The sequence below is a fragment of the Chanodichthys erythropterus genome, chromosome 10 (genome assembly GCF_024489055.1).
Source record: "Chanodichthys erythropterus isolate Z2021 chromosome 10, ASM2448905v1, whole genome shotgun sequence".
In the NCBI taxonomy this organism is placed as follows: domain Eukaryota; kingdom Metazoa; phylum Chordata; class Actinopteri; order Cypriniformes; family Xenocyprididae; genus Chanodichthys; species Chanodichthys erythropterus.
Genome location: NC_090230.1, coordinates 57,605,682 through 57,677,770, shown reverse-complemented (window position 1 = coordinate 57,677,770; position 72,089 = coordinate 57,605,682). Strand labels below are relative to the sequence as shown.

Below are 72,089 nucleotides of genomic sequence, written 5' to 3'. Positions count from 1 at the left end.
AAGTATATAATTACTTTTGAAACTTCTGGACTCACTGGTGTCTTGTGTTTTAATATCCTGTGGGCGTGTGCCAGCTGCGCCCTTGGGTAACTGACTAGCTGAACTCTATTGTCCTTAATGGTAAGGATTACAACCCTCTACAATGTGAATAAATCACTTGCATGTGTGAAAATTTCACACTGGGTGACTAAGAATGTCTAATTAGCAAATGGCTAGTAAACTGTATGATTTCAGTTGCCTGTGATTGAGTTAGAGGCAAAAGATTAGCGCAGATATAATATCATTGCCTGTTGAACTTTATGCATCGTTGCTTGGCTGAGAGTGCCCTCTGTCACTTAATCTCACACATGTGCACTCAGTGTGAGAGAAAGAGAGATGCTTACACATGCCACATAAAGAGAATTGACCCTGTTCCGATTGGTAAACATTCAAGTACAAGACGTGAAAATAACACATCCGAAGTGCGTGCCCAGAAAGGCACGTCTGACAGCACACGTCAACAGAATTGAGCTCTCTTTCGTGTCATCTTGCGGTTGAAAGGACAATTTCACGCAAAAATATGTCAAAATTCCCATCTTGGCAAGTATCCTAGTAAACATAGTCTGTTATGTCTTAAGTGAACGTAAAGAGTCAAGAAAAAAAAAATGCATGTGTATCAGTTTATTGGATCACTCAATGCTTTCGACTTCATTTTTGTTATAGTGTGTTTATTTTTGCTATTGCTTGTGGTTTGATTATTTGTTCTTATTTTATTACAGACTGTTTACTTGTCTTTGATAGCGTTTAAAATTGTATATTTTATATTTATATTATATTTATGTAGTTTTTTTTTTTTTTTTTTTTTACATTTGCATTGCTCTTGCATTTCATGTAAAATGTAAAGGAAAAAAATTACTAGCCAATGGCGACTCGAGCTTTAATGTGTCCGTAAAAGGTTGGGTTAGGGGACAGAATATACAGTTTTTGCAATAATAAAATCATATTGTCTATGGAAAGTCCCCATAAAACATGGAAACCCAACAGAGCTATATTTCACAGTACCTTCTTTTGGGGGATATCCTCATTTGTAAAAAATGGTATAATAATAAAAAAATGTTGTTTTTTTTGTTTGCTTTTGTTTTTGTTTTTAGGATTTGTAAAAATTCAGAAAGTTTTCTGTCACGGTCAAGGGGCTTGCACACCGGACGCGAAGCTCAGCGCTGCGCAGCGCCACGACACGTTTTTAAAATTCAAACACATTATTTTCTATGAGTGTATGCACACTGGCGGCGATATTCGGCGCCTGTCCGCGGCGCCCAGAAAACAATAGAAAACAATGTTAAGACATGTCGCGGTGTTGCACGGCGCTGAGCTTCACGTCCGGTGTGCGAGCCCCATTCAGAGTGTGGAATATGATATAGTATTTATATATAGCTTTTTATAAAAACATTATACATAGCTAAGTTTGTGTGCTTATCCACTGGGAAACATGTGAGTAGATTGTGACACTTTGGCCAGCTTTGGCATATTATTACTTAATGGCTGATTAATTAAGCCCATTAATGCTAACAGTACCAAAGCAAACTCCACTGGTAATACTTTAGTGAGCTCTCAGAAGTAAAAGTGCAACACATATCCAATAAATCTTTGACTTTGTTAGTGGTATGATTTACCTGGAGATTTTAAAGTAAAAGTTTTAAAGTAAAACTGCTGAGCTGTGGCTGTTTTATTGATTAGAAACAGACAGGACGCACAACACTACCTCCAAAACGCATCAATTTTGAATGTTTTCTACAGACATAATGACAGACACAATCAACAAAACTTTCCAAGAAAACTTCCACTCACAGTATTTCTTTTATACATTCATATTTATTTTAGTGCACATTTCCATGTTGCCAACCAAGTGCTTGAGTGCTTGCAGTTGATTTAATGGATATGATGCATAATGTAGTGGAGACTCTAGTAATGGTGTCCTCTGAGGCTTGGGATTGCAGTGTTATGGACCATAGTATTGCAGCCTTTTCACAATATTGAGCAGTTTTGGCCTGAGAAAATCCCAGCCCTCTTTTGTCTTTCTCTCTTCAGTGGTGGTCTTGTTTTCAATAGCTCAACTTTTTGGTCATATAGGAACTCCACTATTTTGCCAAATCATATACAACCATGTCTCACAGGTTAGATCTATGAATATTATTATAGCCCAGTGGCTGCGACCCAACAGCCTGTGCATACTGACACACAATACCCACTCTCTAGTTGTTTTTTTTTTAAAGGAATGGCTGTTCTGTTCTCCGTTTTTCTCCAAATCATTTGCACACTCATCTTTATTTTCTTTTTCGATCTTTTTCTATCTTCTATTTTTTTCTATCTGAATATGTAGAAACATTGAAAGCATAGTTTCCATGTTTTGCTCAAAAGTTTATGTGATTGCCGCCAGTCCGCCGTGCAGTATAGTTTTGCTGTGTACTTAGCGGCTTTGACACGATTATCAGGTTAATGACTTGTAACGTGTGCAATGGCTCAGGGCCTTCTGAGTGTCCGAACCCGCCTTTAGAAACATGAGAGTTACCGACAACAGGATGAAACAAATAATACACAACAAAGTAACTTGGCAAACGAGAGGGCTTTTAGGTGTGTTCCATAATTAATTACATAATTATGAGATGTAATTAATTATGAGATTCCAACTTGTAAAAAACGTTTGTGTCTTCATAATTACAACTTGTAAACTGGGAATTTTCTGAGAGCTCCAACTTGTACCATGTGACTGTTGTATTACCTGACCACTGCAGATTAATTTAGGCATTGATAGTGTTGCCATAGAAACACGTAATTTCTAGTCTGAGGATGTGAACAGCACAGAGTAGAACGTCACATGTTGTCATCTCGAAATTATGGGAATTACGACATGGCGTGAAAGCAGCTTAAATACAAGACTATGGAGATCACATGACAAAAACAACCAATGAACGGACAGAACAAATGAAACAAGAACCAATGAAAACAGAACACACAAAGAAAAATAACCACATGATAGGATCACATGAGTGTAACAGGGAATCACATGACATGAACCAGGAAATACAGAATACAAGACATGACATGATAAACATGAATTGAAAACATGAAACATTTACCAAAATCTAGTTGGACGTGACAACATGTTGGTTAATATTTTATTCCTTGCAAGATTACAAATCAGCTGGAAAATGTCAGACTGAGGAGTTTGCATAACTAGAGGACATCATAATTACTCGCATAAGATATTAAGCTTAGTAGAGTAGTTTTGTTTGTGCCAAATGGTGTATGCAAATTTAGCTTTTGCTCTAGTGGGCATTTGTAATTACTTCTGGATGAAGAAGTAACATTGTTCCATCAAGATTGAATTTGTATTCATGGGCATCCTCCAAACCCTTGTCTGATTTGTTTATATTTTCTGAGCTTTGATTGGGAGCAACAAGCTGAATATATTTTTGCCAATGGTTTTGTTTTTTTGTTTTTTACCGCAGGTGTCTTCGCGTTTGGCCTGTTTGCCACCGACATCTTTGTCAATGCCGGCCAGATAGTGACTGGCAATCTGGCGCCATACTTCCTGAGCGTCTGTAAGCCAAATTACACTGGGATGGATTGTCACTTCAGCCACCAGTTCATCGTCAATGGAAACATCTGCACTGGGAACCAGGTGGTGGTGGAGAGAGCCAGGAGGTCTTTCCCATCCAAAGATGCTTCGCTCAGTGTTTACTCTGCTGTCTACGTTACTGTAAGACACTAGTGTGCATCCTAAGTAGTCTGTTGTTGCTTTTTTTTTTTTACTATTATATGTTAACTTGATTTTATCTGGCCCATAAACTATTTGAAAGCTTCCTAATTCTGTTTAGGACTCCTACAGGTTACAGCGGTAGACCAGTCTGCTTTCATAACCTATTCAGCTCCAGAGGCTTCCTAAAGCTCAGTTGATTGTACATACTGTAAAGACTGTAACAATGGCGTCGATTTTACAATCCCTGCATCCCAATGTTCATACTATCAATCCTAAATAGTATGTGAGATTAAAATAAGTGTGTCCCAAAGCATAGTATGTTGAAAAGAGTATGCCAAAAGTCCCCAGATGATCTACTATTTCCGGTAGATTTTCGAAGTGTGGATCCGTGCACATTATAAAGGCTAATATTGCCCACAACCCATTGCGCGTTGGACGAGGATTCAGTTCGGAACTACAAACACGAGTAAAAAGTGTTAAACTACAAAACATGGAGGATATGCGCGATCGACGCTGAGAGGTTTGAGTGACTAATAATCAGTTCAACCTGATAGAAAATATTTATTTAATGTTATCGGTGTTATTTTTCATCTGCAAAACCAATGTGGACTTTTATAAATATCCAAATGGCCATTAACTTATGCATCATTATGCATTAATAAGAGGAGAGTTCTCCACATGAAAGACCCGCGACTGCAGATCAACGTGCTGCATTTCACTCCGATACAGTAGGAAATTAAATGAAATGTGGAGGTTGTAAGATGATTGAAAAGCCAGTTTACGTTGACAGGATGCAACAGAGAGAAAAGACGCGATTGTATGACATGTTAGTATGTCCCAAAGCTTGTCTACTCTTTTGCTACACACTCAGAAGTAAGTACTTTTTGTTCACAGAAAGAGTACATACTTTTAGGGCATAGTATAAGTAGGCGAATTGGGACGCAGCACATATCAATCTGAGCGATAAAACACGGCTATGGCCACTACGGTTCTGTAACACCCTTAGCAACCACTCTTAGCAATGTAAAATGAATTGAAGCTTACTGTATTATGTAGAACTAGAAGAGTATTGTGAGAAAGAGATCGATTGAACGAGTTTATTACCTGCATTCAGATTTTGCATTTTCCTTCAGGTCAGTCCTATGTTCATAATAAAAAATCTGTTTAAATGTCAGATGTATTATCTTGTCCTTTTAACAGTTAAGGGGTTTTCCCGTGATTGACAGCGCTAGTCAAAGCATTTGTCAGTTGTGTCTTGCTCTATGTTCACAACAATTCAGTCTTTTCAATGTAAAAGTTTTCGCTACTGACTGACACACTCATAAAGACAGTCTTTGGCTAATAGCGTAAAAACTTCTGTTGCTGTTCATGGTCAGGGATAATTTTTTTTTCCAGCAGAAAGAAGGCTTTAAGTGAAAGTTTACTTCATGAAAGTTGCATTGATACATATTTTTGACTTAAACGGTGGTAACCGTTTTATAAAAGCGATCAGCTTCTCGTACCTTATTGCTTACATATATTTTGTATATAGTGCATAGCAGTTAGACACCTAATATAAAGTGTGACTGTTTAATCTTATGCAGTTGGATACCATACTAGTGAAATTCTCAATACCAATCTAGATACCAAAATGCATGCATCCTCTAAATATTTCTCAATTATGTAAGGTCATAAAAAAGATAATGGAAAAAAATCACAAGTAAAAATAATAGAAGAAAGATACAAATGTAGTATGTGGTGCTTGATGTTTTTCACATGTCTAACAGCAGTATTCAATTAAACATTTAGAAAATAAAATGCGAAGGAAATACAAATAAAACAGAGTACAAACATAAAATAACTGAAGTACTAAAAACTTATGATGTAAAACTGAAGTACTAAAATAATTTACACATGTATAGATATCACCTACTGTACATTACCTACTGTAACTACAATGAAATCAGGTTTCTCACTGATTTCATATAGGCCTTTAATCTGTTTTATTGTCAGGTTAGTGATGCTGAATTGCCAGAGTTTGTTTTTTTCTCTCTTTTTTTTCCCTCTCTTCTCTTTTCGTTATCTGTCTTTCATGGGAATAAGAGGTTATTTACTTGGATTCCGTTCTCCATAATTGGCAATAATTTCCCTGAGGTGGAGCAAGTGCTGTGTATTTAAGCTTAATTTCCTCACATTCACCTGCTGCACAATAAATTCAGTGAATTAATCGGTTCCTCAACGCGCGCGTGTGTGCGTGCACGTTTGCCTGTTTCAGATGTACATCACGAGCACCATCAAGACGAAAAGCAGTCGCCTGGCCAAGCCTGTACTTTGTCTGGGAATCCTGTGCGCTGCTTTCCTTACCGGCCTGAACCGGGTATCAGAATACCGCAATCACTGCTCTGACGTTATTGCTGGCTTCATATTAGGAAGCTCCGTATCTCTTTTTCTGGTGGGTTTATAGTTTAATGTCATTGTTTTACTCAAATAATAAAAATCTATATTTGGTCATTTTTAAATCTGTTTTTAATATATACTGTATGTTGTCTCTGATAGTTTTTTCTCCTCTGTATTGATATATGGCTTACAAAATACAAAAAAAAATGGAGCAGTTTATTTGTATATGACATTGACATATTTAGTAAATAACTTGATGCATCATAAAATCTGCTCACAAACTGGTCACAAATTGATTATTTTGGTACCCATGCAAGTATTTGGATGAACATTTTTTTTTTTTTAACTGTTTGAACATTTACAACGTTTCAAAAGATTTATATTTAAAATACTATTCCTTTTTGAACTTTTTGTTTTTCAAAGAATCCTGAATGTGTATAGGACTTCAAAATATATTAAAGTAGAACCCAAGTATTTAAATTGTATTTCACAATATTACTGATTTTACTGTGTTTTTGTGCTAACTGAGCATTTCTGTTCGCCATGTTTTCTGACCGAAGTGTTACTGAAAATCTTCCCTGTTCCCTTTCACTGTACTTTTCAAAATAGGTTCCACTTTTTAAATAATGGCATATGTTTTGAAATGAAATGATCTTTTTTCTTCTTATGACTTGGCTTTAGTAGGTATGATAACCATCCCAATCTTCAAAATTTCCTTTCTCATCTGTGTAGGGAATCTGTGTAGTGAACAACTTCAAAGGGACCCACTCCACTCCTACCAAGCAGAAACAGGAGGATTACCGCGGTCTTCCATTGATGACATTCCCCCGTGTGGAAAGTCCTTTGGAGACACTCAGCGCACAGGTAATGTCTTCTATGGCCTTCAGTAAATCATCTATCCGTCATGCTTCTCACAATCATCTCTTGGTATTTTACACATTGTATAATAACTTGCATTAATTAGTCATTTCTCCTAAGGATTATCACACAACCAAGAGTGTTGTTGCACTGAATATGAGTAACTTACATTTCAGGCACAATGTGGTTATTTTATTTATTTTCATTTCGCTAACGCATCACGTTTATCAATATTTGCTGAAAAAAAAGCAAATTAAGCTAAATTATGTTCATCAATGACATTACATCGTGGCATACTAGTACATTTCTATTTCCATTATCACTGGATACAGAAAGATATAGCTTCAGGATATTACACAATAATTTGTGATTAATTATGTAAATTTGTCATTGTGAAATATGTATTTCTATTCTTCACCTTCAGAAGTAATCCCAAAATAAGTTTCTGTCTGTGTATGGCTGGCTTGCATTTTGTAAACCCCACTGAAATTTTAGGCGCCCCTGAGTAAAAAATAGATTTGATTTTTCAGTTTTTCCATTTATTCTTCAAAAAGACTCATTTTATCACCTTATACAGCAGGGAGATCCAATGCTGCTTCATTTTGACACTGTTTGCAGCAGAGAACATCTTGTCAGACAACTCTATTGACAGCCAGCCAGTAAAATGCCTCGAGCGCCTGAGCAACAGATGTCGGTCAAAGTTAATCCCCCTTTGCTTTGGACACCCGCTTAACACCTTAGTGTAATTTAGAGCTGGCTACGCAAGTCATTGTGTTTGGGAAACAAGAAAAATCAGGTGTTCTGTCACGAACTGGACAAGTACAATAATCGAAACGGTTGATTCAACGGGAATTGACACTGAAAAATTACGTTCTGCTCCGTGGCTCTCTGGAGTTTCCGTTAAATGCACCTGACTGGTAATAAGCATTTAAGTGACTAGTCAAATGCTTATTACCATCTGGAACAGCACAGCATGACTCTGAATCCAATTTTGTTTGTCTTTCAGAACCATTCGGCATCCATGACTGAAGTCACATGACTAAGGGGGCAGCACAGAGTCACTTTCGCTTCACCTCAACACTTCTAGGCACAAAAAGTTTTTTTGTACTGTGGCATATTGTAAAAAAAAAAAAAGAAGAAGAAAAAAGACAGTATTATGTTGTAACTAGTTGTACCTAGAAGCAGCTGTTTTGTACATTTTGTATAAGAGAGTGCTGTAGCTTTTCCTCATAATGTCAACACTACTCAATTCATGTCCAGATTTCTGCCGCCTTTGTCATATTTTACATCACAAAGTAAATATATACAGTCTATATATAATGTAATTCAAATATCGATGTTGTTATGTGGTATTTGTACAAAGAATGATTTTATTTAGATTTTTTTCCTGTACATTTTTGGACAAAGATCATTTTGTATTCTTTTTGTTATCTGTATAAAGCATTTTGATCAATTTGCCTGCTGATTTTCCAGGAATGTTTTTGGTATACCTATTTTTTGGTGTAAGATTTAAAGAAAACATGTTGAATTGTTACACGTCGTTGTATCTCATTCTCCTCGGGCATCTTTGAATGGCCATGTACTCAGCATGTAATACACAACACTGTTTAAATAACCTGTTTTTCCCAACTTGTGTTTTGTTTTTCTTTAAAGTTTGCGTTTCATTTGAAATGCTGAATATATTTTCCTGAGTAGTCTGTCAAATAAATAGTCTGTAGCTGAGTCCAATAACTTGAGTTGGTCTCATTTTTAAGAATGTTAATGTAGCTTGTGCCATAATCTCATGACAAGAATGCTTTTACTCCTACTACCACTTTGATTAAAAACATGTTGTTGTGTTCTTTTTTTTTTTTCCTCAGCCAGGTGGTGTTGAAAGGTGTCTTATGCTTTTTTTACATTTTCACCTTTCTTTAGTGTGTTTGTGTAATGTTGCTGTTAGAGCATGAAAAAGTCTGCAAAGTTACAAAGCAAAAACTCACTCCATAGTGAGTTATTCTCTATATCTCTTAAGTACTGATTCTGAACTTCCTGAAACTCCTCGATTGTAGTGTTGAGTTCCTTTTCAAATGGGAACTCGCACTGCATCCAAAGACACTTTGGGGAATGCCTTGGTGTGATGATGTCTGAAGTAAGAATATAAAGAGACAATGACAGTGGCCTGAAACAGCCCATGACGTCACTCTAGTGCGACCGTAAGTATAAAAGGAGCACCTGGAGTACGCGTCATCAGGTCTTTTGTCTTTAGGTGACCCTTTGTTTGAAATGTTTTTCCTCTGACAAGCACTTTAGGAAGTGTGTTCCCCTACACACGATATTTGCATCATTTGTTTGGGAGAGGATCATGTGCGTTCCGTTCTCGTGGGAGTGGAATGCGCAGATTGTTTGGGCTTTTCTATGAAAAAGCTCTGTTCATGCCTGGCCCTTTTTTTGAGGGAATCGGAACAGGCGTCGGTCCCCAGATTAAGCACAGTGGAGATTGAGATCCCTGGGGCTTCTTAGGTCGAGCTGGCAGAAGACTTTGAATGAGGCATGTCTCTTTCTCATTCCTCTGCCACCGACATGATCGCTGAGCCAGATGAGGACGTTCTTTCATTAGAATGATCCGATCTGGCGTATAGCGCTCTTCTGGCTTCGAGCCGGGAAGAGCAGGATGTGGCTGAGCTGGGTGAGGATGTTCTTATAGAGTCCTCACAGCCTGCCTGCCCCGAGTACAGTGAGCTGCTGGAGGTTATGGCCCACGCTACACAGCGGTTAGATCTTCCTTGGAAGCGTGAAACGCCACAGTTTGCTCGTGGCAGATTAGTTTTCGGCCCTTTTTGTGGCCGCCTTGTTAAACTGCCTTTAAAGGTGAGCATGGTTGGCTAAGACTAGTGCTCATCTGGATTTAATTAGACAGAGTTATTGTCTGTTGGCTCCTTTAAGCCACCATGATAACCTGTCTCTTAGGTTCAGCATGACTGGCATATTCAGTCAGCAATGTCAAGCGTTTGACTTTTTGTCAAGCCGCCTTGATAAACTGTTATTTATTTGAGTGTGTTTGGCCCCCTCTCATTATAGACGGTCTCTCCGCTGGAGCCTACTCTCATTTGAGCCCTTACTAGGCTGCTTTTCAAGTTCGTCCTTCTTTAGCTGACTTGATGAGCGGCCTGTTTGTTGAGCTTGCTTGGCCTCCTCTCACAAGAGAGGACCCCTTTTGCAATGGCCACTGCTCACATGGGTTCATTTTAGACAGCAACATCGAGTGCTCGGCCTTCTGTGAGGCTGCCTTGATAAGTGAGTTCACCTCCTCTCGCTATAGAGAGTCATTCTGATGAGGACGCTGCTCATTTAAGCCCTATCTGAACTGCTTTTCAAGTTCGGCCTTCTTAGCTGCCTTGATGAGCAGTCTATACGTTGAGCATGCTTGGCCTCCTCTCACTATAGAGGGTCCTTCTGCAGTTGCCACTGCTCTCTTGGGTTAATTTCAGTCAGTGACATTGAGTGCTCGTGCTTTTGTGAGGCCGCCTTGGTAGACTGTGTTTGTATTTGAGTGAGTTCGGCCACCTCCCGCTATAGAGAGTTGTTCTGCTGAGGCCGCCGCTCATTTGAACCCTGTCTGGGCTGTTTATCAAGACCGCTCTCTTAGTCGCTTTGAGTGGCCTATTTATTGAGCATGCTTGGCCTCCTCTCACTATAGAGTGTTCTTGGGCATGAGCTGGGGTCTTTGGCCTTAAGGAAGAGTGTCACCGACTGCCGTGCTGACCTGGTGAGGGATTTGGCTTCCAGTATTTTTCCTGTTTGCCGCCTTATGCTTGTCATCCTATTAAGGCGGATATTCCCTTAGCGTGGTGAAGTGGGTATTCCTTCCCCAAAGAGTTCCCAGTCGAACGGGAACATCTCAGGTTACACATGTAACCCTGGTTCCCTGAGAAGGGTAACGAGACATTGTGTCTCGCTGCCATGCTTTGGTTTACCCGGCCAGGTCACCTTCAGGCAAATGCTGATGACATGTACTCCAGGTGCTCTTTCATACTCACGGTCGCACTATAGCAGTTGTCTTCTTTTTTTCATGAGAGCCACACTGATAGGACAAAGTCAATGGGAGAGCCACTTTTACCGCAAGTTACATTCAGTACATGAAAAAATAGCATACCGTAGTATTAACTGTAGTGAACTGATAAACTGTAATAAATACTGTAGTTTACTTTAATTTTTACTAGTGTATTGTGGTATAATATAACCTATAGTTGTAGAAAAATTACAAAAGTACAGTGCTGGGTAAAGTAATTTGTTTATATTACTATAGTTGTTATATTACCACAGCAACTATAGAATTACCACAACAAATTAATTCAATTACTTTACTAGTATAGTTAAAAACACCATAGTATTTACTATAAATTACTATAGTATTTTGTCATGTTCATAAATAGCATATCTGCTTATCAATCTCATCCTGAACATACAACATGCAATGCAATAAATGCAAAAGGCGGCAAAAAACATTATTTATCATTTACCAGTCAAATTTGTAATTGAGACAAGGTGACAAAAAATCAAGATTACCTTGCTGGGATAAGCGTAAGTATGCATTTCCTTGACTTTCTTCATGCAGTATTTGTAGCTTGTTGTTTGCAATCCTGTTTTCTCTGTTTCCTCTTTATGGTGTTCATGGTTGAGGTTTTCTCTAGTATTTTCTAGACAATTTTAAGTTGTAAAGTGAGCAGGATATGTTAAAATGTAGCACATGGATTCGGCAGGCATGTATTTACAAAACTAAGTGGGCAGTCGGTCTCTCTGAGGGTGTGTGGAGCCCTCCCTAGCTCTACACCTCCCCACAAATTTCCAACGTAAATCTGTGGTGAAAAATGGAACTACAGCGCACTCTCATAGAGAGCCATTGGAGCAGATTTCTCATTCAGCCCCGCTCATTTTCACATTGGTTCATATCACAGTATTATTTGCCATGCGAGCCACAAATGAATGCTTGGCGAGCTGCACAATGAGTAACACTGCACTAGAGTGATGTCATGGGCTGTCGCAGGCCAATGTCATTGTCACGTTTCTATTCTTCAGACATCGTCATGCCAAGGCATTCCCCAAAGTGTCTTCGGATGCAGTGTCTCGTTCCCCTTCTCAGGGAACCATGGTTACATGCATAACCTGAGCCGTTTTCTTTCTTGAACATGTCACAGTATTCCTCATTAAAAAAATCCCACTGGAGGCATACGCAATATAAAGGTTAGAGGCCTGGATGAGCTCCGTTAGTAGTGTGTTGAAACTCGCGGTTACGGTAAGGGGTGTGGCATTTCTCAAACACGCTTAAGGAATACTGAATCTGTTTTTATGCAAGTGAGATCAGTAAATGCTCACATTTATTCTACACAGTTTATGCAGCGCGCACAACGCCTCTGTGATTACTTACGATTTCTCTCAATATAGGGACAGGAGAGCTGTTACTCAATAAATGGGGAAAAATAAACTTGCTTTACTTGTTTGAAAAAGTAACTGATATTTTGTTATAAATTTAAAAGTAACGTGTTACTTTACTAGGGGTAACGTGTTACACCAACACTGGAGTTTTGTCTTATAATTTGAGATGATACTTTGTTATATTGATAGTGTTATTAATGTACCATATTTTTTTTCTGCCTATTCATTGAAAAAATAGTATGTAAACGGTTTCCATTACAACTATAAAAAAATCAAACAGAATTAACTTACATTGTCACATGACCACATATTTAATATTAGTGTTTATTAGGTATCATTTTATCTTTTTTCGCATGTTTGTGTGAATATGTAAAAATTAGTGCAGATGTGAAAAAGCAGGATTAATATTACTTCTGGTTCATTGCATTGTGGGATGTAGTGTTCCATATGGTGTGTTCTAGTTTTATATTACACATTTTGGTAACTACATCTACATTTTGGTAACTACAATATATTCCATGCACACTGTGCAAAAACAGTATGAACAGCAAGGAAATGTGCCACAGTAGTTGTTTACATGCTTACAAATAATCTGTTAACAACTCATGAGGCTAATATTTTTCCGTATATAGAATTTTGAAATTTTGCTTCTAATTCTTTTTTTTTTTTTTTTTTCTTTTTCTGGAGTAAAGTGATGCGAAGTCAGCTTCTTTGATATAGTATTTCTACTTACGTTTATAACATAACACTCCAGTTATGGATATGTTGAATGGCATGATCTATTGTTTTCTAGTAAATATCTAAAATATCTACATCTCAAGAAGACAAAACAAAACAAAAAAAAATGCATAAAATATGCACTTACATACAGTACTGCGCAAAAGCCTTCGACCACCATTAGATGTTGTTTTAGCAATGATATGACCATATATAATTATTTTATGTCTCTTTATTAGAATATAAACAGAAAATACAGTAAATTTGTATGCAGTATTAAAAACAGAAAGAAAAAAAAAACAAGTATTTATTGACCTCCCCTTACATTTGAGCAATAGCAGGAAACACCTCGGGTTACTTGTGTAACCCTGGGTTCCTGAATAGGGAACAAGACGCATTGGGATCACCTCTGTGTGATTACATCTTGAAGCTCTTGTGAAATCAAACCAATAGCGTGACGGGACATCAGAAACGGGTGACATCATGGACCTGGAAACTATAAAGCATACCTGAGAACAAAGAACACCAGCTTCTGATTGGCTGAAGCAAGACACTCGCAGGCATGTAGGGAGTATGGCAGGGCGACGCAGCATCTCGTTCCCTATTCAGGGAACCAGGGTTACACAAGTAACCTGAGATGTTCCCTTTCATGCGAACTTCGAGCTGCGTCGAGACGCGTTGGGAACCCTATCCCAACTACGCCATAATGCTCATTGTCTGTCTGGTATCATTGAGATGAGAGCACAGCAGACCTCGGAGTGGAGCCCAAATCAAGGTTGTAAAACCTAATAAAGGTATGCTGAGAGGACCACCCAGCCGCATCACATATCTCATGGAGGGGGACCCCCAAGATCCAAGCCTTTAAGGCAGCCATACCCATAGTAGAGTGAGCCCGGACAGCCAAGGGTGAATGCTGTCCGGAGGACTCATAAGCAAGAGAGATGGCCTCGACCACCCACTTGCTTATTCTCTGCTTAGACACAGGGCCCCCTTTTTTAGGAGACCCATAGCAAACAAACAACTATTCAGTTTTTCACCACAGGGCAACATATAAGTGTCTAACGCCCTAACTGGGCACAGCAGATTAAGTTTCTCCTGATCCGGATTAGTAAAAGGAGGAGGACAAAAGGCCAAGAGTACATTCGGCCCTGGGACGTTGGTGGGGACCTTGGGTATATAACCAGGTCCTGAATGAAGGAAAGCCTTGACCATACCAGGCGCAAATTCCAAACATGAGGGAGCAACCAAAAGTGCTTGAAAATCTCCAATTCTTTTAAGAGATGAAATTGCCAACAGGAAGATAGTTTTAAGAGTGAGGAATCTCTCATATACCTGTTCCATTAATACTAGGTACCAGCTTATTCAGTATAAGGTGTTGCACAGATTGCATTACTCTAGGGTTAAACTCAACACTTTCTATCCTACTATCTCTCCTCTCTGCAATAAATGTGAATCTGCAGAGGGCTCTCCCGGTCATCTTTTCTGGGCATGCCCAAAACTTGGTGAATTCTGGTCAGAAGTTTTTCAATTTCTTTCTGATGCTTATACATGTGAGCTCCCAGTAGACCCTGCAATTGCCATTCTAGGCTGTTCAGCTTCCCTGCAGCGCCTTAATTATGCTACCCGTTTGCATATACAGTATGTCATGATGATCGCCAAAAAAACTATATACTCTGTGTGTGGAAGAAAAATTTTAAGCCACTATTCAAGATCTGGTTATCAGAACTTTCCTTCACTATGCATGTGGAAAGACTCAGATATAGTATCTCTGGTAATATAGATAAATTTGAAACTTCTTGGAGGCCTCTTTTCAATCACCTGTTAAAAACCAATGATGAAACAACTTAATATTTCATTTTTTTTTTTTATTGTCATTTTATTGTAATTGTTGTTAACCTCTGTCTTTAATTTGACCTCTATCCATTCCATGCTGGGCAAAAATCTGTTTTGATTTGTCGTGAACTGCAAACATGATTCTTGAGGTTTTTTTGTTGTTGTTGTTTTTTTTTGTTTTTTTGTAGTCCTGTTTGTTTCTTGTTTGTTGTCCTTTGATTGTACTGTCCATCTGTCTGTAAATCTGAAAATACTACAATAAATATAATATTAAAAGAAAAAAAAAAAAAGAGGGAGGAATCTCTCAGACACCTCCTCTAATGGTTCGAAGGGAGCCTCAGCTAACCCTTCCAACACAATAGCCAAGGCTGGAGTTCTTGTACACACAGAAGGCCTCAGCCTCTCGGTACCACGGAGAAAGCGTATAACTTGGGGGCCTCTTCCCACAGAAGAGTCCCCCACAGGAGCATGATAAGCAGAAATAGCTGTTATATAGACCTTCAAGGTAGAAGGAGATAAACCATCCAAAATTTTTTCTTGGAGAAATTGCAGTTAAAGTCTGAAAAGTGGAACAGGTCCAACTGACGTTGTCTACACCAAGTAGAAAACAACTTCCATTTATATGCGTATAGCTTTCTCGTGGAGGGAGCTCTGGAGTGGAGTATGGTCTCCACAACCTCGGTTGGGAGACCGGATTTTATGAGCCTAGCCCCCTTAGAGGCCAGGCCCACAGTTTCCACAACTCCGGGCGGGGGTGAATTATCATGCCACCCGCTTGAGACAGAAGGTCCTGTCTGATAGGGATCTCCATGGGGGAGCCGTCTACAAGAGTCCATCTTCAACCATCTTCAGAACTCCTGGGAGCAAAGCAATCGGGGGAAATGCGTACAAACGTAGCCTCGGCCATGTCTGTTCCATGGCATCCAGCCCCAGAGGGTTTCTTTTGAAGCAAACCGGTCGACTTCTGTGTGGCCGAAATTTTTCCAAATGAGCTCCACCACCTCGGGGTGGAGTCTCCATTCCCTGGGCCTCGGCCCCAGACTCGACAGGATGTCTGCCCCCACATTTTGATGCCCCGGGATATAAGCTGCTCTCAGGGAGAGGAGCCTCCCCTTGGCACACAGGATCCGATGGGCTAACTTGCACAACTGGCGAGACCTCAGACCCCCCCTGGTGGTTGATATAGGAGACCACCGACATGTTGTCCATGTGGACTAACACGTGAGACCCGAACTGAATTTTGTAACCCTTTTCTATTGTGAGCAGCACCCATTGAGAAATACTAGGGAGAAGTTTCCATTCTGCCAGAAATTCTACTAAGGGAACCAGTCTCTCGAGACTGGCCTCTGGTGTTTTTTGAGTATTCAACCCGGTGCCCTGAAGCAGCGAACCGGCAGGAAACAACTGAATCAAACACTGACCGACCCTCCTCGGAGGGGAGCGCTGCGCCCTGAAGCACACGAGGTGGCAGGGTTGGCAGAACGGCCCCTGAGGGCACCGAAGAGAGACAAATACCATATAGTGTGATATAGGACCCTCTCTGGATGGGGCTGCCTTCAGATGTCCCACGCCACTGGCGTCAGGAAATCTTCTAAACCTTCTTAGCAATAATGACAGTCCTCAGATCTGTCTTACCCTTCCAAGGCTTCGATTGTGTTGCCTGTCCCTGTCCCAAAGCTCTTTGTGGGGGGGCATGGGTGGCGACACTTTGTTTTTTTTGCGCTCTATGCGCTGAGGAGCTGCTTGATGGCTGTGGCTGCTCCCACTCAGCAGCCTCGGGGTTAGAGAGTGGCGGGGAAGGAACCTTTAGAAGGCCGCTGACTGTTTTCTGCCTTCCTGGAACCTCTCGACAACCGATGTGACAGAGTCGCCGAAGAGGCCCAGGGAAGACAGCGGCGCATTCATGAGAACACTTTTGTCTTTCTCTTTGATGTCAGACAGATTCAGCCATAAATGCCTCTCCATGGCCACCAGGGCTGCCATAGATCGGCCAATTGTTTTAGCCGTCTCCTTGGTGTCCCAGAGAGAAAGATCTGTGGCTTTTCTAAGTTCCTGGATAGCCTCAAAACTAGCCTCCCCGCTCTCATCCATCTCCCCCAGCAGGTCAGCCTGGTAAGCTTGTAATATCGACATGGTGTGCAAACAAGCTGCAGCCTGACCTGCTGCTGAATAAGCTTTGCCCACCAGCACTGATGTAGTTCTTAGCGGCCTGGTGGGCAGCGTTGGGGATTTAAGGAACAATGCAGACTCAGGCGAGAGATAGCTCGCAAGCGTCTCCTCTACCAGAGGCGTCGCCCAATAACCATACTGTTTCAGCCCCACGATGTTAGAATAGACAGAAGTTTGGGGGCTGAACACTCTGTACTGCGCTGGTCTCTGTCTCGACCTCGACACCTCGGTGTGGAGGTCGGTAAAGAACGGCAGTCCCCGACACTGAGGTTGTGACCTAGCGAGCAGAAAGCGCTCATCGAGCTTGCATTTTTGACGCACCTCATTTCTTTTGACAGGCCACTCGATAAGTAACTTTTCAACTGCCCTAGTCACAACCTCTAGCAGCTCCTCATAAGCTGGAGAAGAGGATGGCGAGTCCTCGTCTCCAGCCTCGACGCTCAACACATCCACCTCCTCATAGCTGGATAGATGAAGCGCCGGTGCCTCTCTCTGAGGGGAAGAAACCACAGCATGTGCTTCCACCACCAGAGGAGAGAAATCTGTGAAAACCCCAAAAATGAAGCCGCTGCTCTGCCTCGGAGGAAGCGGGACTCAATCCGCGGGGAACACTGGCCGCGGTGCTCTCTTTATCTTTGTCAAAGAGCACCCAGAGAGAACGTGTCATCACCCCCCTCTGATGTCCCGTCACGCCATTGGTTCGATTTCACAAGTGCTTTAAGACGTAATCACGCAGAGGTGATCCCAATGCGTCTCGGCGCAGCTCGAAGTTCCCATGAAAGGGAACTGGCTCTATTTAACCTAAATTGAATGGAAAAAGACTGGAAGGCCAAGAAAACTTACAAAATCTTATGAGAAGTTTCTCAGAGATTCGTTTTTGAGAAAATGGAAGAAGTCCAGGTGGTCATATGTAATATGCTGTCACAGACACGCCAGGCTCCACAGTCACCCAATCACAGCACACTCCCTCACCAGGGTACTTATCATCCACACCTGTCACACATCAGCATTATCATCACCATCATCATCACAAGGACTACAAGAGGCACTCCCAAACACACAGTCACTGTCCGGTCTCGTTAACGCATACCTACCTGTTATGCTTACCTCAAAGACTCCTTTAACGAATACTTACCTGTCTCCAGCGTTCTCCACGATTCCTAGTGTTCTCCGTGTCTCCAGTGAGTGTCTCTGTGTCTCGTCTGCTCCACATCTGTCTGCCATCCATGATCCCTGGGAAAACAAGATAAGCATCAGTTCCACGTTCATCGTCTACCACGAAATATACCTGCCTACACTCACCTGCATAATCTGGTTGTTCAATAAACTTCTACTTGCACTTTACCTGTGTCTCCGTCCCCTTCTGTACAACCATCTGAACAACCACTAAGAGCACTCCTGATCCCTTTCAAGACCTTGTGGATGCACTTCGCCGCACACTCACCAGCACCTCAACAGCAACACCACCACCACCAGCGTATTCCACCCACTTCCGCATTCCCCGCTGCATCTCCTTCGCCATCTGCGGTCGCCAGTCCCATGGCAAAACCGGTGCCCTTCTCTGGCTTGGCGGAGGACTGCAACGGATTTCTGCTTCAGTGTTCACTGGTCCTGGAGATGCAACTGCACCTGTATCCCAACGACAGCTCTAAAGTGAAAGCTCTTCGCTGGGCAGAATCACTCTGGTTGCAGCAAAATCCAGTTGTTCAGTCTTTGTCAAGCTTCACTGCCCATTTCAAGGAAGTCTTTGGAAAACCAGCCTGGGATTTGTCTATCGGTGAGAGATTATGCAAACTGAAACAAGGTTCAATGTCTGTGTCTGACTATGCTCTCCAGTTTCGAACCCTAGCTGCAGCAAGTGGTTGGAACGAACAAGCCTTTATTACCACCTACCGTCAAGGCCTGGCATCTCGCTGCATATGAGGACACCATCGGGCTAAAGAAGTTCATCCAACTATCCATCAGATTCGCCACCCGCAGCTGTGCCTCGAAAGGCACCAGGGCCATCTCCTCGTCCCATCCATCCTCCGCCAGCCAGAATCCGTCAGCCACCCAGAACTGCTGTTGACTTCTGTCTTCCAGTTAACACTCTGAGATCTGAGGTATCGCTGGCGATACCACTGCGTTTTTTTTCTTACCAGTGTGAAAGAGACTCAAAATACTCAATCAATGTTGCACATACAATTAAGAGCTATACACCATTTTGATCTGTGGAATATCTTCTTTTATTTGTGTACAATGAGTAAAAACAAAATGTTGTGCTTTTCGCAAAATAAAGAAAACTAACATGATGCGTGATCTCTCGTCTCCCTCTGAAGGAAGTCCAATCTGATAGTTCTCAGAAAATGAACTGTAACTTAGTGAATACTAATCACAAAAAAATTAGACTTATGTCTAAAAAAAAACGTTGAAATGTCAGGTTTTAAATCATGCAAGTCAAATCGAAAACAAATATTCTCTGTTTATATAATCTGTATAAAAAGAGAGCCATGTCAGAAGTCCATTATTCAGCTCATTATCCGCTAATGCGGCCACGCCCACAGAAGGAGCGCTATTCAGACGTAAATTCTGAGGCAATACATGTATACATCGTCTCAATCGTGTATTTATTGTCTTGAAAAGTGTTTTGAATAGCCATAGTTAGCGATCTCTGGCCTCTGTTAGTTCAGTTAGTTCCTGGATTGCCTATTCTTCTTTAGCAGGCATTTGTGGACTAAAGGTGCACAGAGCGCCCTCCAGCTGCAAGTATGATTTGAAAACACAGTATCTAGCACTCATAGTGATGACAATAAATACTGAATAAATATTACTCCTCTGTATAGAAAATTGACAAACATATGAGAATCCATCAATATTTATCCAAATGTGCATGCTTTTAAGCTAAAAGCCTATATGAAATGCCATAGAGGTAACAATTGTTCAGACACTTTGCATCACAGAAATACATTATATTTTAAAGTATATAATAGAATACCATTATTTTAAATTGTAATAATATTTCACAGTATTGCTGTTTTTTCTTTATGTTTGATTTACACCATGATGAGCTTTGAGCATGATCAACAGAAGCTTTTTTCACAGCCTACCTGACTGAAAGAGCTCATTATTTATGCAGGTCATTAGAGTTATTTATGCGTTTCTTTTGTCTTCTCAGGTGAGAATCACACATTATTCATGAAGATTCACGCCTCCACGCATACTGTGTTTCTTGACCAAAGATGTTTTCGAAAATTTAAATCTCTCTATTGTTTTATATGAAGGAGTAGGAAGGATAAATTTTACATAATTTTGAAGCAAAAACTCTAGTCTACAATCTCCAATACCCAGAAGTCTTGTGAATATATATATATATATATATATATATATATATATATATATATATATATATATATATATATATATATATATATATATATATAATATTATTTTTTGGCCTTATTTCAGTGACTTAAGTTTTTTGTTTTTTCAATAACCATGCATAAACATTATTCCTTAAAAAATACAAACATGTACATACATGTTTCTCACATATTATTGTAGCCTAGTTTGTGCTGAATACAGTGTAATGACACTTTTTCCATTAATATGTTTATGAACAACTGAAAAAAGCACAAATGTCAGGGCATGTCAAAACTTCTCCAGGCCCCAAATCAGCCTCAGATTCCAGAGGGTTAATGCTCTCCTCGACTCTGGGTCAGCCGGAAACTTCATTTCTGGAGCCCTCTGCCGCCAGCTTAAACTCAAGACAACAGCCATGCCGAAGATCTACCAGATCCACTCTGCAACGGGAAGACCCCTCCATCAAGTACATTACAGTGTCGGTCCTCTTCAACTCCAAATCGGCATTCTTCACACGGAGGAAATCCACCTGCTGGTTCTAGAGGATTCAATGGCTGACGTGATCTTAGGGCACCCCTGGTTAGAGCAGCATGACCCCATCATCTCTTGGAGGACCGGAGCGATCCTGAAGTGGGGTAACCAGTGTTTCAATGACTGTTTTCCTGAGTTTCCTGTTCCTAGTCACCCATGTTCCAAGTCAAATCCAAGTCTGTGCTACGTCTGTGGAAAGTCCACTCGAATGTCGCTCAACAGACATCCCTGCATGTTACTCCCACTTCAGCGATGTCTTCTGTCTGAAGAAAGCCTACACGCTGCCTCATCGGCCATGGGACTGTGCAATAGACCTCATCCCCGGTGAGCCAGTGCCCAATGGAAAGATCTACTCACTTTCCATCCCGGAGGAGAAGGCCATGGAGGATTACATCAACGAAGCTCTGTCTCAAGGCTACATACGCCCGTCTACTTCCCCTGCTGCTTCCAGCTTTTTCTAACATAACCTCATCCAAATACATGAGGGGGACGAATGGAAGACAGCTTTTGTGACCCCTACCGATCACTATGAGTATTGCGTGATGCCGTATGGACTCGTCAACGCCCCCTCCACATTCCAGGAATTTATGCATGAGGTGCTCCGGGAGTTTCTGCACAAGTCAGTTCTGGTTTACATCGACGACATCCTGATCTACTGCCGGAGCCTGGCCGACCATCGCCGTCACGTTGCGGAGGTCCTCCAATGCCTGAGGGCATTTCGTCTGTTCCTCAAAGCTGAGAAGTGTACATTTCATCGGCCCTCAGTGCCGTTCCTGGGATATATCATCGATCGCAGTGGCGTCCGCATGGACGAGAGGAAGATCACTGCAATTAAGGACTGGCCCATTCCCACCTCCGTTAAAGAACTACAAAGATTCCTGGGATTCGCTAACTTCTACACAAGATTCATTCAAGGTTACGGTGTTATCACCACCCCTCTCACAGATTTGCTGCGGAGTAAGCCCAAGTCTCTGTCTTGGACTACAGCTGCCACGTGAGCCTTCGAGGCCCTTAAGAAAGTATTCATCTCCGCTCCCCTCCTGGTTCACCCTGATCCAGATCTCCCTTTCGTCGTTGAGGTAGACGCCTCTACCACAGGAGTGGGAGCGGTCCTGTCACAGCAGCAGGGGAATTCCAGTAGACTCCATCCATGTGCCTTCTTCTCCCGCAAAATCAACCCTGCGGAGGTAAATGTGCCATCTCAAAGAGCCCTCATCATCTTCCCTCCGGGAAACTCCAACCTCTGCCCATTCCCAACCGCCCCTGGTCACACCTAGAAGTTGATTTCATCACGGATATTCCAGTCTCCAACGGATGCACCCGTATCATGGTGGTAGTGGATCAGTTCTCCAAGTCCTGTCGACTAATTCCCCTGCGAGGACTTCCAACAGCAATGGATACCGCTGAGATCATGGTCAACTATGTTTTCAGATACTATGGACTGCCCGAAGATATTGTATCTGACCGTGGATCTCAGTTCACCTCACGAGTCTGGTAATCTTTCTTCAAGCTCCTAGGTGTGACCGTAAGCCTCTCCTCAGGCTATCATCCCCAGACGAATGGGCAGACGGAGAGGAAGATTCAGGAGATCAGCCATTTCCTACGTACCTTCTGTCGCGGACACCAGGACTCCTGGAACCAGTTTCTGGGTTGGGCCGAGTACGCCCAGAACTCTGTCTGTCAGCCCACCACTGCTCTTACTCCCTTCCAGTGCGTACTCGGCTATCAACCCCCACTGTTCCCTTGGACAGGGGAACCGTCTGATGTCCCTACAGTGGATTACTGGTTCCGGGAGAGCGAGAGGGTTTGGGACTCAGCCCATCTTCAACTCCAACGAGCCCTACGCAGGCGCAGGATGACAGCAGACCTTCGATGGTCCCAAGCACCCAACTACCAACCGGGACAGAAGGTCTGGCTGTCAACCCGGGATATCAGGATGCGCCTACCCTGTAGGAAGCTGAGTCCTAGATTCATTGGCCCCTTCACCATCATCCGACAAGTCAACCCTGTCACCTACCAGCTGCAACTCCCGCCTGAGTATAGAATTCACCCCACTTTCCATGTCTCACTGTTAAAACCTCACCATCCCTCCATCACTTCTTTCAGAGAGCCGGCGAGACTGAGGAACCCCCCCCTTCCTCTCATAGTGGACGATGGAGCGGCTTATCTGGTATGAGACATCTTGGACTCCCGCCGCCATGGTGGTCACCTGGAGTATCTGGTGGACTGGAATCCAAGTCTTCAGAGGCCGACCACCACGACGGCGAGGTCCGCGGTCCTCAGGAGCGGACTGTGGAGGGGGGGGGGGGGGAGTAATATCACAGACACACCAGGCTCAACAGTCACCAAATCACAGCGCACTCCCTCACCCGAGTACTGATCATCCACAACTGTCACGCATCCGCATCATCATCATCATCATCATCATCATCATCATCACGAGCACTGCAAGAGACACTCCCAAACACACAGTCACTGTCCGGTCTCGTTAATGCATACCTACCTGTTATGCTTACCTCAAGGACTCCTCTAACGAATACTTACCTGTTTCCAGCGTTCTCCATGATTCCTAGTGTTCTCCGTGTCTCCAGTGAGTGTTTCTGTGTCTCGTCTGCTCCACGCCTCTCTGCCATCCACAATCCCTGGGAAAACAAGATAAGCATCAGTTCCACGTTCATCGTCTGCCACGGAATATACCTGCCTTCACTCACCTGCATAATCTGGTTGTTCAATAAACTTCTACTTGCACTTTACTTCTGTCTCCGTCCCCTTCTGTATGTAACATATGCATAACGTAATCAAATTAATTTTTAATGTGACGAGTAAAGTAACATTTATAAGTAATACATTTATTTATAGGCATAAAAGTTACTGCAGATGATATATGTTCAAGAGCAACAGTCACAGTAACAGTATGAACTGTAGCTGAAATATAGCTAGTGATGCATGATGTCCAATTTAGTGGAAAGATGATTATTCAGAATTTCATCCCAATCTAAAATTAATACTTGGAAATTTTAACAATGATATGACTTCTTAGGTGTTACTTGATGCTACATTTTTTTTTTTTACCTGCAAGAGTCTCCTAGGATATAATGAGTGGATGGATATTCCGGAGCAACTGGAATCCACATACAATGGCTTGCCACTTAGTGGCAATGTATAGAATGATGCACTGGTGTCCACTGTAGAGGTTGATGTGCAATTATGCCATCAAAATCCATGCATATGCAAGAAAATGCTTTTTGAATAGCTTTCCATTGTAGTGACCTCTATGAATGAAAGGGTTAAGCTTTTGATTGAATACACCAGAGCTCCGAACAAGTCATCTGATGCCATCAGCTGCAAATTTTCAGAAAGTTTCTTTTTTAAACTCTCTCAAATTGTCTAGTTGAACAGCTCTTAAAACATGATCCATTCTTTATCAAGTAACAATAATGATGTGCCTTTAACAAACAACACAGTCACACTTTATTTTGATGGTCCCCGTTAGACATTCTGTTTACTATAAGTAACTTTGCACCTAAATGTCCACTTACTCTCATTAGAGTATTAGTAGACTGTCTGGTTAATATCTGCTAACACTTAATTTTGATGGTCCCCCAAAAGACATCCAGAAGTTTGTTTGCCCATATAATCTTTAAGCTATTATGGTTAAACGTATTTGTCTTGCTGTCCACATTGGAGGGGGTTGAGGAAACAAATTTAACTCCAGATTATATATTCCCCCCAAAAAAGTGTGAATTAGATTTAGGACAGCAAGCTGGAAAAGACTCAAAACTGATCAAAGATCAAAGCTGGTGGCCATGGAAGATTCAGTTAAGTACAGAAGACCCCCCAAAAGGAGTAAGGAAAAGGAGTGTTGAAGATACAAGGTGAGGAACAATAGTAGCTGCACTCTGGCAGAAGTTTGAATGGGGTGCTGTTGGAACACGTTTTGCTGTTGCGTTTATCAATTTGGAGTCATGAGTGAGAGTCGCAACTGTGGCAGTGACACTCAGGAGTTGCTCCTGCCTGAGCTGAAGGTGGACCACATCTCCCAGTTATGTCCACATGTGGAGCCGTGAGCGGGAACTGCTGTGGCAGTGATGCTCAGAAGTTGCTCCAGCGGGAGCTGCCTTGGAAGGCATGACCTAGCGATGGGTTTACAATAATTAATTATGAATGGGCACTGTGAATGCTGCGGCAGTGAAAGAAGGTGTAGATGGAGAAACTGGGCTCCTGTGGGAGCTGAGGGGAAATCACTGTTGTGGCAGTGGATGAAAGTCTAGATGGTGAAACAGAGCTTCTGCGGGAGCTGAAGGAAAATCACTGCTGCGGCAGTGAAGGGAAGTCTAGAAGAGAAACAGAGCTCCTGCGGGAGCATAGGGGAAATCACTGATGCGGCAGTGAAGGAAAGTCTAGACAGAGGAATTGAGCTCCTGCGGGAGTGGAGGAACTCTGCAGGACTGTGGCTCTCCAGGACCAATGTTAGCCACCCCTGGTCTAGATGGAGGAACAAAGCTCTTGCGATAACGGTGAAGATATCACTGCTGTGGCAGTGAAGGAAAGTCTAGATGGAGAAACTAAATTTGGACTAACATTAATATAATGCACATAAAGAAATAATTCTTAAATTAAACAAATTAAATTTTTTATGTAGCTAAAACGTAAATATCATAAAACTGATAAAATCAACATTGTAAATTAACTCAATCTCTTACTGTTTAACTGCTAGTTTGTCAGTAGTTAATACATGCGCCACACCTGCACGTTTTAACAGATCAGCACAGAGAAGTCAAAGTACCTTTATTGTCCCACAAGGGGAAATTGGATTTGCAGCAATGCTCCACATAAAACACATAAACATACAACAACACTCACCAACAGAGACCAACCAGCAGAGAAGGAATTCACAGTAATGCCCAATGTACATAATGTGCAAATAAATAAATAAATACAGGACACAATCAAGTGCAAAAATGTAACTTGTGCAAGTTACTACAACGTGCTAAGTGCCATTAAGGTGCCTCACAGCTGACGGAATGAAATATATTTGCATCATCTTTGTTTTGCAGCTAGGAACTCGATAGCGCCGCTCAGAGGGCAAAAGCTCAAACTCTATTCTAAGGGGATGATCCTGTGATTGAGCTATAACTCTAGCTTTCCTCTGGACCTGTTTTATGTATAACTCCCCAGGTTGAGCCTGACTTCTCCTGGAAATCTTACTCGGCACTTTGACCAGACTACCAAGTCTGTTTTTATTTGTCAGGGAGAGGCTTCCAAACCAAGCAGCTATACAAAAAGCACAATAAAACAGAGTCATCATTTCTGAAGAAACATTAAAAGTGTTAATTTTCCTAGAGGAAGTACAGTCTTTGTTGGATTTTCTTTGAGACAGCGTCAACCAAAGGTTTAAAACACAGTTTGTTGTCTAAAATGACTCCAAGATATTTGTATGTTTCCACGAGCTCAATGTCCGTGCCTTTAATGGCCGTGACTAGGGCTGTAGTACAGGATGTACAGAAGAGGAGACAGACAGCAACCTTGGGGAGAACCAGTGGATGTAAAAGTGACTTCAGACAGGGTGCTGTTAGCCCTTACACTCTGGGATCTGTCTGTTAAAAAATCCAATAACCAGCCCACCAAATTCAAATCAAGGTTAAAATCCACAATCAGTCTCTCAGCGAGCAGAAAGGGCTGAATAGTGTTAAAAGCAGAAGTAAAATCAACAAACAAAAGTCTGACATGAGTCTTTGCTCTATCCAGGTGGCTAAAAATAAAGTGCAGTAGTGTGATCACAGCATCCTCCACGCCCCTGCCAGACCTGTATGCAAACTGCAGTGGATCTAACTGATCTCCAACCTGCAGTAGGACAGCCTCTTTGATAATTTTCTCAAAGCTTTTCACAACCAATGAGGTCAAGGCTACAGGTCTAAAATCATTCAAGGATTTTGGGGAGCTGCACTTGGCTATAGGCACAATAATGGAATGCTTCCAACTTCTGGGGATTAGAATCTTGGGATTAAAAATGAACTGAAAGATATGACAGAGTTGATCAGCACATGTTCTTAATAATTGCTCACAAATGTCATCTGGCCCTGGACTTTTTGAGCTGCCTGTGTGATAGCCCTGATACCTTTCATTTCATCATTAAAATCTGAATTGTTAAATCGAGAATAAAATACATTAAATTCATCAGCCAAATGTTTATCAGATGAAAAACCATCCAGGACAACTCTGTTGGCTTTATCATTAGAACCAATCAATGTTTTCATTCCTCTCCAGGTTTTCTTTCAATTATTACTTATCAAATCTGCCTCAATTTTTTCCTTGTACCTTAATTTAGCTTTTTTTAATTTCAGCCCTGATCTCTTTTCTCACACCCCTCTCTGCATTCACATCACCTTCATTAAAAACAGTTTTCCGTTTGATCAGCAATTCTTTAATGTCAGAACAGAGTCTTTGCAAAAAGAGATGTAACTGCAGACAATGTCAGTAAGTTCATCAATATCAGAACAGGAGTCCTGAAACACTGTCCAGTCTGTGCACTCGAAGCAGGCTTGTAGCGCTGAAGAGCTATCCTCAGTCCAGACCTTCACCTATTTTCTGACAGGCTTCTCCCTCCTCAGCACTGAGGTGTAGGCAGGTAAAAGGTGAACAGAGTTGTGGTCTGAGGCGCCCAGCGCTGGCCCCGCCTTGGACGTATATGCGCCTTTAATGGAGCCGTAGCACAGATCAAGAGTTTTATTACGATGTGTGGGGCATGTTACATACTGATAAAAGCTGTCCAGTGTTTTCTTTAAGTTACAATGGTTAAAATCGCAAAGAATAAAATTAGGAGTGGCAGGGGAAATAGACTGAAGTTTGTTTATGGCTTTAAAAACAATGTCCGCGGCGGATTTGGCATCAGCTTTGGGGTGGATATAAGCAACAGTCACAAAAATCTGGGGGAACTCTCTGGGGAGATAGTACGGCCTTAGTGACACAGACAACAGTTCAATGTCAGGGTGACAAATCCGCTCTCGCACAGTAATATTGTTGCACCATCTGCGATTTATATACAGACAGACCCCTCCACCCAGCGTTTTATGTGTCACCTCACTGTCCCGGTCCAGGTGCAGAGGGGCTCCAAAGCTGCTGATCTCCAGTGCCGAGTCCGAATCCGACTCAGTAAGCCAAGTCTCTGTAAAAGCCATAAGACACGCGTCCCTGTAGTCCCGCAGATGCAAAACATTTGCTCGTAGTTCCTCAGTCTTGTTCCTGAGGGACCGCACATTCAGGGTTGCCAACTTTGGGACTTTGGCTGGAGTGAGACTTTGTAAAAATTTCAGTTTGCGCGTGTGCGCGGAAATGTTTGGTAACCCTAATTTTAAAAATCAATGTCAGTCCATGTTTTAGTATCATTGGGGTGAAATAATTTATTTTATTTTTTTGTCAGTTTTGTTACCTGACAGGGGGCGGAGCCAGACATTGTAAACATTCGGGGCTTAGCCCAAATTTATATTTGTCCAAAGACACTTTTTAATTTTCTATTAATAGCTTTACTGACATGAAAGGAGCTTTTGTTGTCATATTCTTGTTCAGAAAATGTACATTATTTGACACTGTAATTTGTAAAAGTTTGTTGGATGTACCTCCGCTAGGGGGGTCCGGGGGCAGGCCCCCCCGGAAGAAAATTTTGTACATTTTAAGGTAAAATGCATCAATCTGGTGCACTTTGGACCCATGTACAGTATGCAAATTGAACAAAGAAACAGCATTGACTTGTACCTGGGCATTAAAAAGGGTTCAAACATTTTTTTTTTTTTACAATACTTTTGTACTCATTTCTTTTTAAAAGATATATCCTTGAGCTTTTATTTTGATCACCAGATCACCAGCTGATCGCGTGCACAAATGCGCTCACTTCTCTTTAAAACACGCAGCACAGAGAGACTGTATACTTAATCACTGTATTTTGCTGTTTTATAAAGGCACAAAGCCATATCAAAATTTCGGGGTCATTAATGGAAAACACTGAATGAATGTATAGCTGATAAATGTGCTAAAGTTGTCATATGTTATATAACAAAACGTATATAACGTACTCGGTTACTTACGTAACCTCGGTTCCCTGAGAGATAAGGGAATGAGTATTGCGTTGCAAACGCTATGAGACAACTCCTTTTCTCGAGAAAATAACGGCTATGGTGTGTAAAGCAGAAGCAGCCTAGCCAGCGGCGGAGTGTGCACGATCCGGGAGTGCTGAAGACGTTCTGCGCGGCTTTGATGGGTGCGCGGCCACAAATGGGCGGCGACCGCTTCTTCCAGTGGCTGGAGCTTCACATCCTTTTTCCTTAGCGCCTTCAACAAATAGAGCGTTAACTGTATGTACACACCGCCGCCGACTTGAGCTGCAAAGAAGCTCTGGCCGCTTTGTCAAAGACGCTTGTCAAAAAGTACGGGGAAGCTTGACGCTTTGGCCGCTCTGTATATTTCACACTTTGGTATGAACATTAACCCGCCAGTGTGGCGGATAGCCTTTTGAGATTTGCTCGCCAAACGGAAAATCTACCCGCATTTGGCGCTTGACGGGTGTTAATTTCGGACCCTACGAGACTATTTTTATTGAACAATTTAGCTAGCCCACATCATAACGCACGTCAGACAACATTTGCAACTATAGTTGAAGTCTGTAACTTAGTCTCGGCACACAGACTGATTAGGCAAGGCTACGTCTGTAGTGACAAGGCTCACCATTTTATTATTTGCTTACCTTGATTGTCTTCCAAACTTTCACATGTGCCGACTCCGAACCTATGCTCCGAACTCTCTCTGAACTTCTCACACGCAACTGACGTATCAGGTGCAAGGTTTTCAGCCAATCAACGATCAGAGAATACTGCAGCGAGAATGTTGTAGGGAGATGTAACAGCTGTGGGCCTTAAACTCCTCTCCTGTCATTAATACGCTGTGGTCTAGTCATCAATAGAAAATTAACGGATTGAGAGGGGAGAAAAATGGATTTTGGCGTGACATTTCTTGCGTGTGCGTGAGAGCGTGAGATTGATGCTGAAAGCGTGAGTGTCACGCCAGATGTGTGAACCCTGCACATTAGCCAGTATGACTGAAGGCAAAGGGATGCGATTCCTGCTCAGTAGCTTCCTGGTTCGCGGTTTCACACCACCCCTTTTCCCCCACTTCCTGGTTTGGCCTTGTTTTGTAAAGTTGATGCTTCTACCAATAAGTAATTCCAGAGGCAGATTCCCAGTCAGTAAATTGTGACCTAATCCAGCAAAATGAGTGACAGTGACCCAAATTTCAAAATTGAGATTTTGGTATCAATGGAAAGATGGGACAATAAGCTTTAAAATGATATCCTAGTCAAAGTCATACCTTGAATGGTTTTAAAGATATACCCATTTTAATTATGGTCGTCTGCCCTCTTTTTCCAATTGAAAACCTGAGAAAATCGCTTTTAAAGTTTTTTGCCCGTTTTTTGTTGATATCTTTCAAAATCCATTGCATTTAAAGGGATAAACTATTTATTTTACAGCTTAATTTGACCAAAGACATTTTTATATATATAAATGCTAAACCAGGCTGAAGCTCAAATTATTTGAAAGTATTTATTTGAATTAACCCTTTAAGACCTGAAGGCTTTTTTAAAGTTTTTTTCTTTTTTCTTTTTTCTGAGCGACACACACAAAAGTAAAGACTCATAACTCCAAAACTCTAGCAAGAAGAGACAAAAGGTAGGTATCATTTGATAGAAAACATTTTAGATTTTAAGAAAATATAAATTACATTACATTTGGACATTGTCTTGCTGAGAAACAGCTGATAAAAGACAAAAATATATATACTTTTTTTTTTTTAAATAATTTTTCTTCTTTTTTATTTGACATGGAATAACTCAGGAACACAATAAGATCGCTAAACAAATCTTTTTTGGTGATGCTCTTCTACATGTGAGCTGCATCTGGTTCAAATTTTGTGGTGATAGCATAAAGAATAGTTTGAAAAATTGTTGTTCATTTTTTCCGCAGCCAGGTGGCGCCAACGGGCGGTAAACTCAGGTTTAGAGGTGCTTCTCAGCACTCGTTAGGAATTTTTCAAAGGTTTTTTTAGATGCATTAAAAAGATGAGATTCTAAGCTTTAAAATGATATCTATTATGTGTTATTCCACGTTGGAAAACGAACATGGATGGGTCCGGGAACATTGGATACACAATGCATCCCGGAGAGATGAGACATGTTTTTAGCCAAGTATGTTAAATCATTCCGTGAGTAATATCTTGTGATCAACGCAATATATTATATGATTTTGGATTCATTGTAATCTTGAGAATCTGCTTTAAATATTGATGTGCCATTTTTATGATCTGTGCATTTTTCATGAAGTTATGAGCACGTGAAATATACACACTTGTATTCAGTTAGCTGCTGTGCTATTTTTGTTGTAAACGCATATTACTCAGACTCATTAGAGGGTGAAAACAACGCAACAGAAGCATGTTTGGAGGCTTGATATTAAAGTTTAAAGTCTTTGGTTTTGTATGCAAAAGAAAAAAAAGTGTGCTACCTATATGGATTCAATTTTTATTGGCTTTTAAAGAGACACGCAAATGGGAGTTTTAATTTATAAGGCGCGCTAGTGTGACAGGAGGATGGCTGGACCAATCGTGTGCCTGTCAGTCGAAACAGGGCTTCCCATTGTTAAAAATCAGCGTTTAGGTCAGTGTGTTTACATTTCTAAGCTTTTTGATTGGTTCTATACAACGTGTAACACCATATTTGTAGAGCAGAGATAGTGACGTTTCAGGGGATACCGGGAAATGCTCATAAGTGACGAGAGGAGTTCATTTCCAGGAAATGCTCATAAGTGACGAGAGGAGTTCATTTCCAGGAAATGCTCATAAGTGATGGGGGAAGTTCATTTCCAGTGAATTTCGTAAAACCATGTCAAATTTAATAGCCATTTAAATACTTTTACTCAATTATATGGACTACGAAACTTTGGGAGATTATTTTTGAAAGTCTGTTCTTTGAAATTAGCTTTAAAAAAAAACGATTTTTTCATTGTTTTTCCACATTAACGGCTTAAAATGCGTTGCGATTTCCGACTCATTTCGCCAGAGCGGGTCACAATTGATGTTGAAGTCTGTCACGGCAGGATGGCTCCATTGTAATCCCAATAGGAATTCACGGGTGTATCGGAATGTGTGCTGCTGGTCGCTCCAAATAAAGTTTAAAACAGTCACTAAAAATAGGGCGTAAAAAGTGACTTCCATCCCTCAGATACTCAGCAAATGTTCTTAAAACAGACAACATTAAAACAGCACACCACAGAGGGGAATTAAAACCCTAAAAGACATTTAAAACACAATAACACGGACACAAGCTAAAGCTGCTTGTCGCCACAGAACAGCGCCACCGGAAGTTGGAGACTATCACTGTTCTGAAGTATACACAGCCATTGTTTTTATATAAAGCAACAAATAGTTTTGATGAGATTAGACTAATCCTCAGCCTAACCTCAGGCTTTATTCTTCACCACAATAGAAAACTCTCAAAACTCAGACATAACAGAAAAACCCTTTTAAATTTTAACAATGACATTAAACACTAACCGATCAATTAACATATATCAATTTTCTTGATCAAGAACGCAATGTTTATTTTTAACATTAACTCCTTTAACCATCAGAAGAAAAGCATGATGGGAACTAGAAATTTACTGCGTAGTTAAAACCGACATTGTGGGAAGGATAGCGCCACTGAAAAGTGTTGCACAATACACTCAGTAATTAGCAGCACCTGCATGGAGCCATTGCAGAGATGCAGAGGGGAAACTTGTTATGTTACCAGCCCATGAGAGAGCCACGATGAGTGGCTGATTTTTACTGATTGATTCCTTCGAATTTAAGGATTTAATCGACATGAAATTGGTCAGTTTCTATGTGGCAGAATTAAGGAAGGAACTTCTTCTGGTGGTAAGTTTGAGATCTGGATATAACTAATTGGGAGCTGTAGCCTGTAGCGCTAATGATAAAAATAAAGTGATAAAAAAGGGTGGAGGAAGGTGGAGGAGAATGGTTGAGCCATTAGATTGCTGTGGGTGAGTGGGCGGGGCTCAATGCCAAAACAGCTAATGCCAGAGCCAGGCGAGCAGCTGCTTATATGCTCCGGCAGTTAATTGAAAGATTAGATTCACTCCTCCCGAAATATGTTTCGGAACTTCACTTCTACTAACTACTGTATAAGTAACTTTGCAAGTACATTTCAACTTAACCCCTAATTTTACTAACTCTAATCATACCCCTAATAGTCCTACTAATGCTCAACTAATACTCTAATGAGAGTGCAACATTATGTATATTCAACAGAATATCTAAAGTGGATCATCCAAATAAAGTGTAAAACACACTCTCTAACAACACTGGTCACATGGTTTAAACCATCAAGGTTATTGATGAGACGTATGAAACTCAAAGGATCTTGAACTCTTCGAAAGAAAACTTCCAAGTGAATGCAGGTTTGACCTCTTCACATCAGAACTGTAAAAAATATATTTCAGGAGAAAAGTTTGTGAAAAAGTTAATTCTGAAGTTATATGGGCAAATAAAATCCTCCATGGCAAAAGCTGAATGTACACAGCATTAAGTTTGGAGTAAACAAATCATTGCCTACCAGTACCAAAACTTCATGCCAGCTGTGCGGTGAGTTTGAGAGAATTGTTTGCTGCTTCAGGGTTTAAATGACTTGCAGTCATTAACAAACCAATGAATAACAATAACAGTGCATCTGTGATCTAAAAAAAAAAAAAAAAAGTAACTGACAATGCCAAGCAAAGGCAATAACAGCCTCAAACTAAAGGAATTGACAAACTTTTCAATTTGAGGTGAACTATCCTTTTAAATTCTATTCAATTTTAAGTATTCTAAAGTGTCAGAGAAACATAATCAAGTTACTTAGAGTATGATTCCTGTATCTTCAGCCTCAAGTCATTATTATACAAAGAGAATGAAAAGTTGACATAAATCTCTAATAAATATTCCGAGAGGTTTAGATGAAGACAGTTCATGAATGAGGGCACTGAAGCAGCAGTGAGCTGTAGATGGGTTAGGAATTGGATGGTTTAACTAAGACACAGAAGAGCCAACTTTGCCTTTAGAGGATTCAAATTCAGTCTTTGCAATAATTATCATTTGCTGAAAATCATATCTTGCCTGCTTGTGTTCTTACATTTTAACGAACAAGATTTGTATAAATTATCATACAGTGGCATGAAAAGGTTTTTGATATTTGATTTTTTATTTATTTTTTTATTTTTTTTATAACAGAATAGTTGTACAATTTTAAACGGAATGTAATGTTGCACGAATGGAAGCATTTCAATTAGAAGAGTTAACATTGACTCCCTATTATTAACCCTGTGAAAAAGTAAATATTTGTAAAACTAATAACTGGTTGGACAGACACAGACATCCACATAAATTCACTATGCCAAAGCTGTGTTTCTCTCTATTAAGTATGTTTTCGTTGCACACTTCTTATTGCTCAATTATGAACCCAGACCAGCTGGTGCTCGAGATACCTGTGGTTCTTTTAAAGGTTTTCTGGGATGTTCTGAAACTTTGAAGATGAGGTGCCCCAGTAACATCTTTTCCATTTAGAAGCAAAGGCTTACATTGTTTGATGGAGTCTGAGAACCTTAGAAATGACTTTGTAACCATTTCTAAACAAATATATGTATTCATTTTCTTACCTGTTTTGATATGTACCTGTATACATTTTATGGTGACTATAATGGAAAGGTTCAATAAATCGACTATGCGCAATTCAAAGGGGACCTATTATGCCCCATTTTACAAGATGTAAAATAAGTATCTGATCCCAGAGTGTTTGTGAAGTTTTAGCTCAAAATACCCCACAGCTATTTTTTTATAGCATGTTAAAATTGCCACTTTTTGGATTTGAGCAAAAACGCACCGTTTCAGTGTGTGCCCTTTAAATGCAAATGAGCTGCTGCACTCTGCCTAAGAGGGTGGAGCTTCAAGAACTCATTCTCTGGTGTCAGGATTCAGTCAGGACACACTATAATGTCAGAAACTGCGAATATATGCTGCATGGAGATAGAACAGGTATAGTTTAGTTCAATTACAGTTATAACTCATATTGTCGTCTTGTTTTTATCCACTGTATTACTACTATTTTGGTAGAGTTGAGGGAGCATTTTCTTCGAAAACAAAATTAATCCACCTCATCTTCAGAGGCTCAGATTTCAGGAGTAAATGGAGAGAGCTATATAGATTAATCCATTCAGCTACAGAACACCTAAAACACTTGGGAGAGATTCCCGTCAGTGCAACAATGGCGGACTGTACAACTTGTTGTGAACTCGCTCAGGGCAGTTCTATGTTAAAACGTCAGTGTCTGTCAACATTTGTGGACAGGGCCTGTGGTGAATGGGACATCACACTGCCAGGGATCTGGAAATGGCTTGTTCTGAGACACTGCTTTTTATCATTATAGGGTGGTTGTGTACACACACTGCCAAAACACATTTATAGCCAAACACCATGCAAATGTGTATTTTGCATAATAGGTCCCCTTTAAAATCAACAGGACTATTTGGAACTGGATATATTAGAAAGGATGAAACTGGCACTGAATAATTTTCATCATAAGTACTTAATTTAGACTTAAAATTTAGATATACACCAAAGTTACAACACACTGAAATTCTCTGCAATGCCTGGCAGTGGCACTGGATACCTCTTGTGGGATGGCCTTTAACTCCCCTGTCTCCTGATGCTGACTGGAGGCGACGGCTCCTTCCATGCCAGTGTCCGCCCCGTTCTGCCTGCTCTTCCCCATACAGTGGACAGCAGCAGGCCCCATTGAACTGTGCTGACTCCACCGGCTCCTTCCGATGGCAGCCATGCCATGAGGCCCCAGAACCATTTCCTTATGATTCACCAGATCTCATCAAAACTGTAATAATTCATTATATTGCAAAAATACATTTGAATCTTATTTTAGAAGATTTGAAAGAAACATAATCTCACATCTGAAATAAATCTCAATCTCAATATATCTCAAAGCCATTTTAATTCATAGAAACATAACCATTCAAGGTTAACAGTGTGTGTTCAAGGTTAACTTTCTTGTTACGACTCTAGAGACAACGACCTGGCTTTCTTCTTAAAAAATGTTCTCAGTTCTGTGTATCAATATGCAGGAGACGCTATCATACATCACAGTTTGACACCTTAAATAAATGTCATTTTGACACATAAATGTCTTCCCTTCAGGCAGTTACACACTGTCCTTTTTTCATCGCCACATACAGTAAAAACAAGGTATCCTCAGAACTAAAATTCTGGGAATACATAAATACACACTGCTTACTATATCCAATTTTGACTCCCTCTGTCCCTTTTTCAAGTTCAATTCAATGAGGAATCAAAATAATAATAATAATAATAATAAAAAACGTCCCTTAGGAGCTGCAATTGAAATAATCAACCGCTAGGTCCAAGCCTTTGAACAATGTAACCCAAAAAACTCTCCAAAGCCATATTTCCCACAAGTCTAGGACTCGGTTGAAGTCTCTGTCTTCTGATAATGCTCCAGCTCTTTTTTCTTCTTCATGGCAAGCTGCAGTTGCTTTTTGATAAGCTGGATTTGTGTTTCCAGATCTGTCAATTCCTGCACTATTGGGTTCTGGGCAAGACCCAGCAAGTCGGTTCTTCCGTTAGATGTGGCCTGTAATGGAAGCTGTCTCTTCTCCTGTGGGGACAGCAGTTCTTTACAATGTGAACATTCCAGGTCATTTTGTTGTCCCTCTTGGTTGGATAATTTTCTCCTGTTGCAATTGGAAGTTCCCAAAGAGTTCCATGGCATTTGTTGGTTGTTTCCAACATTGCAGCTTAATTGAGACAATAATTATATCACAATATCAGTATATAAATACACATTTTAGGAAGCAAAGTACTAGTTGTCCCAATAATGAAAATCCTGTCATGATTTACTCAACCTTTTATCATTCCAAATCCAAATGACTTTCTTCCGTACAACATGAAAGGGGAATTTTTGAAAGACTTGATGTTATTTTCCAAACATATGCAACAAAAACTATCTATTTTTACTCTTGTACTATATTCCAAGTGTTGTGAAGGCATATTATATCTTTCAGTGAGAAACTGATTACTAAAAGTCTTCACATCTATCCTAGCTTTCCTCAGTGTGTTCATGAGAAATGCAGAAATCATGAATGATTTGGGCTGGATTTCCAGAAACCTTCTTAACTCTACTTCGTTTTTAAATTATACCTTAAGCTGTAACTTAAAGGTGCCGTAGAATGCGTTTTCAAAATATGTAATATAAGTCTAAGGTGTCCCCTGAATGTGTCTTTGAAGTTTCAGCTCAAAATACCCCACAGATTTTTTTTTTATACATTTTTTTAACTGCCTATTTTGGGGCATTATTAAATATGCACCAATTCAGGCTGCGGCCCCTTTAAATTCTTGTGCTCCCCACCCCCGAGCTTGCGAATGCCTTAAACAGCATAAAGCACAGCTAATATAACCCTCAAAATGGATCTTTACAAAGTGTTCATCATGCAACATGTCTAATCGCGTAAGTACAGTGTTTATTTGGATGTTTACATTTGATTCTGAATGAGTTTGAGGCTATGCTCCATTGCTAACTGGCTAACACAACACTGTTGGAGAGATTTATAAAGAATGAAGTTGTGTTTATGAATTATACAGACTGCAAGTGTTTAATAACGAAAATAATGATGTCTCCATGATTACAGTAAGAAACTATGGTAACTTTAACCGCATTTAACAGTACATTAGCAACATGCTAATGAAACATTTAGAAAGACAATTTACAAATATCACTAAAAATATCATGGATCATGTCAGTTATTATTGCTCCATCTGCCATTTTTCACTATTGTCCTTGCTTGCTTACCTAGTCTGATGATTCAGCTGTGCACAGATCCAGACGTTAATACTGGCTGCCCTTCTCTAATGCCTTGAACATGGGCTGGCATATGCAAATATTGGAGGCATACATATTAATGATCCTGACGTAACAGTCGGTGTTATGTTGAGATTCGCCTGTTCTAAAGGTCTTTTAAACAAATCAAATTTACATAAGAAGGAGGAAACAATGGTGTTTGAGACTCACTGTATGTCATTTCCATGTACTGAACTCTTGTTATTCAACTATGCCAAGGTAAATTAAATTTTTCATTCTACGGCACCTTTAACATTAATACGTTTTTAAAACGTTCTTAATTAAAGCTGCAGTCCGTAACTTTTTTTGGTTAAAAATGATCCAAAATCAATTTTTGAGCAAGTACATAACCAGCCAGTGTTCAAAACTATCTAATTATCTTGTCTCGATTCACAACGGTAAGCTTGTAGTAATGTTTTATAATAAGAGCGACATGGTGGATTTCCATGGGAAATTCGAGCATGCAGCAGTTCGTCTGTGCGTCATTACGTCACGTCCGTAAACTGAAAGGAAGGAGTCCCATCCAGGCTAGTCTGTTTAATCACATGAGAATGCTGCTGGTAGTAGCACATTTATAGCCTTTTCTCACAGCAGCTGAAATAATCAAACTTATCATTTTGATGGCGGAATGTAATCCAGAAAGGTCCAAATGACAATCATCAGTGACAACTGGAGATTCACCCGTAGTCAAAAAAGAAAAAAACTTTGGACTGTGGAGTGGCTACAGAAATTGAAATCTACAGGTAACGCTAATACACACTAAATACACAGTCACGCAATGCTGATGTTAACATTAACAATTTTAGGACAATATAACAGTAATAATAATTTGCACGGTTTGGCATGATCCGAGCTAAGTGATCGTTAGATATAATCATCATTGGCAGTGCAATTTATTGTAGGCCTAATGTTTTTTTCCTCAGCTGGTCAGAACAAAAGTGGCAGACATGTTACTTACTTGTTCAGATGATATTTTACAGTGAAAATTCTTATATTGGTCATACTTTCAAGATGTAGAATCTAGGTGACTGACAGCAAGTATTAGATTCATCCGCGCTGATGAGCTGTGCCGTTGCACAACGCAAGTACAGATAACTGTTCCGCATATGACTGCAATTGCAGGTTTCAAACAGTGATGGTGACTAAAAGGAAAAATCATGGACTGCAGCTTTAAGTATACCTTCTATAAGTCATTAGTTCAGAAGGACCACACTTAGCTATACCTTATCACTGTTGACAGTCTATACGAATATAATTCTGAAATTGTAATACACACAATGTTCAGTTAGGTTGAGCTAGAGACAGACGCGGTCAGCGCTTGTCATATTCCATACACATGTCTATGGAAGCTGCAGTAATAACCCTTTCACTTATATAATTTGACAAAGTGTTTTATTTATATCAGATACACATTTTGTATGATACAATAAAGTTTACTCTTTTTCTGCCAGTTCACCGGCCACATACTTGTATGTATTTTGGGGACAATTTCGTAAATCCGACAGCTATTGCAAACTCATCATGCAACAAAACACATTCACTTCCACATATTTTACAATCAGAATATGACATCAAATTTGGAAATCGGATTTCAACTAAAATATCTTAATTTGTGTTCCGAAGATTAACGAAGGTTTTACGGGTGTGGAACGGCATGAGGGTAAGTAATAAATGACAGAATTTTCATTTTTGGGTGAACTAACCCTTTAATGAACTACCTGATCTGTTTCACAAAACTGGTCTAATAAAAACCAAAACAACAAATAATGTCTTTAAAAGACTTACTAATAATATACTAATATTTTAGCACACAAGTCATGTGACAACTTGTATGATACTTTAATGGTGCTTTATGTTATTTTTAGAAGTGTGAAAGCTTCAATTTACTGTAATTACAAGAAAAAGCTGAACAAGTTCACATTTTTTAAAATTTCTCTTTGTGTGTTTCCTTTAAGAATGTCACTACTTCAGGACTTTAATTTAATGTTGCTTGAATGCTACAGAGTATATAAAAGCTCCTTCAGTATGACAGCAGTTTACCTTTTCTCCGGTTTTGCAACAGTCTGTAATTTGTCTTCTTTGAAAGTTGGGTTAAGTGCTCGATGTAATCTCTGAAAAACAATTAAATTATTAAAGTAAAGAAGTGCTGAGAATTACAAAGTAAATAAAGAGCAAAGCATTCTCTTAATTTTAAAATGTGTCACCAAGATTGGATGTAATTATGTTTAATAAAACCAGCCTAGGACTCTACAAATGGAACTCTACAAACTTACTTGACTGGTGTGGAGCCAGTACTTATGCTGTGACGACTCCTGCATTCTGGGTATCAGCCAGCGATGGACAATGTGTTCACCTAGTGTGGTGAGGAGAGACAGGGCCACTCCAATGCATAGCATGACAAATAACCCTGAGAAGTGCTTTATTCCCATCTGTAAAGTCTGTGTATGACCACAGAAAGGTAAGGTAAGAAAAGAGGAATAATTCACCCATGAATGAAATTTTGTCAGTATTTAATCACCCTCACATAGAATCTCTTATTATTTCTTATATATATATATATATATATTCTGTATCACACACACATGTTTGTTTTTGTGAATTGTGGGGACATCTCATAGGCGTAATGGATTTTATACTGTACAAATCGCATTTTCTATCGCCATACACCTAAACCTACCTATCACAGAAAACGCTGCAAATTTTTACTTTCTCAAAAAAAAAAAAAAAAACTCATTCTGTATGATTTATAAGCCTTTTGAAAAATGGAGACATGGGGTAATGTCCTCATAAGCTCCCTCTCCTTGTAATACCTATGTCATACCCATGTCATTATACAAATTTGTGTCCTGATATGTCACAAAAACGCACACGCACGCATGCACAGACACACACACACACACACACACACACACTCAGACAAAATGTCAACAGAAAAAAATATTTAAAAAAAGACTTCAAAGTCCCACCCCTGAAGTGTGCATATTAGTAGCCTAACTATATCAGTACTATATTTACGCAGCTTTCTTTAGTGTACATAATCAAAATGATAGCATGATTTTCAGTTTGTATCATGACTTACTTCTGTGACTGCAAAGCTTCTTTTACCACAGGGTACCACCTTGTACCACTTATCATGTAGCATGTCCATAAATCCATCAGATTTGTACTGACTGACCAACTCAGAGATATTTGAAGTCAGAGGTGAGTTCTGTTTAAGCCCAATGCCATAGCCTGTGAATACAAAGGAATTTTTTTTATTTTTATCTTAGCTATTAGAGCAGCATGTGCACAGTTTTTCATTCACTCTGTAACCTATAAACAATAACAAGTGAGTAAGAAGCATTCAGTTACTTGCCTTCAATAGCAAACGGCTTTCCCACTGTCAGCATTTTGCAGTCTGCATCAATAGACACTTCATAGTCTAAAAGAGCTTTGTCCATTATAAAAGCATCCAGCTTTTGGGGATCATTCCTGAAATAGCATCAAACAGTTTGCTATTATACAGTGACACACAGAAAGTATTTGCATCCATTATAGCCTCTCTCTCCCTCTCTCTCTCTCTCTCTCTCTCTCTCTCTCTATATATATATATATATATTTGAAAAGTAACATTTTAAACAATATCTCAATGAACACAAAAAACTATTTCCAAAATGCTGACAAGACTAAGTTTAATATAACATCTGTTTAACTTATAACATGAAAGTAGGGTTAATAATGTAACTTAGATTACACTTTTGTTGGAATGAACATGTTGGCGACATTTTGCAACATCTATCTTTTTCCATTCTTAAAGAATGACCTCTTTTAGAGACTGGATGCTGGATGGAGAGTAAGGCTCAACTTGTCTCTTCAGAATTGCCCATAGGTGTTCGATTGGGTTCAGATCAGGAGCCACTGAATCACTTTCAGAAATCCAACAGTGGCCTTAGATGTGTGTTTAGGATCATTGTCATGTTGGAAAATTGCATGACGACCAAGGGCACTGAGTGATGGTAGCATCTTCTCTTTCAGTATAGAGCAGTGCATCTGTGAATTCACAATGCCATCAATGAAATGCAGCTCCCCGACACCAGCAGCACTCATGCAGCCCCACATAAGGATATTGCCACCACCATGTTTCACTGTAGGCACCATGCATTTTTCTTTGTATTCCTCACTTTAGCAGCACCGTACAGTTTTGAAACCATCAGTTCCAAAAAAATATATCTTGGTCTCATCACTCCAGAGTATAGAGTCCCAGTAGTCTTCATCTTTGTCAGCATGGGCCCTGGCAAACTCGCTTTAAAAGAGGCTTCTTTCGTGGACGGTACCCATGCATGTCATTTCTTCTGCAATGTATGCCGTATTGTGTCATGGGAAATCGTCACCCCAGTCTGGCTTTCTACTTCTTTAGATAACTGCAGTGAACTTGCATGCTGATTTCCTTCAACCCTTCTCATCAGAATACGCTCCTGTCAAGGGTCAAGGTGTTAACTTCCGTGGACGACCTGGACATCTCTGTGAGATGGTTGCAGTTCCATCTTTTTAAAATTTTTGTACCAATATTGCTACAGAATTTTGACTGATAAGTAAAGATTTGCTCATCTTCTTGTAGCCTTCACCTTTCTGGTGTAAAGATTAAAAATTATTTTCTTTCTCAGGTCTTGTGACATTTCTCTTCCACGTGGTGCCATTGCTGGCAGCATGAAATGGGAAGGGGTTTTAGCACCCTTTTATAGTCAACTGTCTGCTGGACACCTGTGTAATGAACAATTAGACTCACCTGTGGGTGAGTTCTTGTTAAATTCGACATTTGTAGTCTAAAATTTAGCTTTGCTACAGAGATTTTCAGTGGGATGTACTCATTTTTGCATCACCCTAATTTGAGTAAAACTGAAAATGTAGTTCTCTAAGTTATATTATTAACCTTACTTTCATAAGTTAAACTGATAATATAAAACTTAGTCTTGTCAACATTTTGGAAATTGTTTCTGTGTTCATTGAGATATTATTTAAAATGTTACTTTTCAAAGGGGGTATTCTCATTTACACTGAGCACTGTATATATATTTTGTCTATGGAGGTACAATGTCATGTAGTCACAACATGAACTTTTGTTCAGTATTGTTGCATCAGTCAATTAGTCCTAAAGTCCTCACAATGAACCAAAACTACTAGAACCAAATACCTATACACACTCGTAGAAGGGAACACAGAGTTCATAACCTGACTTTACTACTAGCAGTTGCATCCCTGTATATCCTATGTAGTTCAAAAAGTATGTTATCTTGCAAAAACACGTGCTGGATTGATTTAAAAGGAGAGTCCTTGCTAACCTTCTTAGGAAAATATTGCAAATTTCATCTACTTCTCCTGAAATCTATTCATTCTGTCCTGCTTGAAGGAATTATACACTGTGGCAATATTTTGGAGTATGTAGTCTGATTTGAGGACTGCATCAAATCATGTCCTGAAGGTTGTGGAGACTCAAAAGAGGAGTTTCAGACTTGCAACAGAGGTTTACGAAAGGAGGAAAAATTTAGTTAAGTGTGGCTGGTCGAACACTCATGTGATGTTGTTTAGAAACTCTTGGCATTGACTTATTTGCTTGGGGAATTCCTACAGTTAAGTTCATATATGTTAAAAAGCCCAATTTCACTAATTTTCGGCCATAACAACGAGAAAAAAGCTAGAAATGTATTGTGTATGTATAAAGAAATGTTTAGAGAAAGTATCAAAAAAAAAAACCATAACATGTTTTCTTAGAATATATTACTATAATTTATATATTAATGTTAATCGATGGTCAGGTTATAATTGTCCCTCCCCCCATCTCATTCCATCCCATCCCATCCATCCATCACTTACTAAGCAAAAGCTAGCAAAAGCTCACTGACATTTTAGTTTAAGTGCCCTGACCGTGTCAAGAAATACATCCCTGAAGTACATTATAACACAAGCATACTTGTTTTTTTGTTTGTTTGTTTGTTTTTTTAAACCTCAAGGGTTCAAAATGTATAGCATAATAAAAAGACCTGCTTGCTTCCCAAACTTGAACAGTTGTTCCCCAGTATATCTGTTGTTTTGATTCCCATATGGAGATGATAGATAGATAGATAGATAGATAGATAGATAGATAGATAGATAGATAGATAGATAGATAGATAGATAGATAGATAGATAGATTTCTTTTCTATATGTGTTTTCGCACAGTCCCAACATCAGTCAAACAAGTCTATTCTTTCCTAGACTTGTACAGTAAAACCACATGGATTTGTACAACATAGCAAGAAGGCGAAAGCGATCTATGAAGGACGTGGTTGAGGGCATCCAGTAAATTAGTGCTGCTTCAGTGATCTATGCCACTTTGCAATAGCGATTATGACTTACTTGAGATGATCTATTCCATCAGGGGTTGTAGGGACATTGTATCGTCTCATGTATTCATGCATCTCTGGAAAGCTTTTTTTCACATAGTCCTCAGCGCTGCTCTCTCGAACAGTTCCAAAGCGGAAACCTTGTGATGGATGGTGGAGCTTGAAAAGCAATAAGACCATTTTCAGCAACCAGTAAGTATATTTTTAGCCTCTTAACTATTTGCAAGTTGCAAGCCTGCCAGTCATTTTGACATAATTTGAAAATGATACACGCATGTTACTCTTACCTTGGGATCATGTATACCTGAGAGTTGCTCGTAGGTTTTCTCACCAACCATTACAGCGGCGAGATTAGCTGTGTATGTTGACAGGCAGAACAAACAGAAAATGGCCCAGAGGTTCATGAGGAATCTCCCAGTCCAACACTTTGGCGGCTTAATGGCGGCAGTCCTGCCGAATAAGATTGCGTAGCAAACGTTTAGTGCAGAGGAGAAAGAAAAGACACGGTCCCTGTTCCTCCCCCTTGGGGTCATCCCAAAAGGGCTTTTCCACTCATAGAAGGTCAGGAACACGGCTGTCACATGTAAAGACACAAATATTCCTAGCCACATACTCCAGTGTAGGGGCCACATGAAGGCACCGATAGGTGCAGCAGTATCTCTAGTCCTGACAAGAATTCCCAGACTGGTGGAGAAGAAGGGGCTGGTGAAGTCAATGACCTGACTGCGTGCTGAATTGATGCTAAAGGAAGTGACAGCCAGATGTGCAGCCCCACTCATGAGGTCCCCGACCAGCCCTGTCCAGCGACCACTCTTGTAAGCTCCGTATTTTCCATCTCCCACAATGTAGAGGTCAAAGTCAAACCCCATGTCCTCTGCCAGCTTCTCTAAAAGATCAATGCAATAACCATAGCAACATTTTTTAAACTCCATGGGCACGGTGTCATTGGCACCTTGTAAACCCTGAAAAAGACTTTCCAACAAGGCTGTATTGTTTGTTAGGGGGTCAAGGCACAACTGGCCAGCCGGGCACAAACCTTCTTCATCAACATCTCGAGTGAAGACAAATGGGTGTTCTACCAGGGTGACGACTCGCAAGTGTAGACGTGAGGAATGCCGCCAGTCTGCCCCTGTCTGAGAATGTCTTTTATTAGGCCAAACACCATAATCCATAACCACCTTTCCTTGCTTCCAGCTGCCGAGACGTGTCCACATGGGCTTGCCTATTGGGTCATGCTGTAAATTCCATATGAAGTGATTGCTTTCAGAGATGATGGTAGATTCCTCTTGAACATTGACGTAGCCACTCAGGCCATCAAACGACATGTTGGCCATGTATCTGAGAATCAAGAGAAAATAGATTTCATCCAATCTGTAGAAGTTAATCCAGTCTAATTCTAAAGCAAAAGCACTAAAGCAAAATTGACCTAATTTGCTTTTATAACAAAATGTCATCAAAATGCCTTATCTAAAGGCATGTTCACACCAAGGATGATAACAATAACTGTATAGTTTTAATAATCATTCAACTATAATAACACAGAGAAATGATATTGTTCATTTTCAGAATGATTTTTCCAGTTGATGAACAATGAAACATTGACAGCCAATTAGAATTGATCCGACTTTAAACAGCGCAAACATTTAAAGCTCCAGATGACATAGCATTGTGTGCTTACAATAAACAGAACAGTCTCATGCATTGGTGTAGACGCTTATATAGTTATCGCTATAGTTAACATTCTTGGTGTGAATGGGCCTTTACTGTGCAGGATTCATCAAAGAAAGATACTTGGTGTATTTATCCTTCAAACAGAATCTACCACAATTACCACAATACCACAAAAACACTTGTAGTATACTTGTAGTGTAAATAGCTGCTTCCAAATAATGAAGCCTAATGTTTTATAATTAAATTAAATCCTGATAGATAAAATCAAGTCCCACTCTACATTACCTTTAGATTGGGCAGTAAAAATAAAAGAGCGCTACCAACTTCGAAGTCACATTTACAGTAGCATGATCATTGCTGGGTTGTTATTAAAACAGTGTAGCTCTTTGTCACATTTTTGTTTTTATGAGATCCGTATTTTGTGCCATATAAATTCTGCTCTAACTGCAAAATGTAAAATAGGCTGCATGAACAACTTGTAAGATACTGCCCCTTTAATGTCTCCTGTGTAGTTAACCTAGGTAAAGCATAGCTAACTACTTTTCTTCCAAATGTAATTTTTACTATTAGCATTTATCTGTAGATTAACCACCTCAAAATTATTAGCAGGGAAATTGGAAATCTATTAAAAGCTCTATAAGCTTCTATAAGCTTTTGGAAATCTAAAAGCTAATAGAAGCTTCCACAACACTGATGATTTTTTACTGTACATTCTATTTAATTTGGAAACATGTAGCATTACAAAAGTTAAATGTCTGTGCAAATGCATTTTTCTTTAATGCTTTAACTTCACACTGAACCCATTGCCTGATGGCTAAGCTGTGCTATTTAGCTACTTGACTGACCTTTCAGTTTAGGGAAAAGTATTATTGTGTCTTGTATTTTTCTCTCTTCGATGTAGAGTTTTTTTTTCTGCAACAGTAACCCTGTTAAATCAGTAATGGTAGGAGTGCTGAGCATGTGAAATTTAAGTCCTGAGGCAGTTTGGTTAGAAATTGGCGAAGTTGTTTACTGACAGTGCAGTGTTGGAGAAAACGCTCTTGATATGCTGTCTTAAAAAGCTCCTCTCAGCTGCTGTGGATGAAGAGGATAATCCTTATATAATATGCAGACATGCAATATATTCACTGGTCGCAGATGATCAGAATTCTGACATTGGTTGGTCTGTCAAAAATTGTCAAATTTTACATAATGTAAAAACTAACCTTTCTGAAAGGCTGGTGGAAACTGAGAGCGGATCTCTGTTCTTGCTTTGTCTGCTGCCTTCTAAGGCAGCATTCCAAATGAAATGGAACTTAATAAGATATAATTTGGAACACTCTACTTAAACAGCAATTATACACGTCATATGCATAGCACTCCTGAGGTGCAGGAAACATTACTTCCAATAGAGTTTGATATTTACATGTTGCTAAGCTAATGATGTGACACTCTCATAAGCATAAAAACATAAATATTGTATAAAGTAGTAAATATTTACTTTGACAAATCTATATTATCAGTCATTTTAAACTGACACAATGCATTATGAGCTTGTCTTCCCTGCAAATCATAAATTTGATGCGTTCTTAGAATTTAGCTGAAAGAATGTACACTCTAAAAATAAGTGTTCCAGAAGGGGTTTTCACAGTGATGCCATTGAAGAACCATTGTTAGTTCCCCAAAGAACGGTTCTTAACAGATCCTTTTTTTCCCCAATTCTTAAAAGAACAATTTAATAACCTAAAGATCCTTTTTCCACTACACAGTACCTTTAGCACAATAGAAAGATCCCATGGCAGTCAAAGGTTCTTCATGGAACCATAGATGCCAAAAAAGAACTGTTGCTTATTGTTAAGAGTGTATAGAAGGCAGCATAACATTTTATTGATATTACAAAATATCAGACAGTGTGCCAAATAAAATACCTGGACAGAAAGGTTCCTGATGTGAGATTTTTAGTCTCAAGTCTTGCCAGACAATTTGTGATGCCAGGAATCAGTGCCAGCTCTGGAGACACAGTGGCAGCCGATCCCACTGCCCGCGCTACCAGCTCTAAAGCATCCTGGACATAATGATCCAGTGAAGGCTTGCCCATTTGACCATGTGCAAGAAGACCCAAGGGAAGTCCCTCTGTCCATAATTCCTCCACGTTTTGAGAGTCTCCTATAATCCAGCGGTAATCAGGAAGAATCAGACCAAACTTTGCAATGGTGGTAAAGATTCTCCTTATATCCCTGATGTCACATCCAAAGGTCACTATAGTAGATGTTGAGTCTTTGATGGACTCCAGTTGACCTTGAAGTGATGTTTGAAAGTCACTTTTGGAGCTGTTGTTGGTGGATATCTTAAGAACCGTCCCCAGATGAAATTTGGAGTTGTTATGGAGCAAGAAGACAAAGTCTGAAATGTTTATCTGTTGACACATTACCAGACTGACATCATACCAGTTATTCATGGACAGCAGGGAGAAGATGAGATCTGCTTGAGAGGTTTGAGGATTTTGCATGGCCATCTGGAAATGGAGTGAGTTCTGTTGGAAATACATAAATGAGGATATCATTACAGAGAAATTAGTATAGTAAGGACGGGTCACGTTGGTCAACAATCCAATGTCAAACTGGTTGATAAGTGATGTCGATTAGTTCATCTAGTCTTAATTTGCTTTTAAATTTTTAACAGCAGTGCTAAAATTAGCATGGTTTATGGACATTTTTTTCAGTCATTTATATCTGTTAGCTTTGAAGTCATATATATGGTACTGTGCTTATAAAAGTTGTAGAAATTAACCTTTAGCAGATATACACCTTTTTAAAAATTACAATTCCTCCAAATCAACCAGAAATATTGCACTACACAAACTGACAATATCCCTGCATCTAATAGCATCTACCACTGACAAGCAAGAATGAAATCATGAGGTGCATCACAAATGGCATACTTGTGCCTTTTTGTAGTATAAATACTTTGGGTAGTGTGTACACGCTGAACATTCCAACAATAAGAAGTGCACTTCAAATACCCAGATGATACATTTAACTGGAAAAAAGGAAGGATGGAATGTTGGATACTTTGTTGGAATGTTGGACAGCCATAAAAATGTCATAGATTAGACAGTAGAGTACATAGTACATAGTTTAGTATAGTCAGGGGTGCACATAACTTTTTTGGTCTGGTTCTCAAGGGAGTACCTGGAGATTTTGCTTGGTACTCACACTTTACACGACACATCCTAAAAGCTGTCCTAATCACTTTCCTCCTGAGTCCTGACTGCTCTCCTCACTATCTTCTTTTCTCTCGAACATGGTAGATGATGATAATGATTTTTTTTTTTATTTTTTTTTTTTACTAACATTAATGACAGCAAAGGCTGCTGTCACTTTAAGAAGGAAAGCACGGACCGAATAACTGACACACATCCGGTTTCTTTCTCAACACTTCACTTGTGACATAACCGAGAGAATACTTGCCGACACAGGTATTTTGACATCATTTTGTGTGTATGTTTCCTTTCAAGCGCAAGTAAACGCGAAAGCGGAATTAATTCGGTGTTCGTGCGCCGTCTGACTCTCATCATGCGCGCGTTTCGGGGGGCTGTGCGCACAGATTACAGTTCACGAGTCCTGATTTTCGCCTCTTCTTCCACTTTTAAAGTCGTTTGAATGTGTTAATTGGCGAGACAAAACACGTCCAAATTACAAACTTTCACTCTATGATGGTTAAATATAGCAGTTAATCCGCGAATCACATGCGTGCCGAACCGTTGGACCTTATCCGTATGGATCACGGATTAACTGCGATCCGTTGCACACCTAATAATTAAAGAACACACATATTATCATGATTGCTATTTTACCAGATGGAGAAAAATCCTAATCCAGTAAGTAAACGTATCCCTGTGAACAGGTACTCAAAAGCGCTTCCCTCCATGTTTTCTGGTACGCATAGTTTATTTTTACCGCGCATGCGTACCTGCGTACCTCTAATGTGCACCCCTGAGTATAGTATATAATACTATAATACATAGTGTATATAGTATATAATTTGGGACACAGCTATGATTCATGGGTGTGCATCAAAACATAACAAGTTCAATAAGTCCCGCCCCAAACCAACCAGTTTCAATAGAAAACATATCAATGCTGAAAAGACATCAAACAATTACATAGGGGGTTTTAAAATGGATATTTAGATCAGAGTGAGGTGAATGTAAATCCTGCCTAATTATGCTTATATAATTATATTCTTTAAGAAAGACTGATTGACTACTCATTCAGGCAATTCTCCAACTACAAAAAAAAAAAAAAAAAAAAGAAGAAAAAAAGGGGCCAACCCAAAAATGGCTAAATATTTAGTGGTCTTTAATCACATACCACGGAATAGCCTTCCCCAACTTGCAGACAGAAGAGTCAGTGTTGTTCCACTCAATGTTAATGGCTTCCAACAGTTTATGAATAGCTGAAAAACGTCTCCCAGTTCATTTGAGTTTAATGCGAGATAAAATATAGGGTTCAAATCTGAACTTTGACAAAAACATGAGCCTGATGGACTTGTTATTCTTGGTTGTCTTTGCAATTTGGGCAGGAGCGTTGTCTTTTTGAAAAATAACATCTGATCATTCCTCTTTAGATAACAACTTTTCAATTGTGAGAAGCAAGCCATTCTGCAATAATGATTTTTCACATTGAAGTAGCTCACCAATACCAGCAACTAAAAGACTCCCCACACAACGACACCTATTCCTCCATACTTCACAGTGCTAAAGATGCATTTATTATTATACTTCTCTGCAGATTTTCAAAGACACTGCTCTGGAGCATGACCCTGCAACTCCTGTTTCATTGTAATTCATCCCTCAACACACAACTTCCCGTATTCTGCCAAAAACTTCATTCTGTCTTTGATGTGTTTTTTTTCTTTTTTCTGAGACAGCAAGTAGCGCATTGAATAGTGCATTTACAATGTAGTCTATTTTGAAAGTGTGCAGTTTTGCACATCTTTTCCCATCTGCCAAACAGAGGGAAGGCATGAGTTTAAATTCCAACAGATATTTATCATAATGCATGATTTTATGGAATTTCTCCTTCTGCTTGAAAATTGAGTTTCTGAAGCAGATTCTCCTCTGGGGAAAACAAATATTTAGATTTTCAACATGATGTCCAAGTGTACAATTCTTTGCTCCCAAAAACAATTACTTTAAGCACTCTCTGGTTCCGTTTGTGATGCATTAAAATAGAATTGCATCTAGAGGGGACGGAACTTCAAAACTAGTTTAAAACATTTAAAACTTGATGAGTCTGAAAATAGTCAAATCAGTTCTGATTTTTGTTTAATTAGCATCTACATGCTATATTTAACTGCATCATGTTGATCTAAAGACACAATGTATTCAATAAGCCTAAATTATTTGATTTTGATTTCAGAAATGTTGGCTAAAGTATTTCAAATGACCAAATAATTTAATTGTTGGATTTTCCTTCTTACTTAAATGGCCATTAGCATGACCAGTGGTCAAAAGTGTGCTTTATTGACTCTCTTAGGTCTTTCCCAGGTATGAAAATCATTCATACCCATCAATATATGAATGCAGAGTATATAGAGAATTTCTAAAACGTTACCCACTGAGTACAGTGGACATTCAGAAACATTTATTACATGAAGTCTGGAATCTTGTTGTTTTAATGATATAATAGCCATTAATAACATGACATTGTCCTGCAAAGGAAATCAAGACCTTTCGCAGACACTGGCAGATGAAATGCTTAGCCGAGCCATTTAATTTCCCCTGGGGCTGCAATTATGTGATGGCAGAAAACAGGCTAATCAGAATTGATTAAGGAAAAGCTTTCCAGAGATTTATTTGAACATGTCTAAACAAAGTCAGACTTATTTTCTGTAGGATTTGTCATGAGATCTGACTGACCGAACCAGTGGGAGAGCAATAAGTACCATTAACAAGTTAAGAAGTGACACTTAGAGGTTTTGAATGGCTACATCATCCGGAATGTGTTTTATCTTGAGGGAGCCCATGCCGTTAAATGATTTGCAAGCTGGGATACAGCCAGATATTACCACTGTGTCATAAAAAGCACTGGAGGGTGATATAATTATGTGCGTTTCCAGCAGTTTTGAAGATGAATCGTTAAAAATGGCTGATCTGATACACCCCTGTCCTTCGGGCCTGTGGAGAGTAGTTTGATGAAATTTCCGTTTGTCTTTTCATAACCTTGAATCCTTCAAAATATCCTGAAAGGTATTCAGAATGACAAATGACAAAACCATCAAATGGTGTAAAGTAATGTAGTTGCTATTATGTTGTTTATTCTGATGTAGGCAGGGGTGCTACAAACCTTTTCTCTTGTTAAACTGTTTTAATCTTACAGTTCACTTTCTCAAAGCGAGATTAGTCTATTATTTCACTGCTCTTGGATCTTGATAGCAATAAGCTAAAACACTAGAAAAGGCTGTTTTTCCCTGAAAAACATATTGCAAATGTGTTATTGATATTATAGAACAGTTAAATAATCAATAAGTTAATATTAAGTAAATTAGATTTTTTACACATATTATCTGTTTTTGTTTATACATTAAATTTTGTTATATACCATTTTGGTCACACTTTAGTTTAGGGTCCAATTCTCACTATTAACTAGCTTAACTATGATAAACTCCTAATAATGCTTATAAATAGTTAGTAAGGTTAAGTTTAGGTATTGGGTAGGATTAAGGGGTGTAGAATATGGTCATGCAGAATAAGGAATTAATATGTGCTTTTATAAGTACTAATAAACAGCTAATATCCTAGTAATATGCAAGGTAATAAGCAACTAGTTACTAGTGTGAATTGGATCCTAAACTAAAATGATTCCACTATTTCTTTACCATCATCCCCTTAACTCCTCCCCCTCCCTTTCAGCACCCCCAAACCTTTTAAATTCTTGATTAATATTCATTTTTTACACATATGGTAAATGTCCATGATAATTATTATTCTATTTTTAGTTCTTCCATTCTGTAAAATGATATGCAATACAATCAGTTGAATGCATTTTATTATCTTTTTAACTATACCCCCTTTTACTTAAAGATTTCCAAAAGATTAGAAACACTATTATGAAGAACCAAACAAATAAAGATCAAGTAACATTAAGATGGCAATGGTCCCAGAAACCTTTGGGTTGAAAGGTAGGAGCTTTGTGTTTATCCACCATCTGTGAACAGCAGTAACAAGCACATTGGGAGACTAATTGCTATTTGGACAGATACTAAACACTGATTCTGAGTTTACAGATAAATTGGACAGGATAAATTTCACATAATCCTTGTAAACAAAGACCTGACCAGAAGATGGTGCTAACCTCAAAAGATCAGATATCAAGCAGCTCAGCCCTAAGGGTGTTTAGCAAAATGCATTTTTTAACAGACACCATGTGCCACAGGCATCTAAATTGCTGTTTTGTGATTTAGGCTGATCCAGCAGGTGTCATAATAAACTTATTAGTTTAATGAAAGCAATCCAACCCCAGCTGACCTCAAACACATTCAGTGCTTGATTCAGACACAGGCAAATGTAGTGAACATTTGATACCATTCTTTAAAAAAATCAGTTGCACTAATAAATAGCACTGGAGATATGTATGCACTAAATATGAGACATACACAAATATTAGACATACCCATTCATTATGACAAATTGTATTTGCTCTTTAATTTCTAAAAAGTTATATTACTATATCACTCACTCCACCAAACACCACCTGTCATGGTGGTGACAATTCCATAATTCAAATGGGAGCTTATTAATCGTTTTAAAAGAGTTCTATATTTTAAGTTCATTATTAATTTAAATTAAATCTTGTTATGATGTAATAATGTAATAATTTGAAATGTAATAATTATATGACATTCTTATTGCATGTGACATGTACTGTGTGATCACAAGGGAAAATAAATATTTTTTGAGAAGCGTAGAATCAGTGAGAGTAGAGTATTGTTTATAACCCCAAACCCTTAAATATCTACTAAAATAGTTCATTCATTCATGCTTCCAGTTAATGCATCAGTCAGTTCCAAAAATTGCAACACGTTTCCTCTAATTCCATTTGTGTGTAGTACAATTCCCCAACATTGCAGTATTTATTTTCATTTCTACTGGAAAGAAATGTTGCTGAAAAAAAAAAAAACTAAGCAGCATTAGACCAGCATTTCCTGAATATACAATATGTAAACATTATCATTTATTATGAAAATAAACACACCTGACTCTGGCGTTTGAATATCTTCTGGACGACGCTGATGACTGGAATCTGTAGCGTTGTAGCAATAAATTCCAACTTGACCAGCTCATCTCTGTTTTGTGGAAAAGCAATGATGGCAGAAACTCCTTGCACAATGACAGTGTGGCAAACACTTTGCAGGAACGACATGGGATCACCACAGGCAGCTGTAGATGGCGAGGAAAATGAGAAAGCAGGTAATTCTCCAAGTCCTGCTTCCACAGCCATGACTATTTCAAGGGTGAGGTTGTAGGGTAAAAGCCCCACCACTCGATTGAGGGTCTCCGTAGCGAGTATAACAGAGTCGCGAGGTAGAAACACAGCATCCGTACCCACTTGTTTGAGTGCGGTTTTACTTTTGGAGGCCTTGTGTGGGTTATTCGCTGAGCTTTTAGTCCTAATATCCCTCCAGCCGTGTCCGTGAACACTTTGGATGATCATGTCCCAGTCTTCCCACGTTTCTCTGTCTGCATCCCAGTCCGGATCTCTCCCGCTGAGGGGATCCTGCCTGAATACTCGTGGATGCAGGTGCAGAGCTCCGACTCTCACCGTATGTCCGATCCTTTTCAGAATCTGACATGGTTGTGGATGCGCCAGAGATGCTGGGGGAACAAGGATCATTATCAAAGCGCTTGGCACAAGTAAAGAGAGACACACCAACCTGCCCAGCGCACCACAGATCCAAGAGCCCGGCATTACTCCAAACGAGGCTTTCTTAAGCTCTGGAAATGACGGGATCCGCGTCCACCTGCGCGCCCGATGGTTCCTGTACAGCGCTGGGTAGATGATGGATCACCGGTGAATCTCCTAGACGCAGCAAAGTTGCGCTCCTCTCCAACTGGCTTCTGAGGGATCACCAGCAGTGCACATGTCCAGCGCGGCTTAAAACACTCGTTGCTCATCTCAAAAGCGTTTATGGGCGAAATATTCCCAGTGTGAAATAATCAAGGGTGTTTTTACGCGCTCTCCAAAACAGGCGAAAAGGCAGCTAAATGCAACTAAACTAAAATGCAAAGTGACTGTAAAAACTAAAAAAATAACAAAAAAAAAAAAAACGATTATGTTCTCCAAATCAATGCAAGGTATGTCCAAGAAAAGAAAGATTTGATTGAGTTTCGATTTCTCTGTATTTTTGTTGGCGAACCTTTATTCCATCCTGTATTTTATCACGAAACATCGTGACAGATCGATATCCACAAATTACTCGCAAACTATGTAAAAACAGAAACGATCGTGGCTTACATTACAGTTTAAACACGTTGCGCAGTGAAAATGTCCCGATAAACTCCCAGAATGACGCTGGAATAGTTCAGATAATTGCACAGGCTGTGCTGTGCGTTTAACCCGTTCACTGCTGCACTGACGCCTCTAATGCTATAGATAGACATCAGTCATAGATTATGCGCATAGCTGATGGATTATATATATATATATATATATATATATATATATATATATAGCCTATATATATATATACACAGTATATTTGATCGCTAACCACACACACACACACACACACACACAGAATATATATATATATATATATATATATATATATATATATATATATATATATATATATATATCAAAAAAGGTAAACCAACCAGATTAAATCCCATCCAATTTGATTTTATTTCTATAGCACTTATCCAAAAAAAAAACAACAACAAAAAAAAAAAAAAAATACGCACCAGTGAGCCAGTTAAAGGTGTCAATGTGGCAAGGAAAGCAGATGCTGATACTTTCAGTTAAATGGAAAATTTCTAGTATCTCCAGTTTTCAGTTGATAGCTTCACAACACTTTATCTGTTGCAGCAGCCAGTTGAAGTTACACACCACTTTTGATGAAAACGATTCTTATTGGTTAGGAAGTATAACCTCTGCCTCTCCCTTGAATCATCAGCACCCCTGTCGTCCTATCGCTGCGCAATCCTGACTTACAGCAGGAGAGGTTGGATAAGAGGAGGGGTGTGACACCAGAACACTGCTGTTGGTGAGTGATGAACACGACAAATCTGATGGCTGTTGTACCTCATCGCCACTGCCATAAATCTCACACATAGTTCATCTGCTGAAACTGTGCACCAGTGCAACGGTTTCCCCCTGAGGTCCAGGTATACAGTCGTATACAGGCTACAACAGATGACCTGATGACTTACTGATATGTTAAGTGTTTTAGAACACGTTTTTTTTTTTTTTTACCCTTCAGATTTTGATACAGACTGATGCAAACTATAATATAGTGTTACGACCCAGGGTCAAAGTCTGTACCAAAGGTTATCGTTTGCTTGTTTCTTTATTCTTTTTCCTTGACACAACTCAGATTAAAGGCAATCTTTTCAGGATTGGGCAAAGCCAAAATAATAAACAAATGAGGTAAAACTTTACAATAAGGTCTCATTTGATAGAATTAATGTATTAACTAATGAACAGTTGTTACAGTATTTATGATAACACTAAAGGTTCATTAGTTAAACATTAGTTAACTACATTAGTTAACATGAACTAAAAATGAACGGCACTTATACAACATTTATTAATCTTTGTTAATGTTAATTTCAACAATTACTAATACCTTATTAAAATCTTGTTAACATTAGTTAATGCACTGTGACGAACTAATGTGAACAAACAATGAACAACTGTATTTTCATTAACTAACATTAACAAATATTAGTAAATACAGTAACAAATGTATTGCTCATGTTTAGTTCATGTTAGTTAATACATTAATGTTTAACTAATGAACCTGTGTAATGTAAAGTGTTACGGTATTTATTAATCTTTGTTAATGTTAGTTAATAAAGATACAGTTCATTGTTTGTTCATGTTAGTTCACAGTGCATTAACTAATGTTAACAAATACAGCATTTTATTTTAATAATGTATGAGTAAATGTTGAGAGTAACATTAATTAAGATTAATGCAGTAGAGATTTTATCTAATGGAACCTTATTGTAAAGTGCTACCATAAAAGATGCCGCAGACTAAACCCACAACCACTGGAAACCTACTTGAAAATAGATGACAGGGGACTATCCTGACTACCTAACTACACAGTAGAAAACATTAGAAAAGGTATTTCCAATCAAAAATAAATGTCACCCAATCTCTAGCCTGTCACGTTTTGAGTTTGTCTTTTGATCTGTTTCTCCTTCCTGTTCATGTTTAAGTTTCTTTGTTATTATTTGAGTCTGTTAATTAGTTCAGTTCTCCTCCATTCTCCTCTTGTTTGTATCCTAGGTTACTGATTTGATTAGTGTCCTCAGTTCAGGTGTCTTATTAATTAGCCTCCCATGCTCCACTGTTTCCTTAAGCCCTCAGTTTCTATTTGTTCTTTGCTTTGTTAATGCCATGTGTGACAGTGGTATGTTTCTCCTCTGTTGATTCTCTTGTTTATTGTTTTGATTGTTACATTAAAAGTTATATGACTAGATCTCTTTCGTGCTCTTTAATACAGCCACCGACCTGTGGTGGAGAAACACAATAATATTCACACTATTTACAATAAAGTAAAAAAAAAAAAAAAAAAAAAAAAAAAAATACTTGCCACATTGACAAAACAAAGAAAAAGAACAAGCACATGGGTATAAAGTTAATGAAGCAATGATTGACACCATAAACTGGCATAAACTTAACCTCTATGTTCATACTGCGTTTTATTACACGCTCTGTGGAATACTTGATTCTGATTGGTCAGTGGCGCCATCCAGCGGTACGTTATTCCCCGATAACAACCGCTGGAAACAGTTAACATAGGCAAATCCGGGTGAAGTCTGCAGTGCTATATGCTTGCTAGGAACGTTTTTTTCCTGTGGAAGTTTTGACCTTAACCTCAGTGTAAGTTTTTGGGATGTGCTGGAATAGACTTTATAGAGTGCTCACCTCTTGCATTGTCAATACAAGATGTTGACCAAAAATGATGCACCTCTCGATGGAAATGAATGTTGAGATGGTATTTCCATCAAGAGGTGCATCAATTTTTGGTCAAGATCTTGTATTGACAATGCAAGAGGTGAGCACTCTATAAAGTCTACTCCAGCACACACTAAAGACTTTTAAATGAATTTAAGGTCTGGACTCAAAGGTGCCCATTCATGTGTGAAAATGATTCTTCATGCTCTCTGAACCATTCTTTCACAGTTTTAACCCTGGTGAATCTTGACATTGTCATCCTGGAATATGGCCATGATGTGTCTTCCTACATGGTTGTTTAAGAAATGAAAAGCTACACACTCCATCTTTAAGGTTTAAAAAACCTTTGCCAAACATATAACTTGCTAGATACATAATAATCACTGTAATAATGATCCATTCATACACTGTAAAAAAAATCCCAGTAAAATTTATGGTAAAAAAACGGCAGCTGTGGTTGCCAGAACTTTACCGTAAAAATACAGTAGCAACATAAAATTTTTTTGTAAATTTGTAAATTTTTACAATGAATTGTTATTTTTCACTTTACAAAAACTGTGAATTTAACGGTATTTTACCGTAAAATTACATTAAATGTACCGTTAGATCTATTACAGTTATTCACCGTATATAGTACGGAAACTTTCTGTAAACCAATTGACAGTTTTTCACCGCAGCATTTTTACAGTCTTTTACTGTTAAAATCACAGTCATTTTTTACAGTGTAGATTCTCAAGTATTTGCCAATTAAAATCCAAAGAGCACTTTTTTTTGTGTATAACAGCAAATCACTCACACCAGAATATAATACAACATTAGATACATGTAAGTACTACACACCAATTCACTAAACACAACAACGCTATTCTTCTCCAGCATCCGTGGTGTATTTCAAAGGACGCCAGTCTTCAGGTGACGAATCAGCAGTTGCACCTTTGTACGTTCAATTAGGCTGGAGTCTCATAAGAGCGAGAAAGAGAGAGAGAGAGAGAGAGAGAGAGAGAGAGGGGCCCTGGTTGTCCCAGATGGCTCACTTAGGGTGCTTCTCATTTCTTATTTGTTCTTCGGAGCGTGTATCAAACTGCCAGTCACATGGTTTCAGTAAACAAGGCTTCCTTATGTCATAAGTGTTTTGAAATTTCAATGGTTCACCACTGGGGGACTTTGGCAGTTTGATATGCGCTCCAAACCACTGAATCGAAACAAAAGATTCGTAAAGCTTCAAAGCTTCATGAAGCTGTGATTTGAAATCGCACATCATTAGATATTGTTGAATAAAGTTTTTTTTTTTTTTGGCGCACAAAAAGTATTCTCGTCACTTAATAACATGTATGAGAAATGCACCCATGGTCTGTAAAAAATACTGTATATGGATATATCTATATATCTATATCTATGACTCGAGATCACTCTGTAGACTTGCCTATATCTGGACCTACTGTATTTCTTTCCTGCATGATATGACCTTTACCTCCCCTACATGACAAGGACACTATGACCATTTTATTATTTTCACATGCAGGACTGAATCACAGTCCTTTAAGCATCCTAGTGAAGTCTTTTAACTGCTGCCAACACTCCTTGTGATAAACCCCTTATCATACAGTATATTAAAGTCACCATGAAATCAAAATTGAGAATTCTTATTTTTATGGAATATTGCAGTTTTTATTATAAATGATTTATCCATGCACATCAATATATATATATATATATATATATATATATATATATATATATATATATATATATATATATATATATACACTCAAAAAAATGATTCTAGCTGCTTGTTCAGTTTATTTAAATAAAATAAGCTGAACCAACACAAATCTTTAGTTTTTTACTTAATTGGCATTCGCACTCAATTGTATTATGTTAAATGAAATTAAATTTGCAAAATGTTAGGTCAACCTAAACCATTTGTGTTGGGACTACATGAATCATTTATGTTGCATTGATTGAACCTGGGCAGTGGATTTCTAGTTCCCAGCATGCTTTGCATAGGGAAAGATTGGGACAGTAAATGTTGAACTTAAGTGCTGTTTAATGTGTTTTTTAGTAAAGGGAAATACCTTTTAAAGTTTGAAGTTCAGTTATATTTGACATTTAAAAGAGTTTATGTTATGTCGATTTTTTGAGGTTACCATTATGCTGAAGTGTAGACCTTGTGGTTAGGCTCTAGGTGGCTATGTAAAACAAATTTATATTGTTTTCAACGAGCATTAACTGTGCTCAAGCCAGTAATGAGAAGTTCTTTATCTGATCATTACTTGCATGCTATAAATGTTACTTAGCATATGAATAAGTGTTATTTTAGTTTAGTTTTTATAGAAATATAAATAAATTACTTGGAGGGCCAGCACAAATTTTACACAGTCTACATATGGTCATCAGCTTTTCCCCTCTCAATGGTAATGAAACATGTATGTCTGTGTACAACAGCTACTCAAAACCTAAGCACAAGCGCACATCTTCACCATGATGGTAACAAAAAAAAAAAAAAAAGCACTGGTTGGATCAACAAGAATGAATTATGTTCAGGAAACATACACAGAATACGTCAAATGAAACTGGTGTGATCTCATTCAATTAGGATGAATTTCACTCATTAGTACAATTAACCTAGCTTAAGTTCAAATAAATCAGTTCAACTGTGTGGAAATAGGTGTCATAATTGAATTAAGTTAGACCCACAAGTTATTTTTTTGAGTGTATATATATATATATATATATATATATATATATATATATATTTTAATTCTTGTGCCGTTGCAATCTTCAAAACAAACAAACAAACAACTTAGGCATGGAGTTCATTATTAATTTGTAGCTGCTGTTCGAATGGTAGCTTGTTAAACTTGTTGGCAATCAAATATTTAGTATCTCTACTCTCCATAATTAAGGTAGTTGCTATATTATCAAGTTCAAACTAATATCACATAATTTAGGCCTATACATTTCTGCGATGATTGGTTGATATACCAAAGGAGGCTATCCTCCTCTGTGATATATTTTTTCTCAACACTTTAACCGCTGAAAGTGAAATACTCGATGGTGATAGGGTAAATGTTTTAAATTATTATTTTTTTTTAACCAGTGGTGGCAAAAGTCTCCCCCTCCCCTTATCTATTTTCTCAGACCTGCCTTAGCGCAGTTTTCTGAATGGCAGATTTGGCATGTTCAGGGAAAGCAGAAGTGGTTCAGTAATATTTAATGGTGTTATAATGGTGAAATTACAAAAAAGAAGTTCGCATACTGAGACATAACATTAAATAACTGAGAATTTTATTAACATTAAATCATCTTTCTCGCATTTTCCATCTCAAAATTTTTCCCTCCCCTGACAAGCAGCCAGTTTTTTTACTTCAAAGTGTTTTGTTGTAGAATAAAGTGCCACACCAAATGGCTAGAACATACATTAATTTTTTACAGTTATAGGGCTAAATCTACTGACAATGCACAAATTAAAGAACACAGACATCAGGAACTCATTTCCATAATGACCAGGGGCCTCATTTATCAACAGTGTGTAAAAAAGGATCTATGTTTTGTCCTACAAATTAAATTTACAATGTGCCTCACAACAAAAATATCTGTATTTATAAAATGTGTGTATGTGGTTCTTACGCACACCAGTAATTATTGTTGATAAATCCCACGTTCTTAAAGGATTAGTTCACTTTCAAATAGAATTTTCTTGATAATTTACTCACCCCCATGTCATCCAAGATGGACATGTCCTTCTTTCTTCAGTCAAAAAGAAATTAAGGTTTTTGATGAAAACATTTCAGGATTATTCTCCTTATAGTGGGCTTCAAAATTACAGTTTCAGTGCAGCTTCAAAGGGCTTTAAATGATACCAGACGAGGGATAAGGGTCTTATATAGTGAAACGATTGGTCATTTGAAAAAAATAAAAATAAATAAAAATACAACTGTATATACTTGATAAACACAAAGGATCGCCTTGCAAGTGCTTTGCCATTCTGTCTTCCATATTCTTCAAAAAGCTTACGCTGTATGCCCTCTTCCCTATTCTACTTACGTAAAAAAATGGAACTGGTGCCGCATTCGTTCCGTAAGTTGAATCGGAAAGGTGAAGGACATACAGCGTAAGCTTTTTGAAGAATACGGAAGGCAGAATGCAAGGTGATCACTTGCAAGGTGATCATTTGTCTTTATAAGGTATACAGTTGTATCTTTTTTTTTTTTTTCCGAAAATGACATTCATTTAGCTAGATTAGACCCCTATTCCTCGTCTGGTATCGTTTAAAGCCCTTTGAAGCTGCACTGAAACTGTAATTTTGACCTTCAACAGTGGGGTCCATTGAAGCCCACTATAAGGAGAATAATCGAGTAAATTATCAGGAAAATTGTATTTGAAAGTGGACTAATCCTTTAAGCACCATGTTCATTCATGTTCATGGTCATTTGCATTCAGAAATGCTCCAATGAACCATATATGGTGACTACACTCCTTTTATAAATCACATGAATGTATATGCATTCTCTGTGCAGTACATGATTTGCCAAATCTTCCAGCAAAGCGAGACAAGTCATGACACTACATTTCAAATGACTTCTCAGCTGTCTTTTATAGCTTTTCACACCAATTATGCAAATGTCTAGATTGAACTATGAAACTACTGAGTATTTGCAATTAAAGGACACAGGAAACACACGGCAGCAGTTTCTTTTTGTAGTATCACCATTCTACCAGAGTTGTGCTTGTATTTACACACATTTCTACATATAAGTACAAGTTGTTAGATCCCACACTTTGCATGAAACTGTTCTTATGCACCCATTACTCACACATCTGGTCATGCGCACTGTTGATAAATGAGGGCCCTGCAACACAAATTATAGTGTAGGGTCGCAAACAAGCAGAGTCAACGATAATCAAGTGAGGGTAATCTATATCCTGGTGATTCTCATACATTGTCTGTTTTGGATTTATTGAAGTCTGTTTCTGTCCTCATCTTTGTGCGCTTCACAGCTACCTAACGTGACACCTTGGTGTTCTTCTTCATTTAGCAGTCTTTAGTCATGCAGCCTGAGTCTTTTGAGGCCCCTGGCAATCAGAGGCCCCAAGTCTCTGCTCATCTGGTCTATAATCTAGCCATTATCAAAGGCTTTTCCAAACTCACAGACACAGATCTTTTCCTTTATTTGAAATTTTTGTTAATGGAATTCCAAATTTCTAGTCTAAATCATATGACTTGTCATTCAGATAAATGGCAATGAAATATAACTAAAGGCAGGATGATTTCTACAAATCACTAACTATTATTGATTCAAAATCAAGTGTGGAATGAATGAACGTCATCCCAGTAATTGCCCTAGCATGAAATCTACCATATAGAGGGCATTAAACTCAGAGTGTAGACCTGCATCATGAGAGAGATGTGCTTTCAGCAGTGACTCCTTGACCCTTCATTGACAAGCCACAGCAATAAATCTCATATTCTCATTGCCCTTCTCTCAGACTTAATTATGAGAGGGACCCAAGCACCAGGCATGACTGGTTGCATCATCATCGTCTAATGCTGTGCTGATGCCTAATGTAGGTCATGAGAAAATACCATTGTGACCTGTTTATACACTATAGCATGGGTTCTAAGTGTGTCGCAGACAGGAGTAAGAAAAATGGTAAATGAAAATAAGTTTATCCAACCTGATCTCATGAAAAAAAATATATACAGCTATGGAAAAAATTAAGAGACCACTTAACATTGATATATATATATATATATATATATATATATATATATATATATATATATATATATATATATATATATATATATATATATATATATATATATATATATATATATATATATATATAATTATTTTATTTTATTTTATTTTTTATTTTTTTTTAAACGAAGTGGAGATTTTGTATGAATTCATATGATGTGAATTGTATGAAAATATGCCATTTTTTTTTTTAGAAAAAAAGTAAGCATGAAAGTCTACCCCAAACCTCACACTGTCACATTTTCTTATGTTTCTGTTCTTAGGACTTTTTTTTTGCTTTCCTGTAGCTCAGTGGTTAGAGCATGGCACTAGCAATGCCAAGGTCATGGGTTCGATCCCAGGGATTGCACATACTCTGATACAAATGTATAGTATAATGCAATGTAAGTCGCTTTGGATAAAAGCGTCTGCCAAATGCATAAATATAAATGTAAATGTAAATGTAAATGTAGGACTCTTAGTTGTATGTTTTTGTTTCCCTTGTTTAGTTCCCACTTCCTTTTTCCCTTGGTTTGTATTTGCTAGCTTATCATTTAGTGTTTTTTTTTTTTTTCTGGTTTTCTTTCTTTTGCTTGTCATTATCTTTGTTAATTTAGTTAAATAAAGTAAAAAAAATAAAAAATTTAGATCCTCATTTCCTGTTCCCACTAAATACTGGTATATCGCTATACCCTTAATTCAAAATATTCTGGAGGCCATGAAAGACTTGTGAAAATGATCAAAAATGCTGGCGCTTTCTGGCAACTTACAAATAAAACACAGACAGGAAAAGAGTTAATTAAAATGAACACAATCTCATAGCAATTTGTAACTATTTTACATGTTGGCAAATTGTTGGTTAATTTGTATGAATTTGTACAATCTCTTTCTGATAACATCTCAATAAAGGTTATGTTTAGGTGTATTTTTAGGTTTAGTTTTTTTTTTTTTTTTCTATTTTAACCCAAAATAAGATGCTGTGAGCATTACTCTCACATGTAATTTATGTTTCATTCATACTCGATGCCAAAGACTTCCAGCAATGGCTGTAGCTGAATAAAAAGGAGATAGAGACATTTTGACTAATTAAACGAAGAGAATTAACATTGTCACTGTAACGAAGGGTCAGAAGCCATGGGATCCATGTGCAGCTTTATTGTTGACAATCGTAGTATAACAGGCAAGGGTAAATCACCAGCAACAACAGTATCACAGACAAGGCATAAACGTAACGAAGGGACAGGCACAGGGTCAGGGCTGGCAGCAGACAGAACATCTCGGTTACAAAGGTAACCCTCGTTCCCTGAAGGAGGAAACGGAGACGTACGTCCGACAGACAGACAGACGAATAGGAATCTTGCTAGAGAGGCCAGTCTACTTCGAGTGTAACTAAAACGAGCCAATCCACATTGGCATGCAATCATATGCATCAGCTGCTCGCCTCGCAGCGCGGGTATATAATGAGGAGCGGGTGCGTTGCATTGCATGTACAGTCGCAAACCGTGAACTGGACAGAGCAAAGCCAGGGCTGGGTCTGCCTCCTCTGAAGGCAGCGCTTGCAGGCTCACTACCTGGTCCCTGAAAGGAGTAGTAGGAACCTTGGGCACATAGCCAGGCCGGGGTCTCACTACCACGTGGCTGTCACCCGGCCCGAACTCTAGGCACGATTCGTCGACCGAAAATGACTGCAGGTCCCCTACCCTCTTGATGGAGGCCCATGCAACCAGCAGCAAAGTCTTCAGAGACAGAATCTTTAAGTCTGCTAACTGCAAGGGCTCAAAGGGAGCAATCTGGAGTGCTCAAAGCACCAGAGCGAGGTCCCAAGAGGGTATGGAAGGGGGACGAGGAGGATTTAACCGTCTCGCCCCCCTAAGGAACCTGACAACCAGGTCATGCTGACCAAAAGACTTGCCATCTATGTGGTCGTGGTATGCGGAGATAGCAGCAGTATGGACTTTGAGGGTGGAGGGGGACAGCCTACACTCCAACTTTTGCTGCAAGAAGGAAAGCACGATCAAGCATCTTTGGGGGTCTTCTCTGCGAAATGAGCACCACTCGTCGAACAGGTTCCACTTTGAGGCGTAAGCACAACTCGTAGACGATGCATGTGCCGAAGTGATGGTGTTAAGTACCTCGAGGGGTAAGTCACCTAGAACCTCCGCGTCCTGTCCAGGGACCAGACATGGAGTTTCCAGAGGTCTGGATGCGGTGCCAAAGCGTGCCCTGTCTCTGAGAAAGAAGGTCCTTCCTCAGAGGAATGGGCCAGGGAGGGGCTGTTGCGAGGAGTGAGAGTTCTGGGAACCAGGTCCGGTTGGGCCAATAGGGCGCAACTAACAGGACCTGCTCCTCGTCCTCCCTGACTTTGCACAGAGTCTGTGCAAGTAGGCTCACTGGGGGAAACGCATATTTGCGAAGGCCCCGGGGCCAGCTGTGTGCCAGTGCATCTGTCCCGAGTGTTCCCTCGGACAGGGGGCTAAAACAACTGGCAGTGGGAGGTTTCTGATGAGGCAAACAGGTCTACCTGAGCCTCTCCGAACTCTCTCCAAATCAGCTGGACCGGCCGCATGGTTGAGCACACCGGGAACATGAATGGCGCGAAGCGACCTCAGATGCTTCTGACTCCAGAGGAGGAGATGGCGGGCAAGTTGCGACATGCGACGGGAGCGCAGACCACCTTGACGGTTGATGTATGCAACGGTCGCAGTGTTGTCCATACGGACCAATACATGGATTCGACCGAATCCAACTCCATACCAAGAAAAGAGATCCTCTGCACAGGGGAGAGTTTGCTCTTTTCCCAGTTGACCTGAAGACCCAACTGGCTGAGGTGTCTGAGCACCGAATCCCTGTGTTCGCACAACTGATCCTGGGACTGTGCTAGAATGAGCCAGTCGTTGAGATAGTTGAGGATGCGAACACCCTGTTCTCTCATGGGAACAAGGGCTCCCTCTACGACTTTCATGAAGATGCGGGGAGACAGGGTCAGCCCGGAAGGTAGGCCTCTGTACTGATATGCTTGACCTTCGAACGCAAAATGCAGGAATGGCCTGTGTTGCGGAAGAATCGAGACATGAAAGTACGCGTCCTTCAGGTCGATCGCTGCAAACCAATCTTGGGGACGGATGCACTCGGCGGGCTGGGCACCCCAACCGGCTCCACGGTACCGCTTAGATGGAGGCTGCTGCTGCTGGAGCACGGGGGCAGCCATGGGGGGGCACCCTTGGCGACGAGCAGGCTGAGGTGCTGCGGGCTGTGGAGGTGCAGCAGCTGACTGCCTCGGCATGATGTGGCTGATGGCCTCAGACTGCTTCTGAACAGCCGAGAACTGCTGTACTGCAGAAAGAGAAGAAAGATCGACCCCACTGCTGTGCTGTCCTCCTGCACCAAACGAAAAGAGCAGTCTGATCCAGAAGAGCTGACTCGTTTGTTTAAACACTCGCTCGAGGACACCACTGTTTGATAGTAGGTTTGGCTCCGAAGCGAAAAGCTGAAGATGTAACGCACCTGCTGCTCATTATATACCCGCGCTGCAAGGTGAGCAGCTGATGCATATGATTGCATGCCAATGTGCATTGGCTCGTTTTAGTTACACTCGAAGTAGATTGGCCTCTCTAGTGAGATTCCTATTCGTCGGTCTGTCCGACGTACGTTGAACGTGACCGACTGAATGGGAACTAGCAGTATCCAGATGAACAGGCAGGGAGACAGATGGGCGGGCAGTGAGACGTCGTAACAGAAAAAAAAAAATCCAAGGTCATACACGGGAAAACAATACACATGGGAAAACGCTCAGAAATGTCAGCCGTGCCGTGTCAGCGAGCGTGATCAGCACCAGGCAGTGGGTTATGGGAAGTCCAGATGAGTTTAGTACTCTGGTGACGGAGCCCTCAGGTGGTGATCGGAGGGAGCCACAGAGGCCACATTTGTGACAGTGACAGTATTATGGTTTATTTGTTCTTCAAGCCATCTTGGGTATTTTCATAAGGATAATGTATATTTATAATGCAATGCCAATGGACATGGCTTTTATCACTGTATATAATACCATAATTGTGTAGTGAAAAATCTGATATCAGATTTTAGTTTTTATTATTTTTTAATTATTATTATTATTATTATTATTATTATTATTATTGTTAAATAATTTTGGTTTTCTGTTGCTTGTGTTCTGAATTCCTGGAGCAAAACCAGAAGAGAACAACATAGTATTGATTATTTCAGACATTGATGCTTAGTATCATGAAATAAAATATGGATGACCAGGATGAGGACACGAGAAAATTCCATCAGGATTGTTCATTCCATCTTCTGTGAAACTTGACACAAATCACGATTATAATGCAGTGTGCTGTTCTGGAAATCTAATCTAAACTAGAAAAAAGGAAAATACACTCCACTACAGCTCTACAAGAAATAAAATCCAATAGCCAAGTAAACGTTGATGTAACTGTCTGGGTATAAATATAAGATTGGTTAAAATGCCTTTTAGACTGTGCCAGGTTGTTCATACTAAAAATGATTTTGACTACTATTTGATGTCATTGGTTCTCTTACCTTTCATCTGGGGAAAACAAATGCATTAAAAACATGTAGAAGTAAGTAATTATACCTGTGTGATTAGAGATATTAGAGAAAATGTGGCTTTGGGCGGACCAAGATGCATTTTCTTATTAAAGATGACCTATCCTTTTCAAACATTTGGGGTTGGATGTTTTTTTAAATTTATTTTTTATTTTTTTGTATGTTTTTGAAGGAAGTGTCTTTTGCTCACCACCACCTGCAATTATTTGATCAAAAGCACAGTAAAACAGTGATATAGTAAAATATTATCATAATTTAAAATAACTGTTTTATATTTGAAAATATGTTATTGTTACGTTTGCTGCGTTGTAGAGACGAGATGGATACGGACGTCCACAATAAACAGGCATTTAATAATAGAAGGAGCATAACACAACCAACACATCAATATAACACATAGTAACGTTTAAGAACAGACAAGGAGTGAAGGGAGTGAGTCCATATATATAGGGAGTGCAAACAAGGAAGTCCAGGTGATGATGATGAGTGATGATGGGGAAATGACGAGGGAAGTGAGTGCAGGTGTGGAGAACAGGAGGATCATGGGGAATGGAGTCCGGGAGACAAGGGATCTGTGACAGTTATTATTATTATATTGTAATTTATTCCTGTAATAAATCAAAGCTGAATTTTTAGCATCATTACTCCAGTCTTATGTGTCACATGATCCTTCAGAAATCAATATGCTGATTTCTCAAGAAACATTTCTGATTATTATTTTGAAAAAAGTTGTGCTGCTCAATATTTTTGTGGAAACTGTGATACTTTTATTCTTTGAAGAAGTGTAAAAGTAATGTAATGTCAATATAAAGGTCTTTATTCTCATTTTCGATTAATTTAATGCTTCTTTGCTGAATATAAGTATTCATTTCTTTTAAAAAAAACTTACCCCAAACTTTTGAGTGTTAGTTTATGTAATATGCTTATATTTACCTACTCTAATACAACCATGAATGCTTATAACTTGTAATGTTTATACAGATAAGACAAGAAATCTCATTCATTTTTACATGCCATTTGATGCCTTAGGTAAAAACAATCTATGTTTTTAAATGTCATTACAGCAGGTTCATTACGAAAGATATGATTTGAAAGAAATAGTAATTATTTGAATTCATGACATTAACCAGATCTAACACAGGTTCTACACAGGGCACATGACTCATATAATGTTTTTTTTATTAGTGTATCGGAAGCCTTCTGTTTCTTGTCTCGATATTTTTTACCCTGTGGCCTCAAAAAGCTTTCCCCTGCTGTGTATTGTATGTCTTTTCTTTAACTTTTTCTTTCTTTTCTTCCATGAAAAGATTTACAGAATGACTTCTAGCTGATGAGATGGTACTTTTTAAGGTCTTTTTAGAAATGCTCACATATGTTAATTTCTCTTAACATAATAACATACACCGTGGATTGAGTAATTCTTTTGTCTAAATGGCCCAGCAATGATCGGAATGAAAGCAGATTAATATACTTTTAATTATTTATTAAGCCCACTTCAAGGCCAGCTGGTTTGTATGACTTTCATCTATTTTCACAGAGATCAGATTTGGTTAATTCATCTTGTGAGGCTTGTTCTGTTTGAAGGTATATTATTTATTTATCTTATCTTTTTCAGGGAATGACATCTGATTCTTGACATGGAAAAAGGGCTGTTCAGTTCATATAGAACACATGTTGCTGGTCGTTTGATCAAACGATTACACAGATAAGACAGTGATTTTCTAATCTCTGCTGCCCTGAAATTATACTAATTTCGAAAATATTCAAAGCTAATTTGTATGTAAGTGATTCACCCTCATTTGTAAGTCACTTTGGTTAAAAGCATCTGCTAATTGAATGAATGTACATGTACGTTTTATTTGATGTACATTTACCAGCTCTGATTTAATTACAAATTACATAATTTGCTGCATTCACGCCATGGTGTAATTACCTTAGTCTCCAGATGATTTGATGTTATATTCAGAGTTGTTCACATCCTTGGACTGGGAATTATGCGTCTCTATGGCACCACTATCAACGTGAATAATGAATCTGCAGCGGTCAGGTGTTTACAGCGATCACATGGTACAAGTAGGAGCTCTCAGAAGATTTCCATCTTACAAGCTGTAATTACGAGCTCTACGAGGACATGAACCCTTTTTACAAGTTGAAATCAGGTAATCGTAATTGTGACATGTTTTGAATGCATTGGCTAGTTGCACATTTTGAAAGTATAAAGTTAATGTACTAAAATTGTAGATTAAGTTAGCAACTTTTTCAGAAGAGTAGTTTGACTGTAGGAACATAGAATAAGTCAGAAAAGTCAGTTTATTTAGTCATTAGACAATATATTTATCTATACTTTGGGACTGGAGTAACGTGTAACTGGTCATTACCACGGGCATCAACTGAAGAAGTCGCTCACCCCATTCCAAATACAAATTCATTGTGACCTCATTCTAGAAGACCTGATGGCACAGTTCCCAAATCTCCACAAAATCCTCAAGACACATCCGAATCCAATGTTTGCTTCACTTCCTGTCTCCTGAGACCTTCATCTGATTTTGGAGGTTTTTGAAAGCAGCATAGATGCATCCTTCACTGCCTTTGATATCCCGAATATCACGAATGTTTCATGAATGTTGACAGACACTGCCGTTTTAACATAGAACCGCCCTGAGCAAGTTCACAGCGAGTTGTACACAGTCCGCTATTGCTGCATTGACGAGAATGTCTCCCAAGCGTTTTAGGTGTTCTGTAGCTGGATGTATTAATACACTCCCTAAATCTGAGCCGCTGAAGATGAGGTGGATACATTTTGTTTTCGAAGAAAACAAAACTCTACCGAAATTCGTTTATGTCTGCGTGAATAATTTCACATCAGACTTCTTTGTGAACGAATGTCAATACAAAGGGACAATACAAAACAGAGGTTTTGCTAAAAATTTGTTACTCAACAATAGATCAGTAAACTGTTCGTGATCCAGCTTACAGTCTCCAGAGTGATACTGGATACGGCAGTAATGAAAGTGAGAGCACTTTATTACAGTTCATCAGAGTTGATTTAGATGAGAACAAGCACTACCCGAAAAGGCATAAGGTCTATATATATATATTTGTTTACTGTTAGTTGTAATGAGTGTTTCTGTGTAATTCGTTATGAATGTTGATGATATTGCAAGGGAGAGAGAGAGAGTTTATGGATAATATTTTAATGCACACTTGTTTTGTTTTATGTGCACTGTGTTTTATTAAGCTCTTACAGTGATTTTCTAGAGTGAAAATGGACACTTCATCTTTTGTGTGAAGTACAATAAATGTCATAAAACTCATTGTTAAAGTCGAACGGGGTCCGGTACAACAGGCTTGTGTGAAGTGACATGTGACATGTGGCCAAGTATGGTGACCCATACTCAGAATTTGTGCTCTGCATTTAACCCATCCAAGTGCACACACACAGCAGTGAACACGCACACCGTGAACACACAACCAGAGCAGTGGGCAGCCATTGCTGCAGCACCTGGGGAGCAGTTGGGGGTACGGTGCCTTGCTCAAGGGTCTCACCTCAGTCGTGGTATTGAGAGTGGGGAGAGCGCTGGATATTCACTC

General features: G+C 39.2%; 2 protein-coding genes across 4 annotated transcripts in view; one reads left to right on the top strand and one right to left on the bottom strand.

Annotated features, from left to right (window-relative positions):
- Positions 1-8,690, top strand: part of plppr1 (phospholipid phosphatase related 1) — a 201,463-nt gene extending 192,773 nt beyond the window's left edge. For 2 of the 3 annotated variants that reach the window (XM_067395709.1, XM_067395708.1), the window contains 4 exons: positions 3,489-3,739; positions 5,994-6,170; positions 6,848-6,979; positions 7,980-8,690. In XM_067395709.1, coding sequence (XP_067251810.1) covers positions 3,489-3,739; positions 5,994-6,170; positions 6,848-6,979; positions 7,980-8,012 — 593 coding nt within the window. In that variant the 3' untranslated portion in view covers positions 8,013-8,690. The remainder of the gene's footprint in view (positions 1-3,488; positions 3,740-5,993; positions 6,171-6,847; positions 6,980-7,979) is intronic. The other variant, XM_067395710.1, reaches the window with a different exon arrangement.
- A 27,846-nt stretch (positions 8,691-36,536) lies between these two features.
- grin3a (glutamate receptor, ionotropic, N-methyl-D-aspartate 3A) lies at positions 36,537-54,879 on the bottom strand. The gene is made up of 9 exons (XM_067395706.1): positions 54,241-54,879; positions 47,911-48,515; positions 44,620-45,670; positions 44,346-44,491; positions 41,329-41,444; positions 41,053-41,204; positions 40,247-40,411; positions 40,014-40,084; positions 36,537-36,873 (listed from the first exon to the last, which is right to left on the bottom strand). The coding sequence occupies exons 1-9, from the start codon at positions 54,877-54,879 to the stop codon at positions 36,537-36,539; spliced, it is 3,282 nt and encodes a 1,093-aa protein (XP_067251807.1).
- Positions 54,880-72,089: the final 17,210 nt, after the last annotated feature.

Bases quoted from the DNA above. Each gene is read 5' to 3' on its own strand.
- grin3a (XM_067395706.1), bottom strand. From the start codon at position 54,879: ATGATCCTTGTTCCCCCAGCATCTCTGGCGCATCCACAACCATGTCAG. The intron at 48,516-54,240 runs GTGTGTTTATTT...TATTTCCAACAG, and splicing joins TATTCAAACGCCAGAGTCAG to AACTCACTCCATTTCCAGAT. The intron at 45,671-47,910 runs GTATTTTATTTG...CTTGATTCTCAG, and splicing joins TCAGGAACCTTTCTGTCCAG to ATACATGGCCAACATGTCGT.